The following is a 72,089-nucleotide window of genomic DNA, read 5'->3' on the forward strand; positions in this document are numbered from 1 at the left end:
CATGTTTTAAATAACTTTACAGACGCACAAAGTTTTTATCTGTATGACCATATAACCATAAAAGTAATTTAAGGTCATCATGCATGCATTGCTGTTCAGTGTTCACCGGCATGTAGGATATTATCACGCCATTAGTTGTTCGAAATATAAATGATCCGCTTGAGCCTCACCCAAGTGCAGCGCTGGCTGCTGAAATACTGCGCACTTGAGAATCTGATGCGCCTCATATCGACACTTACAACGTTTCACATTAAATAACATATTTGTCCAAAACCATTGGTAATGTAAATACCGAATTAAACACCAGACCCTACACTGCAAGATAAAATAGAATAGAATAGAAACTTTACTGTCATTATAAAACTGTAATAAAATTTGTTTATAAGCTCTCAAAGACCAGCAGCCTCAGAAGAATAAACAACAAAAATAGAATCCACATAGTATATAGCTACAAAATAATATCACCGCAGAGTAGTATACAGTGGAATTAAATAATGCAAACAACAGTGCAAAAACAAGTTTAACCAAGTATCAGTCATTTAACGCTTAGCCTACAATAATTTATAGGAAGGAACAGGAAAACAGAGCATTAATAGAAATAGCATAGATCACTTATAATAACTCTTAAATGTGCAAAAAATAATGATATATAGGCTAGCCAATTATATTAAAAATATGTTTTTAAATAGATGTATTTAAATTTTAAAAAATCTTGCATAAGGATTAGACTTGAGTTGGTGCTATACAGTATGCATTCAAACACTGCCTGCATAACACATCCTTAAAACATATCATGATCGTTGCCTCATAAACAAGAGCTGAGGAGGAGAAATCGCCTAGGTTTCAAAAAGAAAGCTGCTACTTTGTAAATATTTAAAAAGAAATCATAATAAATGTGTCATAATCTTCATTCCTTTATATACTCTTCTCCTGAGGTGACGTGAAGTGCTTGCTTTGGCAAGATAATCCTAATAATATCATGTAGTGTGTGATGCACTAGGATTTTAAATTCCTGTAGTGTGAGCATGTTTAAGATTTGAGAGAAGAATATCTGACAAGATTCTCTTTATGTGTGTGCTGCAACCAGATTTCAAAATCTGCCAGGATTTAAAAAATCCTGTAGTGTGAGCCAGGCATAACCCAAACCCCAACCATCACAGAAAACTTTCTGCTACTTCAGACTTTCAAAAAACATCATCCTGTTTGATTTATAAGCTTGTGTACTCATGGGGACCTCAAAATTTCCCCACAAGGTAATAAAAAACTGGTATTCGTATCTTTGTGGAGACAATTGGTAACCACAACGTGATAATTAAAAGGTACACATGCACGCACGCACGCACGCACGCACGCAAGCGCACACACACACACACACACACACACACACACACACACACACACACACACACACACACACACACACACACACCTCAAAACATACATACACTGATCAGCCCCAACATTAAACCATCAGTCTGATATCAGCTTGATCCACCTTGTGGTGCCAAAACAGTTGTAATGTGTTGAGGCATGGACTACACAACATCTCTCAATGTGTCCTGTAAAAACTTTGCACCATAACATAAACAGTAAATCCTTTTAGTCCTGCAAGATACAAGATGGGTCCTTCATGGATCAAATGTAGTTTGTCCAGAACATCCCACAAATGCTCAATTGCATTGAAATTTTGAATTTGGAGGCCAAGGCAACATCTTGAGCTCTTTGTCATGTTCCTCAAAGCATTCCTGAACAATTCTTTGAATTATCCTTCTGAAAGATCTGCAACAATCTTTATGTAGATGGTCCTGTCAAAATTAAATCCACATGAATGACACTTTATGACACTTATGGTGGTGAATAGTAGTCATCATAAACACTTTGACCGGCAAGCAAACTGTGATGCGTGTTCTGATACATTTCTATGATGGGAAGGGTTAAATTTTTCCACAATTTGAGCTCCAGACATTATTTTTTATGATTGGAACAGACAGGGCTCCGCTTATCATCAAGGAGCTTTAGGTGCCCATGACCATGATGTCGGTTCACCAGTTGTTCTTCTTTACACTACTTTTTGTAGGCAACCACCGAATACCAGGAACACCCAACAAGACTTGACATTTAATAGAGATGCTCTGACCCACTCATCTAGCCATCACCACAAGATGACATCTGCAGCACTTCCACCACACTCAGTGTCCAAATTCACTCACTGCTTTTCATTCACTACTTTAAGGGTGCACTTACACTAGGGCTAACCCAACCAAACCTTGCTCCAGCGCAATTGTCCACCCTCCCTACTCCCCCAGAAGCATGTACTGTCCCTGTTTTTTGAGCGATTTGTTTTTACGAAGGCAGATGAAGGTGAGTGGTCACACAATTTACGTCTCTTCTTTTAAATCGCACTTTAAGCCCAAGTGAACCATGCTCGAGCCCACCACTGGCGTGAATAACCAAACCGCGCATGGGCACAGTACAGAGCAATCACACTAGTCAAACGAACCAGGCTTTGGGGGTCAAATGCGCCTGGACACGCTTTGGGTCAGTGCGCCCTAAGTTAAATATATATTAGTGAAGTAATGTAGGAAACGATGATTGAGGTTAGCTGTAGTCAAGTCATGTTGCCCAATCCTATTTGTTCTCATCTTCTTGTTTCCACTGGTTGTTTGTGTATAGATCCTGGTGTTTGTTGTCTGGTGTTATGTAAAGATCAAATGTTTTGTAAGTCAGGCCCTGGACAGTAAATCATATATTGTTTCACAGCAGTATAATGATGTTTCACAATGTTATGAAGATGTTTTCAAAGCAGCAAATGAGGTGTTGGGTGAAACCAGCTGTTCAGAAAGTGTGTATAGTTTGTGGTTTTCTAACTTTGTGCTCACTTTGGCTTGCTTTTTTTTGGATGTCACCACTTTTTATAATAGTGTGAAAATGTAAAGAGGAAAAATATACACAGATCACAGTAACTCTTTCTAAAGATTCATGTTGAATATATTCACTGATATTGAATATACTTTTACATACCTAATCTTATGAAAACCATCATCATGAATAAAACTTTACAGCTGTATGCTGGTACAAACTGGATGTACAGTGAAATTTCTATTTTTTTATAAACCATATTAGCTTGATTTATGAATATTAATTAGATGGCCAAGCAGCCGTCAGGTTGTCCTTGCATAAAGGCAGGTAAAATTCCACATTTTCAATTTTAAGCCAAATGAGTGCTTGACATAACAGATACTGTAATTATACTGCAAACATACCAACAAATGTCACAGGAGTGACGATCTTTTAGGCGGAACCAAAAATTGGGAAAGTTTGGTTCCGCCCGGATGTTTCCGCCCGGACCGGTAAGAGAAAACACCGGACATCCGGTAGCGTCGCGAACGCTGAAATCAGCCAAATTACACACAGCTGGCAGTTATTAAGAGGAGCGCCGGGTGATTGGACGAAAGCGACACCAGGAGAGTATTTTAGAACAACGTAAATCACGGGTTGTTGTTGTTGTTACGGTGTGTTGCTGTGTATCGTAGCGCCGAGTTGGGCTCGCCGGATACGCTGTTTGGATCGCTGTACTGCTCTCTCTCTCTCTCGCTTGGATCATAGGTCTATACAAAGGAAGATATCGACGACCTTATAGGTGGAATATTAGACAGATACTGACGTTGGATGAGAGAAACGGAGGAAGAGGAAAACTTACTGTTGTGAGTACACACATGTGGAAAAGTGGTGTTGGTGGCTGGAAAACGCCCCGTTTATGCATCTGGAGTCATTACAGCGTGAAGTCAACCTAGGACGAAGGGAGACCGAAGTTGTGAGTAAATACATCACTTGAAGTAGGTGTTTTATATGCAGTTGATTTATACAATCGTTTGGAGTGTTTTCAAGAGAGAACGAGTGGCCCTACCCCTGTACCAGCGTGGTGGGTGAGCCGAAGGGTTTTTGTGTAAGCAGCTACAGTGACGACAATAAACAAACACTAGGCCGTCTACCATCTCCCTATTCTCGCCCGGAGCAAAGTGGAAGAAGGCGGGTGTCATTGTGTGCACTGAGCGTGGTGGGTGAGTCTTTTGGATGTAGAACTTTTCACTTGAAGTGGTGCTGTGTAATGCTGTGTATTGCAGTGAGAGTGCTGTGTCTTGTCTGACGTAACCCTGCCTTCAGTCACTCGTCCCGGGACGACGAAGAGGAAAAACGGCTCTAGAGAACATCTGTACGATTATGCTGTAGTGTGCTTCAGTCTGACAGTATTACAGAGTGGCGGTGAAGAATTGTGCGATTGGCGGTGTGCGTGAGTACTACATTTACTGTTGTTACTTTACCTGTGTCTTTTTCATCACTACAGAGTAGAGGCGGACGAGATCCGCCGGCCCGAGGTCTCGACGAAAGGGCGCCCCGGTCCGGTTTTCGATCGACCAACGGGTCTCGAGGAAAGGGCAGCGCTCGACCCGGTGTGCCGGCGTGACGTCCTTGCCCCTCTGTCAGCCAACAAGTCTGCCGAGTGGGTCTTGGTCCCCGGCGTCCCATTGTAAACCACTGTCCAATCAACGCATTGCATAGCCAGCCAGCGTTAAGCCCGCCACCCGTAGCCGTCTGCGAGATATTGAGCTGTGGAGAGAGCCATACCTACCTAGAAGCTGTAACCAGCACAGAGGTGAGAGAACGCCTAGAAATCGATTCACTGTGTCCTTGTATCCCAGCAGTCGTCTGTGGAGAGAAAGAGAGCCAGCGTGAGCACTGAGAGATTGAGCTGTGGAGAGAGCCATACCTACCTAGAAGCTGTAACCAGCACAGAGGTGAGAGAAAGCCTAGAAATCGATTCACTGTGTCCTTGTATCCCAGCAGTCGTCTGTGGAGAGAAAGAGAGCCAGCGTGAGTACTGAGAGATTGAGCTGTGGAGAGAGCCATACCTACCTGGAGGCTGTAGCCAGCACAGAGGTGAGGGAAAACCTAGAAATCGATTCACTGTGTCCTTGTATCCCAGCAGTCGTCTGTGGAGAGAAAGAGAGCCAGCGTGAGCACTGAGAGATTGAGCTGTGGAGAGAGCCATACCTACCTAGAGGCTGTAACCAGCACAGAGGTGAGAGAAAACCTAGAAATCGATTCACTGTGTCCTTGTATCCCAGCAGTCGTCTGTGGAGAGAAAGAGAGCCAGCGTGAGCACTGAGAGATTGAGCTGTGGAGAGAGCCATACCTACCTAGAAGCTGTAACCAGCACAGAGGTGAGAGAACGCCTAGAAATCGATTCACTGTGTCCTTGTATCCCAGCAGTCGTCTGTGGAGAGAAAGAGAGCCAGCGTGAGCACTGAGAGATTGAGCTGTGGAGAGAGCCATACCTACCTAGAAGCTGTAACCAGCACAGAGGTGAGAGAACGCCTAGAGATCGATTCACTGTGTCCTTGTATCCCAGCAGTCGTCTGTGGAGAGAAAGAGAGCCAGCGTGAGTACTGAGAGATTGAGCTGTGGAGAGAGCCATACCTACCTGGAGGCTGTAGCCAGCACAGAGGTGAGGGAAAACCTAGAAATCGATTCACTGTGTCCTTGTATCCCAGCAGTCGTCTGTGGAGAGAAAGAGAGCCAGCGTGAGCACTGAGAGATTGAGCTGTGGAGAGAGCCATACCTACCTAGAGGCTGTAACCAGCACAGAGGTGAGAGAAAACCTCGAAATCGATTCACTGTGTCCTTGTATCCCAGCAGTCGTCTGTGGAGAGAAAGAGAGCCAGCGTGAGTACTGAGAGATTGAGCTGTGGAGAGAGAGCCATACCTACCTAGAAGCTGTAACCAGCACAGAGGTGAGAGAAAGCCTAGAAATCGATTCACTGTGTCTCTGTGTCCCAGCGGAGTCTGTGAAGAGAGAGAGAATAAAGAAGAAGAGTGAGTCAACGAGCAAGGAACTGTGGGAGATAGGCGGCGAAACGCCGTGCGCTGCAGAAAGGTACACTGAGCAGAAAAGTCCATACCCACACTCATTGTGATTTTATTCTGCCTCCAGGAAGGAAGAGGAGCGCGCCACGGGTAGAGGGAACCAGAGGCGGGAGCCAGTTCCCCGACGCAAAATCCCCTCCCCTTACCCTCCGTCTTCCATTCAGCCGTGGCCCCCCCCCCGGAGGACAGATTCTGATTTTAGTTTTAATTTCCCTTTCCCCAAGTCCCCGTATATTTTAACTATTTAAATAAATAAAGAATATTTTTATACTTACCTGTATTCGTTGTTGTCTGGTCATTGGGTTTGGTTTTGGGGACCTCCTCGAGGTGGAAGTTTAGAAGGGGCGTGGCTTAACCATTAGCGGCCAGCCCCTGGCTTGTGACACAAACATATAGCAAAAACTGTGTTATGACAACAGCTAAATAAATAAAGGGTTGCTACACATTCACAAGATGATAATCAACTAAACTAGAAACAAGTAAACGCATTAAAACAAATGTAAAAAGGAAGTAACACAGGAAGTGAACACAGAAATAAACTTTACTGAGCACAATATCATAGAAAGCATATATTTATGTTGTTTAAGTTCACTTGTAAAGGTTCAAAAGAACTTTAGTTTTGTCTTAAAGACATCATTTAATTGATTTAAGGCAGTAACTTTATCTTCACACAGCAGCAGCTTTTTTTTAAAAGGTCCCCTGTAGTTATTATGGTTAATAAAATATCATTTAAAAGCAATTAACACAAAACCACGTGTGAGTATATGATAAACCGTAAAACTGATTGTGCTATTAGTTTTGTCCTGCACTGGCCACTTGAATGTCACATGAGGGTGAATGTCACACATTTACCACTGAAGTTTCCGGGTTTCAACTTTAGTGCGGATGCTTTACTTAAACAAACCTACAGCATTGACACAGTGTTATATTGTTTGCAGTAAGAGATCAGAGATGTCTGAGATGATTTATGATGATGTGATCAGAACTGAGACTCTGGAAATGTACAGAGGAGCGAGAGAGGAGATGATGGTGGCCATCTATGAAAGTTCAGATGCTGTAAGAAATGATGAAGTGATGATAAACACAGAGAAGATGAGTACAGAGAGACAGCAAGAGCTTCAACATACAGGTACTCACATTCATTTATCAGTTGATTTATTGAAGTGAGAAAGAAAAGACAAATGTAATCTGATGTGTGTGATTTTCAGGAAGAGTCTCAGTGAAGAACAGAAGACACAGATCAGTTCAAGTGTGTTTGTGTTTACTGTATGTTCTTCTGTTCACTGCTGTAATAGTCATCTGTGTCTATTTCACCATGGAGAAAAAACAACTACTAACGCACAACTATAACTTGACTAAAGAAAAAGAGTTACTAACACACAACTATAACCACTTAAAAAACAAAAGCGATGAACTTCAAAATAGCTTAGAAGGTAATTATGAGGTTTTTTTTGTTAAAACTAAATTAAAAGAAATGGTTACATGTACAGCTTTGTGCTATAGTACCCTGCAGTTAGAACTGTTTTTCCTCGTATCATTTTGTATATTGGTGCATATTTTTTTGCAAAATCTCTGAATGAATAAGTGAGACCATTTTAACCAAAAACAATGAGATATTTTTTGATTTTGAAGGGTCACTTATGACTCTCATTAGCAATATAATGATGTTGTCTTAGTAAACATCACTATTTTCCATGCATTTGTGCTTTGTGTGTATTTGTTTCCAGAGAAAAACAAGCTAATACTCCAAATCAATAACTTAAAGAAAGAAAGAGGTGGGTTAAGTACATGTATAAGCAACAGCAAACTACTTGAGGAGAAAAAACAATTTCAAATGAAGACCAGAGATCTGTCTGAAGAAAGAGAAAAACTAAAGAGATGGCTTACTGAACAAGGTAATCTCATGTTGATCTATATTATTATTACTGTATATACATTATGTTATAAATTATTATAGCCTACTTATTTTTTCTACACATATAAAGAAAATGCACGTAATGACAAATCTTCCAGCTTTCCTTCCTCACTTTTTAAATCTCTATATGAAAGCGTCTGCTTAATGCCTAATGTAAACATCATGTAAAAGTAATGAGAAGTCCAAACGTCAATCACTTGATTGCCTATATGTTTAATTTTAGACACAGATGCGCGTCTCTATCATATTAATTAAATGTCATTTTTGTTAACGCATCCAATACTCTTTTCTGTGGACCAGCCCTGGCTGTGCTGTGAAAAGCCTTTATATGAAGATAGATTTGGCGAGTTTTATGCAAATCGACTACCTCACGCTTCCACTCACGTAGAACGGCAGTGGGGTGGCAGTGGCTGAGTGGTTCATGTAGGTTGTTTACAAACCAGAAGGTTGGTGATTCAATCCCAGGCTCCACCTGACCAAGTGTTGAGGTGTCCTTGAGCAAGACATCTAACCTCACCTGCTCCAGATGAGCTGGATGGCGCTTTGCATGGCTGAAGCTGCTGTTGGTGTATGAGTGAGTGAGTGAATGGGTGAATGTAAGGCAACTTGTTAAGTGCTTTGGATGGCCATGGGTCTGTTGAAAGCGCCATATAAATGCAGTTCATTTACCATAAAACACTCCAAATTCACTAACGTAAGAAAGAGTATAAGAAGTTCATATGAGTACACACTTGTTATGAATTTGTCATGGTCCTGTCAGCCCTGTATGTATTTTATGTGTTTCATGTGACAGGCTCATGGCAGCCCACTGTTGTCTTGTTTTGTGTGGAGAGTCATGTGGTCTGTGTATGTTTTGTGTACCGCATGCTCTCCTGTCTTTAGTCTTAACCTTACCCTCCTGTTTACTTGTTAAGTCTTGATTAGTTAATTCCCTCCACCTGTTTGTCATGTTCCCTAGTTTAGTTTTCCCTATTTAAAGCCATTGTGTCTTACGTCTTGTGCCGGTTCATTGTGTATTCAGTGATACCATGTCGTGTGTGCGCTTTGTCTTGTCGTGTTTATTTTGTAGTCATTGTCATTGTTTGCCCCCTCGAGGGTTTTTATGATTTAATAAACGTCTTTAAGTTATTAGCTGTCTGCGTTTGGGTTCTATCCACCACCACACCTTGACAGAATGAACCGGCCATTCTGGAACCCAGCAGACAGCTCTTTTGTTTTGTTTTTTACCTGATGTCGTCGAGTCTGCTGTTGTCCGTCCAGTCCTGCTTTGTCCTGATGTCTGTCCTGCTGTTGTCTGTGGAGTTGTGTTCCTGTGGCCGTGCAGTGAGCCCCGCGGGTGTGTTCCTGATCGGTGGCGTCTTCGGTAGGGCTACTGGTCGACGAGCTTCGCGGGAGTGTTCCTGTTTGGGGAGCTCCGCGGGACAGACCCGGATCAACGAGTCCCACGGGAGTGTGCTGGTCGGTGAGCCCTGCGGATAAGTGCCGGGATGGTGAGATTCGCGGGAAGTTCCTGGTCGGCGGATCCCGTGGGAGTGTTTGAACGTCGGACTGTCGCCGCGATGGATCTCTTTTCAGCGAGCCCCGCGACAGGATCGGCCAGCAAGCTCCGAGATTCTCAGTGGTCAGTGAGCCCCGCGAGCATTTCTGTACGGCGTGTCCTGTGTCCTGTTCGGGGTTGGCGGGCCGAGCGGTGCTGGGTTCCGGGCCCACTTCCTGGGCGGAGACCGTCTGTCCCGTTGTCTTGTTTTCGGGGGTCCGGACATTGGGCACTGTCGGCCTTCTGGCCGTTGGACTTTGTTTATTGTTTTATGTTATGTTTAGATGTTGCCTGGAGACGCCTGGAGGCGTCCCTTAAGAGGGGAGTACTGTCATGGTCCTGTCAGCCCTGTATGTATTTTATGTGTTTCATGTGACAGGATCATGGCAGCCCACTGTTGTCTTGTTTTGTGTGGAGAGTCATGTGGTCTGTGTATGTTTTGTGTACCGCATGCTCTCCTGTCTTTAGTCTTAACCTTACCCTCCTGTTTCCTTGTTAAGTCTTGATTAGTTAATTCCCTCCACCTGTTTGTCATTGTTCCCTAGTTTAGTTTTCCCTATTTAAAATCCATTGTGTCTTACGTCTTGTGCCGGTTCATTGTGTATTCAGTGATACCATGTCGTGTGTGCGCTTTGTCTTGTCGTGTTTATTTTGTAGTCATTGTCATTGTTTGCCCCCTCGAGGGTTTTTATGATTTAATAAACGTCTTTAAGTTATTAGCTGTCTGCGTTTGGGTTCTATCCACCACCACACCTTGACAGAATTAAGCGTAAAAGTTTTCATGAGAAGTTTAAGGGTGCGTGTAAATACAAAAAATGTGCACAATTGTTAGTGAATGAGACCCATTGTATTTGTGTGGTTTATGGTTAACACATTATTTTCCACATACCGTAAATTTTTGTAGCTCCAGATATACTTCCTTCCTCAAACACATTGATTTTGTACAAAAATCATTGATTTGATAAGCTCTGTGTCCCTGATTCGCCAGCTAGTCTGTACGTTGTTGTAGAAATGAGTGTAGAGTCCATGATCAATCCAAATCAGCCGTATTTATTACGTAAACATCTGTAGTGTATATTCAATTTACAGCTTTCATAGCTACTGGCAACAAACCGAAACTAAACACTTCAACCCGGCAGGCGAATATAAAACAGCGCCAACTCATGCGCATGCGCACTTCTACTAGTACGGTGTCTCTCAGTGTCCATACAGTACGCAAACGCAATCATTCACAAGAATGATCTACAGTTGTGATTGGCCTGAATACCTCTGACATCAGCTGGAAATGTGACGCTCTTTATCATGTTTGAAAGATTCGGTCACAATGCAATGCTGACAGGAGTTAACTTACAGTTTGTGAGTCCAAGATGGAGGAATTATGATAATGTTGGTCTTGTCTACATTACTAATCCCAGAAAGTAAACTGTTGCCTACAATCCGCGTGTTTGTGTATAGTCCAAGAAAAGAAATTTACCTTGAAAACGATAACTTGTGTCATTGTTTGGGGTTTGTACCTTTTGCATATCGTTAACATGTACTAATACACACTCACACACCATAGGACATTTAAAATTGTGAATTGAACAATAGTTGCTCTTTAAATAAATATATTATTTTTTCAACTTTAGTAACACTATGGTATTGGGTTTAATTCCCAGGAAATCAAATAGAAAGAAAAAAGTATATAAAATGGAATAAAGTGGAATAAAATATCTCCATATAATAACATTGCTGTATAAGGGGAAGTCTACATTTCGCGTCTAAAACCTCAAAAGGTGTTCTGCATGCAGACGGGGTGTGCAGGAAACTATGGAGCCTCTTCATGCATGCGTATGTAGATGGCCCGAGTATACGATTGTGGCTAGAAGGGGTACAGCTCCAGACAAATCTTGTGAAATTGCACAAAATGAGAACTGTTTTTATCCTAATCTTACCCCCAAATCAGTGGCATGCAGTGAGATCTCTTCCCGGGAGGCACGAATGTGAAACTCATCAAAACATGTATGTAGCCTGTCATGCTTATGGCTCCTCATGTCCAAATATGTGCCTGCTGCAGACACATCAATAGGGCTTACAATGTTTGTGTAAATGGTTCTTCTTCTGTGGTGCATTTTGAGTTTCTGCATGAGAGCGCCCTCTGGCTTTTAGATGTAGTGACATAACACCATAATTCATTGAGAAGCATAGCAAGCATAATCGCATAATTTATTGTCCCAGCATGGTAATTACTGCAGAATGTGTTGTTGTCATTAATTGTCGTATTAATTTACAATATAACTTGCCAACCATGAAAGCATTTTGTTACTATTTAACAGAATGTCGTATACACTGTCTTAAATTTTTTATATTTCTTATTTTGTTAGTCCATGTTTTTCCCTTTTGCCTTGACCCCCGTTGGGGTTGAGTGCAGGGTTAGCGTGGGGTTTTGTTATTGTTTTTTAATGATAATCATATGTCTTTGCCCAATTAACTTCGTCCGGATTCATACGAGTTAGCCATCTCCTAAAATATGTCAAATACTTTTTGTGAGATCAGGCTGGATGTATTTAATTAAGTGAAATTACAATTAAATTCAGTGTCTATTTAAGCAAAATGCATATAACTCTTCTGTATTGTTCTTTCATATGCACAAAACAATTTTATTATTTTCTGAAAGCCCTGTGGTACAACAGTGCACATCATGTTGCATTGTGTTTTGCTGTAGTTTAAGGACCTGTATTTTTTGCTATGGTAAGTAAATGTAATAATTCCAGCCTCCAATAGCAATACAAACAAGCTTTTCCATTTTATCTGAACTGCAATTGACATCACTGCCAGGAAGTGCATGTGTCTAAGATAAGAGTGCAAATCTGAGAAAGTACAGTAAGTGCAACTGCTGAAGCTGGACTCTTCTCAAAACATCATGTCCTCATATTCAACTAACAGCAAAGAGTTTCACCATCAGCTTTATATTTACAGTTTGCATTTGGCAAACACTTTAATCTAAAGTAATTTATAGTGCATTCAGGCTATACATTTATATCAGTATGTGTGTTCCCTGAGAATCAAACCCATGATATTTTATGCTGCAAACACAATGAGCTACCAAGTGAGCTACAAGAACATAAATGTTGTCGTATCCACAGTCAAAAGTGGATAGTTTCAGTGTTGTGTATATTTATACACTTACAAAGTTAGTATCTGTTGTTTCAACAGATCAGCGCTCTGATAACTTTAAATGGATTTACTACAACTTCAGCTTTTATTACATTTCATCTGAGTGGAGAAGCTGGAGTAACAGCAGACGAGACTGTGAAGAGCGAGGAGCAAATCTGCTGATTATAAACAACCAAGAGGAACAAGTGAGTGATGAAGAATGAGATTTAGTCTGTTTGTGTATGTAAACATTCATTTATATGAGTATTTATGTGTAAACACTGTTTGATTATGACAGGAGTTTGTGCTGAAAGCTACAGCTGGTCAATATTATTGGATTGGTCTGAGTAAAGAGGAATGGGTGTGGAAATGGGTTGATGACACCACATTGACATATAGGTGAGAGATCATTACATTTACCTGAAGATCAGAAGGTGTCAGTAAGTTTTTTAACTCTTGTGCTTCATTGGTGTTTCAGTTTCTGGATAAATGGATACCCCAGATCTGACAGTCAGAACTGTGCTTTAATATCTTCATCAGGGTGGACTTATTATTCATGTGATTTTACTGCTAGATGGATCTGTGAAAAGAAAATCTTGCAGTGAAATAAACTCCTGAAGTAATACACCAGCACCAGTTTGTTTAGAAATTGTGTTTACTAATTTTGTTTGTTGTTATACAATAAATTATTGTAAAGAACTAAAGAACTAAAATTTTTATATTTATATAATACATAATATTTCTTTTTAATTTTTATCTATATATTATTGTCTATACATTGTAGGTTTAAAATATAAAACAATAATTTGGATATATAAATGATTATATAGCATTTTCTGTGTGTTATCAAATATTTTTCTTATGAAAGCAGACACATTTAGTATATAAAAGTATAACCATCAGATAGAACAAAAATCTGTATTTGTGACCTGACCTTAGATTAAACAACAGTAATAAAATGTAGAATGGAAAATAAGTAAAAGAGAAAGTTTTTTACGATTGCTATGACAGATTTTTTAATATGTTTAACAATTTTTCTAAACTCTTAATGCACCAACACACCTACAACACACAACTGGCAAAATCGTTAATTTCATGCTAAAATCACAAATTGTAAACTAAACTCTCACACTGTTTACCAAACACTGTAAACATTTCTCAGAATCAACTAGTTATTCCAAATCACCAACACATGTTATCTTCCAACAGAAACATTTAGTCAATCATAACACAATGTCATAAAAAACAGCCTGATCTCACAAAATATGTGAAAAAGTCATGCATTATTTTTCTCAGTTTTGCATGGCATTGTCACATATTACCATCATTTTACGTGCCCGTGCCATGACTTTCTTTTCCATGTCACTTTCACGGTTACTTTTTCCTATTTTCTTACAATTGACGCTTCGAGTTAGAACAACTTTCTGTTACATAAAATGACATCCTTACCCAAACCCAACTCTAACCCTAACGTCAGGCAACAATGGTTTACAAATGCATACAAAAAAATAATATAAACCAAACCAATACTTAAAGTGACATGCTGAATTTTTTTTCGTTTCGAATTTTGGATTTTTTTCAATCACAAAACAGAAATAAAAATAAATACAATTAATGAATGAAATTAATTAAAATAAATATGTTTTAAAATAAACATACATTGTCATCTTGAAAACTGATCCTGGTGCATCGAGCTCCTTGTTGTATGAACAAACATTTTGACTATGCATGTATTGCTAATATATGATTTACAATGGTCACACTATATAAATACTATTTTAGTTTGTATGGGTAAAAAAAGTGTGCAATGCAACAATGATACACACAGAAAATGAACAAGAATGGACTGTGGAGTGTGGATGACCTATAGGAGAAGGCCTACTACTCTAAAATAATTTAACATGGTTTTAGATATTAAAAAATATATATGTTGGCCTATTTTGATATTTTAGGCCTATTCTGATGCATAAAGGTGTACAAGCTAAGCTAGGTTCAGGAAACGATTTGTCATCTTTTCAAAAAATATTTAAAAATATAGCCAAATTGTTTCGCGGTGTTATAAGAAACATGTGACATTTAAGAGTGGTGGATTTCAAAAAATGTAAATAAATTATTCCCATGCATCAATTTTAATGGTAAACATCTATAAATCCAAATTAATCCATACGGAATATATTCCAACAATTTAGGATATGATGTTGAATTTTAAAGTAAAAAAATAACTTATTTTTACATCGCCGTGCAGGAGGCGTGGCAAACTGAAAGAAAACTTAAGACACAAATATTACATTTACGTGTAAAAAATAGAATTAAATGAAACCTGTGAATTAAAAGGTCCATAATCGCCTTTGACTTGAGTGATAACAATAAAGTTTCCATGTTAGAATTTAGGATTATTAAAAACTTAAGCAAAAGACAACAAAGAAGGCGTAGGCTACCGGCACGAGTGATAATGCATACGTATACATAAACTGGTTCCATACCTCCGACTTTCCTCCAAACTTGCTCAAAGTTAATTCTCCTGTTTTTCTTTTTTCTTTACATCTTTAAACTCCATGTTGCACTTAAGCTACACCATACAGCACAGCAGGCCCGGTGCGTGATGGGTACCAGATGAGACTCTGCACATGACTCACGTTGCATTTTGTAACTTTTACAAATCATTTTGTAATTTGTGTAACTTTTTGAACACATTTGTTACTTTGCCTAAATATAGTATATATATAATATTTCTGATTATATGGCATAGCTTTCTCCCTACCCAATTAGGCTAACAAAGTAATGATTAAAAAATATGCTTAATCAACGGCCAGGTCCGGCCTGAGGATGGTAGCGAAAAATAAGAAAATAACGGCCCGGCCCGGGCAGAGAATCTAAACTCTACTATGTTGCAATAGGCTATAGTATGTATGCACCGTCAGATTAGCTGTACTTTATGGATGGGAGGGGCGAGTTCGTTTTTTAAAGAAGACTAAGGGCCCTATCTTGCACCCAGCACAATTGACTTTGTCAGTGACGCATGTATCATTTCGTATTTTGCACTGGCGCACAGCGGGTTTTTCCCTCGACAGACGCACGTCGGCAAACTAGGAAATGAACATGCGCTCCCTGGGCGGTTCAGCGCAAAAAAGGAGGCGTGTTCCGACGCAAATCATCCCTGATGCTATTTTGCAGTTTCAAAAAACAATTGCGCCACTGACCAAAAAAAATAGTCTAAAGTCAGTGGCGCGTTGCGCGTGGTTTATTATGCTATTTTAAGGGTGCATGCTTGACCATAATGTATAGCGTGCACAACGCGCACACACTTTGCTTATCTAATCTACACAGAACAGTTATTTTTGCAAATCATAAATTGTTACAATAAAAAATATTAACACATGAGATAAGGGAAACCATTGTGGTGAGCATTGTGGTGATAGTTTTTATTTATTGTGTGGCTGCGTTAAAATTATTATGCAAATAACGATTAAAATATTTTCATAAGTTTGCTGTGTGGCTGTATTACGTTTATTTTATGTAAATAATAATTTAAATGTTTTCATAAGAAACCTTAATGTATGTGAACTTGATTTGTAAGTGTACTTTGGGGTTGGACGTTGCGTTTCTTGGCTTTCAGCGGTGAGGGTGGACGTAGCGATGTCCTCTGCTGGCGTCAGGTCCTGTAGAGGCAGATCCACCTCCCGTTACACGGCGTGCCCGATTTATGTTGGCAAGCTTGGGATTCCCCCGTCTCCAGACATCAATGTAGCGCTTGCACATTGAATGTACAGAGAAATTTCCATTATTTATAAACCACATTAACTTGATTCATGAATATTAATTAGATGGCCTAGCAGCCACCATGTAGTCCTAGCATTAAGGCAGGTAAATAGCCACATTTTTACGTTCAAGCCAAATGAGTACTTGATATAATAGATAGGGGTGAACTGGGGGGAAAGTAACACAGGGCGAAACAAATTGATGACATTTGACATTTGCATTCAGAACTATGACAGCATCTTTAGCACGCAACCCTTGACAGAGCTGATAAATATCATGTTATTTAGTTACCGTTTGCGTGTGTAGGTCCAGAAAGCTGTTTTCAACCATGATAGGTAAATTCCTAAAGCGGTCATATATTTTCTTATAATGCATTGTGTTTCTCATTTCATGTGTTACATTACTGATCAATCTACAGGTTATTTAGTGCTCTAGCACATCTTGAAGTTTGACTTTTCAGAGTTTTTCCAAAACAAAAGTAAATCGGGTTTAAATGTCAGGAGTTCCTGTTGGGACGAAAGTAACACTTGTTACTTTTGTCCCACTGCTAATAATGTGGCATTATGTTGTAAATTAATATTATTTTAATTTTGAGGTATTTTTTGGACCCAACATCCAATAGGAAAATTCAACTGCCTGTGGAGGGCGGCAGTGGCTCAGTGGTTCATGTAGGTTGTCTACAAACCGGACCAAGTGTCGAGGTGTCCTTGAGCAAGACACCTAACCCCAGCTGCTCCCGACGAGCTGGCTGGCGCCTTGCATGGCTGACACCGCCGTCGGTGTATGAATGTGGGAGTGAATGGGTGAATGTGAGGCAATATTGTAAAGCGCTTTGGATGGCCATAGGTCTGTTAAAAGCGCTATATAAAATGCAGTCCAACTGCAGTAGCCACCGTTCAAGCTGAAGAGGGCAGCACGCAGACATTTTTACACCATATATTTTAGTATTGAAACACTTTATATCCGAAAGTCAAAAAACTTACTAAAATCAATGAACAGCACTAATAAAGCCCCATTCTTACAGATCATTAAGAAATAAAAGTTGGTTTAAGGTTTAGTTACTCTTTAACAATATTAGGAAGCTTAAAAATTGGACCTGATTGACACTTTTAAAAGAAACTTTATATAGAAGAATAAATAAATAGAGATAAGAAATGAAATACAAAACAAATGTATGTCTTTAATCTTGAGTCAGAATTTCATGCACATACAGTATGCACCCACACACTGAGACCATACTGAGACAAGCCCTGGACAGTAAAGCTTATATTGTTTCACAGCAGTATAATGAATGTTATAAAGATGTTTTCAAAGCAACAAATAAGGGTGTTGGGTGAAACCGGCTGTTCAGAAAATGTGTGCGTGGTGGAGCATGACGGATGTTACAAGGCCATTTAAAAACTTTAATTTTCTCATTTTTAAACAATTCAGTGTGCTTTAATATCGTCTTGCTGTATGACCCATCTGTCCTTTAGCTTTAGTTAAATTTAGTTAAAGTGTACTGAGTATTATATAAGATTCATTCTAAAAACTATTAAAAGATTTATCATGTTGTTGCATGTTTTGAAGGGTCACTTATGTAGTCTACACTAAAGTCTGTAGTGTAGTTTGATCTTCTGCTGTCTGTTGTATTTGTGCTCTGTGTGTATTTGTATACAGAGGAAAACCAGCGTATACTCCAGATCAATAACTTAACCAAAGAAAGAGAAGAGTTAATGAATGAAAAAGAACTGAAGAGATGGCTTTCTGAACAAGGTAATCTCATGTTTACTCTTTCTTAAATATTAAAACATGATATTTTTAGTTATTCAGCTTTATTTGCTAATGAAAGGTAATGGGTTTGGGAATACAAATAAAAACAAATAAATTAACTGAAAGCCATTTTGGGAAAAAATGTCTCCCGAATGCCAAAATGTAATAAACAGTCTTCCTTATACACTAGGGGTGTAACGGTTCGTGTATTCGAACCGGACCGTTTCGATACAGGGCTTTCGGCACGGTGCACACGTGCACCGAATGACTGAATGCAATGTTTTGTGTGCGGAACATAGGTCACTTTTCGTGTTTCCACACGAAAATATTAAGTGGCGGAAGTCACCGTATTCAGCGCAAATCCCGCCCTGCAGCTGATTCTAAAGTTTTCATCGGTCATGTCAGTATGTCAATCACTGTACAGATGATGCCTAAACCAAACACTGATCTCTAAACCTACCCACCGTCACTGTTACCTAAACCAATGAAATCGACTGCAGGGCGGGATTTCCGCTGAAGTGGTTTTGGGGAAAAAACATATCACACACCGCGCGCTGTACAACAACACACGGCACGGTGGGCACGCTCGCTTGCTAGCGTCATGGCTAATGCAGACAAGCCGGAGCTTGAAGAGCCACCCATGTCATTAAGGTCTCCTGTTTGGGAACACTTCGGTTTCCCGGTGAAATACGTCAACGGAGAAAGACTAGTCGATAAGACGAAAGCAGTGTGCCGACATTGCTCAGTAATGATTGGGTATGTTTCTGGCAACACTTCAAACTTGTTAATGCACTTGAAAAGGCATCACGCGAGTGTGAACATCACTAGTACAAGGAAAAAAACAACTGTAATTCAAACACAGCTCCCGTTGGCATTTAAACAGACCTTTGCTGGTAATTCCGATCGGGCCAAAGCAATAACGACCATACTCGGTTGTTGAGAACACTGGTTTTAAGCACATGATGAAGGTGATTGAGCCCAGGTATGAAATTCCTTCCCGTCCACATTTCAGCCAAAAGGTTATACCCTATATGAACAAACTAAAACTGCTGTTGTCCATGAGCTGTCTAAGGCATCTGCTGTAGCACTCACAACTGATGGATGGACATCTAGAGCTACCGAGAGCTACCTAACAGTGACTGCCCATCACATTACTCCCGAGTGGAACATGGTAAGCCATGTTTTGCAAACCCGCCCAATTTATGAACAACACACAAGCACAAATCTGGCAGAGGGACTTAAGGAAACAGTGTTGGAGTGGAAGTTGGAGAGGGCAGGAATTAAAATTCCTGTCACAACAGACAATGCTAGGAATATTGTCAATGCAGTCAGTGAAGCTGGACTAGGCCCTCAAATTGGATGTTTTGCACATACAATTAATTTAGCATCACAGAAAGCAACAGGTCTCAACCAGGTGTCCAGAGTGCTAGGTAGAGTCAGAAGGGTTGTGTCTTTTTTTCACCGTAGCCCAACAGCTGCACATATTTTGGAGAGCAAACAGGAAATGCTTAATATACCAAAACACACACTTATTCATGATGTCACCACCCGCTGGAAATCCAGTTATGATATGCTTGAGAGGTACCTAGAACAGCAAGCAGCTGTGTACTCTGCACTGACAGAAAAGGCCCTCAAAAAGAATAAAGAAATAAGCACGTTGTCTGACCAGGATCTGAAAATAGCAGAGGACGTACTTGAGGTTCTTAAACCACTAAAAACCATCACAACACTGATGAGCACTGAATCCACACCTTCAGTATCAATGATCCTCCCCCTTCAAACCACAGTCCTTAACTCTATGGTACCCAGTGAGGAAGACAGTCCAACTGTGAGAGAAATCAAGGCTGCCATCACAGAAAATCTGAAGAACAGATACTCTGCTTGTCATGATTTCCTCCACAAATGCACAGTTCTTGATCCGAGGTTCAAAGCCCTTCCTCATGTGGATGATGCCTGTCGTGACAGAATCTACAACAACCTCATCACAGAGATTGAAACCATGAAAGAACAGGTATTGTGTTAATTTGCTTGTGTTTAAACTTAAAAGTAAAATTATACTTCATTGTATAATTTGAAATACTTGCTGCTCTGAAACAATCTGCTGTTTATTAAAGTTTTGCCATACATTTTATTTTGCAGAGTGAGGAGGCCACAGCAGTTAGTTCATCCCCAGAGACAGGACACCCAGAGGCATCATCTCCTCCTGTCAAGAAGTCAGCCATGGCTGAACTGTTTGGTGAACTCTTCAAGACTCAGATGGGAAACAAGCCTAGTTTGCAGCTGGTGAAGGAAGAGGTTACCTTATACAAGGCTGTGGACTGCATTTCACTGGATTCCAACCCACTTGAATGGTGGAGGACAAATGAGTCCATATATCCTCATATTGCCAAGTTAGCAAAGCACTACCTTGCTGTACCTGCTACCTCAGTCCCTAGCGAGAGGGTATTTTCTACAGCAGGAGACATTGTAACTGCTAGCAGATCTGCCCTTTCCGTAGACAATGTGGACAAGTTAATTTTTTTGACAAAAAACATGAAAGTTTAATGAATCTGATCAGGCCTTCAGCCTGGAGCTGTTAATGCTGTACTTTATACTGTGAAAAAGTTCTTAAAAATCTGAGCAGGTCTAAAAATTGAAACTGTTGATATTGCACTTTACACTTTAAAAAAGTATATATTTTTTAATATGAGCAGGCCTAATGCTGTAATGCTGCATTGTAATCCATAGTTATTTATTTATATTTTTCATTATATTTTATCATGTGATGTTGGTTTGAGACTGAGAGTATTTTATTTAGTGGAGAATTTTGCAGCAGTATTTTATTTCTTATTTTTTTTTATTTTATATGTATTTTATTTATTATATAAAAGTGTTTAAAGTGTAAACAAATTGTTAAAAAAAGTTTACAATAAACAACCTGCAGTTTAATGTTTCTCTCCCTTACTGTACCGGAAATGAACCGAACCGTGACTTTAAAACCGAGGTACACACCGAACCGTGATTTTTGCGAACCGTTACACCCCTATTATACACTGAATGATCATTTAACATTTAAGCAAACATTACAGTAATTAAAATATTTGGGTGGGTAAAATGCACGCGGAAAACATCAGATCTAAAGTAATAGTACATTCAAGCTAAACATTTATATCAGTATGTGTGTTCCCTGAGAATCAAACCCATGATCTTTGTGCTGTAAACACAATGAGCTACCAATTGAGCTACAAGAATATAAATGTTGTCTTATCCACAGTCAAAGGTGGATAGTTTCAGCATTGTGTATATTTCAACACCGACAAAGTTAATATCTGAGCTGTTGTTTCAACAGATCAGCGATCTGATAACTTTCAATGGATTTACTACAATTTAAGTTTTTATTACATTTCATCTGAGATTGGAAAACGACAGCAGATGAGACTGTGAAGAGAGAGGAGCAAATCTGCTGATTATAAACAACAAAGAGGAACAAGTAAATGATATCTGTATGTAAACATTCATTTATATGAGTATTTATGTATAATTTCTCACTGTTTATTATGACAGGAGTTTGTGCTGAAGGCTACATCTGGTTATAATTGGATTGGTCTGAGTAAAGAGGGAGGGTTGTGGAAATGGGTTGATGGCACCACATTTACATTAAGGTGAGAGATCATTAAATTTAATTGAAGATCAGAAGGTGTCAGTTATTTTTTTTTACTCTTGTTCTTCATTGGTGTTTCAGTTTCTGGATGAATGGATACCCCAGATCTGACAGTCAGTACTGTGCTGTAACATCTTCATCAGGATGGACTGATCATTCATGTGATTCTAATAACAGATGGATCTGCGAGAAGAGAATTTACCGTGAATTAAACGTATGCAGTAATACACCAGCACCAGTTTGTGTAGTAATTGTGTTTTCCCCTGCTTCTATTAATGTAAAGCTGCTTTGAAACAATTACCAAATGTGAAAAGCGCTATATAAATAATATTGAATTGTTTACTAATTTAGTTTGTTATTATACAACAGCAAACATGCCCATGCTGGCCCACTGTGAAATTACTGAGGGACAGTGTGGGGAGGACAAACCCGCACAAAACCCAAAATGACAGTTTGCACTTTGGGGCCCCTATGTGGGTTTTCATGGTCCAACCCACTGTGGGCTTGCCCACAGAAAACCCACACACACTGTAAAAAATTGACTGTAGAATTTACAGGATTTAGCTGGCAAAAAAGTTGCCAATAAAGTTCTGTAAAAAAATTATTAATTGCTGTAAAATGGACTGCAGCATTATACTGTAAAGCAATTTACAGCTAATTGTTGTTTGTAAAATACAGTACTTTGTTGTTTATTTTACAGTTATAATGAATTACACTTGTATTATGAGTTACAGTATTTTTTTGTAATTCCAATAAATTACAGTATATAGTTGGCAACTAGAGTTGCCAATAAAATCCTGTAAATTCCCCAAAACCCAAGATGATATTGTAATAGGTTTACATTCAAATGCTGTAAAGAATTTTTACTACATCATTACACTAATATATTTACCAAATCTATTCCTGTAAATACAGGAGAATGAAAACTGAAATAAATGTAATTTACAGAATAATGCAACCAAAGTCAGAGGTGCTTCAAGAACAACATTTATTAAAATGACAGCAAAGTACTTTCAAAAAAATGATGTTGTTTCAGCAACTATTCCACTCAATCCTGAATATTCTAAAACAATGGCATCTATAAAACATCTAAACACGGTTTGTGTTACATTTAAGATCTTGTTGAATCTGTGTTAGAACATAACATAACTTGTATGTCTAGAAACACAAGTGTTCAATCACAGAACTGGCCTATTTACAACATGTTTTGGTCTTAATACATGAACTTACATGCGTAACCATTCAAAGTCCAATAATTTTCTGAAAAGAGTACACACATGAGGGTTGATGGTGTTGTTTCTCTTCTCAGAGGCGTTTCCACTTTTTTGCCTCTTGATGCTGTCTTGATGCCAGTGGTAGCTTTGATTCCAACAAAACATCTGCACAAAGAACAAACAAAAATAAATTTTAGAATATACATGTATATATGTACATTTACATACAAATGTACATATAAACACTTAAATATCATATGGTAGCATGGGTACTTTCCTGGTGTGTGTGTATATATAATTTTATTTTTCAAATGAAAATAGTATAATGCAGGAAAAAAAACACATCTACAGAGTGCCCACATAACGTTACGTTACATGATGAAATCCAGTAAGAAAAAATTAAACAAAAATTGTGAAGAAGTTAGTATTAAAAGGCTTACATTGTAGACAGCATAATTCCTGTTTTTTCACCAACAAAAATAATTACAAACGCAGCCACAGCACTGTTTTGATTATCTGAGAACAAGAATGGTCTCTTTTAATTAACCTGTTCATACTCTAAACTAAGAACCTTATGTTACCATATTTATCTATAAATACAACATATACACCAGGAAAGTACACATTTTAAAAAAGTGGTTGTCAACCTTTTTTCTTTTCAACCTATTGTCCAAAACAATGTCAAAAGCCTTATTTCTACCAAATAAAATATACTAGAGCAGGGGTGCCCAACCCTGTTCCTGGAGGGCTACCATTCTGCAGATTTTAGCTCCAACCCCAATCAAACACAGCTGAAGCAGCTAATCAAGGTGTTCAGGGTTGCTTAATAATTACAGACAGGTATTGGTGTTGGAGCTGGGTTGGAACTGAAGTCTGCAGGATGGTGGCCCTCCAGGAGCAGGGTTGGGCACCCCTGTACTAGAGCTTGGCATGTCTACACAATGTAAATTTGTTAAAAAAACACATCCAAACAATAAGAAATCTCTTGATCATGCTTGTTTTGTTGTATTTTGAATAACTGTCATTTAAAAGTCTTAAGGCCTACTTGGGGGGGCCCATCCCCCTGGTTGAGAAACACTGCTATAAAACAAATAGCTCCCTATGTGAATATAATTACCTTTGAACAAATTCAAGTGTGGAGGATGCCTCCCTCTGGTAAACCAGGTTGAAGTTGTAGTATGATGCGAACAAAGCTGCAAATCCAGCCACAAGGTTGGGGTGTGGATTCACAACCACCTGACCGTCCATACTCAGCATCCACTGAGTTGCATTGAGGATTTCACCTAAAAATAATCTTAAAAACAAGAAATATAAAATGTAAGAGAAAATATAACAGTCAACATTTATTGAACAAATACAACAGATTTCAAAACATTGTTGTTTTTATGCTTTCTTGAGACATGAGAAGCAAATGTGAAGTTAACACTAAATGTCCTCTCACAGCTCTTAAAAGGGCATTTTATCTTCCTGCCTTCATCTATATGGTCTTTTAAAGGAACACGCCCAGATTTTGGGAATTTAGCTTATTCACCGTATCCCCCAGAGTTAGATAAGTCCATACATACCTTTCTCATCTTCATGCGTGCTGTAACTCTGTTTGACGCAGCCCCCGTTAGCTAAGCTTAGCACAAAGACTGGAAGTGAATGGCTCCAGCTAGTATACTGCTCCTAATAAGTGACAAAATAACGCAAACATTTTCCTATTTATGTGTTGTGATTTGTATAGTCACACCGTGTACAAATAACAAGGTGATATGAGACACAACTATCTTTTAACAGTATACAATATACTCGTCAGACAGAGTTACAGCACGCACAGAGATGAGAAAGGTATGTATGGACTTATCTAACTCTGGGGGATACGGTGAATAAACTAAATTCCCAAAATCTGGGCGTGTTCCTTTAAATGTCCAATAAAGTCCTTTAGGCTTGTACATGTGAAATTACAAACTTAAATTTGTCAAGTCATTGTGGTGCCTGTTTGGTCAAATCTGACACTTCTACGATACCCTCTTAGGTCTCTGTTTAAATGAGACTTGAATGCTGAAATTTTTTGAATGCACGGGAGCATTCAGGTACTCCACATGTAAAGGAACAAGTTACGAACATTACTGTGTACTTTCATATGCTGAGTAAAGCCTATAATAGTATTGCTCTCATGCTGACACAACTTGCAGTGATACATGTCTAAAAATACTTTATAAAATAGCAAAGTCAACAGTGAAGTATAGCATCCATCCATGAAAAAGGGCAGTGTACACAGTGGGTTTTTCACCTTTTCTCATTTGTCTCACACCACCAGTCCTATCAGGTTAGAGTTGCAATCTCTGCTGTCTCATGCCTGAAAAACAATGTTAAACTTAATTACACTCCAACCTAACCAAATTTCACGTTTAAAACAACACTGCAAGCACCTATACTAACATGTAAAAAGTGAACAACAAACTGGAAAATTAATTACATCTGACTATGTTGGCTAATGTTATAAAATATTTCTGGTCGAAATAACAGGCATCAAATTGCTTCACATTAACTTAAGTATGACACAATTAATATGTTAAACACTACCTTAAGTAAGGAAAATAAACTGACGAAATAAACTAGAATAGAAAATCGCAGCATCCAACCATGTTAACATATTTTAAGAGCAAATACGCATTTTTCGTGTAACCTTACGTTCGTTTTCTTTCACAAGCAATTCCATTTAAATGTCACGTTCATTTAACAGCAATCCAAAATACTTTAACAAAATGGCAACAAACTACAGCCGTATGCAAAAATAAAACGTCCTGTATGATGTTTTTGGTGCTTCTCAGTCTCACCACCGCCCGTATGACGTGACATCTTTGCTGCCTTGCGCCTGAATTCAAAACTACTGCACATTCAACTCAGATATAACGCGGGTATTATGTTAAACATGTTGACGTGCCCTTAGTAAGGAGTATAAGCTGGCGAAATAAACTAGAAATTTGCACGATATCCAACCATATCTAATTTTTTAAACTGGCAGCAAATAACGTACGCGTTTATAACGTAGTTTTCTTTAACAAGCAATTCAGTGTCGCGTTTAATTAACAGCAATGGTCTAAAAACACTTTAGCACGCATCACTGATCAAATGCACAGCATGTACAATGTTTTTTACCTTTAAGTTCGAAGATTCGTCTCACCACCTTGCAGTCCAGCCGTTACGAGACCCCTCGCGCTTTTTGCTGCCTCGCTCATGCCTGAAACAAACATCTGAAACGTTATAAAGTGAATGACACATAACTACCAAATGTAACATTTAAAATAATGTAAAGAATTTAATTTTATATTTTGCTACATGTCTTAATGACACGCTGTTGTGAAATACAAATTATTAACATCTGTTATGTTAATAATATCTGGTATAGCGGTCGCATACCAAATATCACTATTTAAATGACCATAATAGTACTTAGTTTAATACTGTACTATATTTGAATGATTTACGTGAACTTACCAACAATTTTGAATGATGACTCTTCAGTGTTCATGTCCATTTCAAATGTAAATACACCCACGCAATCCCATGATGCCATTTCACAATTAATTTTTGTAAAAACATATGATATACAGTGGCAACACCTTCTGCCTGTAAATTCAATTACAGTTTAAATGAAAATATACTGTTAACAGCTGTAATACCTTCTTTGACCCATAATGCATTGTGAACAACACTAAAATCTTGTAAAATGTTAAAACAGGAATTTCCTGTAAAATTTTGCTGTAGAAACTACAGCAATTTGTTACAGTGTGCAGGCTATGTGGGCTTGCCCATGTGGGCCCCCTATGACTTTGCCCTTTTGGCCCCCCATGAGTTTTTTTTATTTACATAGGTTCATAAGCAGATGACTGTTCCATAAAAGATTAAAGTCAAAAACCTAACTTGAAGGAACCGAACTTATCAGAGGTTTAAATAGTCAAGATAATAGCATGTGCATGCTCTGCTTAAGCAGCCCTAGAGGTTGAGCATGGATCAAATTGATCAAAGTTAGAGAGAGAGCACGAGATTAGTGATAGAAACATATGAAGAATTTACTATTGACAAAAAATGTATATACTGCTGCAATAAACAAAACCAAACAATACACTTAATAACAAACCAAACTATACTAATTTTAAACATTTATAACCTTTTTTATTATTTTACTGTGTATCTTATTAATGTTTAGCTGATTAATGATTTTGATGGATTTAACATGTTTTATTTATTTGTGGCCCTTGAGTGGAGAAAAAGTGTGACAGGTAAAAATAAAATATAAAATGAATCAAAACCAGTCCAATGGCCATTCAAAATTAATCCAAAAGCCACCCAATGACTTTGAATGAATTGTTTGACTGTTCACATTACGTGACTAAAATCAGACACCTGTGTAAACTGGTCATGGTCCTGAACTGCATCACATGAGCAAAAGAACAAAAATATGTCATGCCAGGCATGCTGTAATGGCCAAGCTGGTGTCTATGGTTGCCTACACTTGGAATTAACATGCGATCACCGTGATCTAATCAAGCAGATCGGATCATTGGTCAATCAGAACATAGCACGTTTACACTGGGCAACATCAACTGACTTTTCTATCTAGGTAACCGATCGGTCTTTCCCACACAATATTTAAATAAGTCTGCAGAGAATGGCCCGGTGCAATGTCAACCTGAAATGGTGGGTTTCTTTTATAAGGCATTTTCATTCGAGGGACAATTTACAAATCAAAGTTAAGGGTATGAGTATTAATGGTCTCCATATGGGGGTTCTCCGTCTTTTTTTCTGACTGTTTCTGACTTTTTTTCGGACAGTGTGGTTTAGTGATACTTTGATTGATAAAAAGACACTGTAAAATGTGAAGATTGCTGTCCTTAAGACTTTATAAGGCTGAAAAGGGATAGAAAACAATCCCAAAATGTTTAGACGTCCATCAGTCGACAGTTAAACAAATTGTCTAAAAATGGAGACAGTTTAATACTGTAGCTACCCTTCCCAAGCCAAGATGACTCCTAAGGCACAATTCAGAATACTCAGTGAAGTAAAGAAGATCTCAAGAGTAACAGCTAAAGGCTTGAAGACATCACTGGAACTGGCACACATCTCTGTTCATGATAGGGTGGCCATTCGTGTCAGTTCCGCCGGACACGTCCCGAACATGTTTTCGTTCATTCGTTCTCCGGAAGTCGCGTTGGTCGACCGCATACGTCATCAAGGTTTAATATTTCGGGTTTAATTTCAGAAAAGCAACCGTTACATTTCAAGGTAAGAATGAAACTACAATGATTGTATGTCTTAAAAGAAATAAATCTTAATTTTCGAATGTATTTTACTGAAATGTGATGACGTATGCGGTCGAGCAACGCGACTTCCGGAGAACGAACCCGAAAACATGTTCGGGACGTGTCCGGCGGAACTGGCACGAATGGCCACCTTAGTTCATGAGTCTACCATACGTAAGTCTTTGAGCAGGCACAGTTTCTATGGCAGAACACCACGGAGGAAGCTGCCGTGAGCCCGAAGTTTGCAAAAAAGCACCTTGGCAAACCTCAGTGCTACTGGGAAAATATTTTATGGAATAATGAAATAAAAGTTGAATTGTGCTGGAAAAATACTAAAAGCATTTTTATTTTGAAATCTTTATTTGAATATGGGATTATGATACTTCGCCCTACAATATATCAGTGAATAAATCACTTACAGAGTCCCATCAGCCAATCACTGTGGCCATAGTTTGTAATCTTGATGACATCATTCATAGCAACAAGGCCACATGCCTTTCCTCTTAGCATAAGATTTTTACTCATTGCTTAGTAAAAGTTAATTTTAGCAGCTTTGTGATCTTAGCTAAGAACTTCTACGAGAACTTTTAGTTGTACTATCACATTTTTTGTGAATACAGTCCCTAAACAGTAAAGATTATATTATTTCACAGCAGTATAATGATGTTTGTAATGATCTTGTTGTCAAAGCAAACAAATGAGCTTGGGTAAAATTAGCTTTTCAGGAAATTTGTGCATATAGTTTGTGGTCTAGCTGCCAACTTTGTGCTCGCTTTGTCTTGCTTTTGTTTGGACGTCACCACTTTTTATAATAGTGTGAAAATGTAAAGAGGAAAATACACACAGCAACTCTTTCTAAAGAATAATTCTGACTATGTTTACTGTTACTCCTTCATATCTTGTGTTGACAGATTACTTTTACGTACCTTAACTTATAAAAAACCATCATCATGAATATAACTTTACAGCTTAAAGGAACAGTATTGTGGCCAAAACTGGTATTGCAATCACAGAACTGGTGGGCAATACACAAAATGACAACATAAACATCAGTTGAGGGCTGCAACTCCACTTTTTAAATGACAATATCCTGACCAGACCACTGTTGACAGTGATATAAGTATTTGAAATGAAAATGATTTCTTAATGTCTGGTGACATATCAGATCCATTTTATGATTAATTGATATACATTTCTTACATACTGTTCTTTTAATACCTGTATGCTGGTACAATCTGCATGTGCAGAATAATTTCCATTATTTATAAACCACATAAACTTGATTCATGAATATTAATTAGATGACCTACAGCCGCCAAGTTGTCCTTGCTTAAATGCAGGTAAATAGACACATTTTCACTTTTGAGACAAACGAGTGCTTGATATAACAGATACTGCAAGTAAACTGCAAAAATACTGTAACATTTAGAGAAGAATAATATAAATTAATTGAGCTGAGGTCTTTAAATGATTAAGAAAAAGCACTCAGCACTAAACAAGAAATCTAGGAGAAAAATTAATGTAACAACCCAACTATTAACAGAAAACCATGTGTGAGTATATGATAAACTGTAAAACTGATTGTGCTATTAGTAGTTTTTTTGCACTGACTACTTGAATATCGCATGAAGGTGAATGTCACACATTTACCACTGAAGTTTCCGGTGTTCAAACTTTAGTGCGGATGCTTTACTTTACAAACCTACAGCATTGACACAGTGTTATAATGTTTCAGAGATGTCTGATTGATGATAAAGTTAGAACTGAGACTCTGGAAATGAACAGAGGAGAGAGAATAGAGATGATGGTGGACATCTATGAAAATGTAAACACACAGAGACAGCAAGCGCTTCAACATACAGGTACTCACATTCATTTCTCAGTTGATTTATTGAAGTGAGAAAGAAAAGACAAATGTAATCTGATGTGTGTGATTTTCAGGAAGAGTCTCAGTGAAGAACAGAAGACACAGATCAGTTCAAGTGTGTTTGTGTTTACTGTCTGTTCTTCTGTTCACTGCTGTAATAGTCATCTGTGTCTATTTCACCACTGAGACAAACCAACTACTAACACACAACTACCACTTAAATAACAAAAGTGATGAACTTCAAGATACCTTCAAAGGTAATTGTGCGTTTTCTTTTTACATGTACATGTACAGCTTTATAGTACCATGCGGTGAAAAAATGTTGTCCTCTTTCTGCATATTGCATAATTTTACACAAAATTCAATTCGATCTTAGAGCAAAACCAAAAATAAACGATGAGATATTTTGATGATACATTTGTTCACCTATTTATTAAAAAAATATGACATCCATTGTCTCTGTGTTAAAGCGGAAGTAAAGCAGTATTAATAATCCCAAATGTGACCGTGTCTTTTTTCTTATTTCTAAAAGCTCTAAAATTGTTGATGTATGCTCTGGGCAAGAAATTAAACTTTTGTTGTGACTAGGGTGAAAGGTCACATGACCAGATCAGTTACTTCCTGCTTGCATGTCTACCTCAGACTACTACAAAAAGAAGTAAAACATCTTAATTAACAAATAGAACTATCAATTTTGTAAGTGGGGTCTCCTACAGATATATTTTTTTAATGGTCACAATTGTGACAGGTAGTATAACACACTGTTTCTAATGTAAATATGTCTAATTGAATTTCAATGAAGTCTGACTATGATGTTTCCCACCGGTCACTTTTTTTGGGATTAAACGGGTTAAAAGTAAACGTTTTTGGTAACACTTTACAATAAGGGTGCACTATAATAATCATGAATTCATGCTTAACTAATGCACAGATAATACTGAATTAATGTATTACTAATGATTTTCTAAGCTATTCATTAGCTATTCATTAATGATTGCCTCATTAGCAACCAATGAAGAGTCTGTCTGATTAATAAATTAGTTCATATATGAATTGTTTTTAATTAAATATGTAATTGTGGATTAATTCCATCATCACTTCTTTTATGAACTAAGAGTGTTAATTAATTGGTTAATTACCACAATGAGCCAAAGCCTTATATTTAAACTTCCCGATAATACAGGTAAACTAATATGCATTAATATATTATTAATTACAGCATTAGTAGTGTTGTAATTAATATTATTACTAAATAATGAGTTAATAATGATGTGCCTCAACAAGTAAAGTCACAACATAATGATATATTTGCAAACCATTAGCTAATGATTTATAAATAATTAATGACTATCACTAGAGTTTATAAAAGCTATTTATTAAACACCGTTTTCAAAAACATTGCCAAAAACACATTTCCATAACACACTACATTTAAACACAACATTAAAACATAAAAAATAATATAAAATGAAATAATACAAAAAGAAGACTGATCAAAATTAGACAACACGTTCAGAGACCTCACAGTTATCCGTATTAATCTGGCACCCGTGCTAATACATAACAAAAATGTAAATTTTTAAGTCCAACCGTTATAGTCTGTCAGTCGTAAAAATTGGATGGTAACAAACTCTGATAGACAAAAAAACATGCACAGACAAATCCAAATTAAACCCTGCAGCTCGTGACGACACATCGATGTCCTAAGACACTAAACGGTCGGTTTGTGTGAAAAACCGAACAGTATTTATATAATTTTTTACTGTGTTATGGAAATGTGTTTTTGGCAATGTTTTTGGAAACAGTGCTTAATAAGTAGCTTTTATAAACTCTAGTGATGGTCATTAATTATTAATTAATCATTAGCTAATGGTTTGCAAATATATCATTATGTTGTGACTCATTATTTAGTAATTGTATTAATTAACACACTACTAATGCTGTAATTAATAATGTATTCATGCATATTAGTTTACCTGTATTATAAGGCTTTGGATCATTGTGGTAATTAACAAATTAACTAACACTATTAGTTCATAAAAGAAGTGATGATGTAATTAATCCACAATTACATATTTAATTAATAACAATTCATATATTAACTAATATAGTAATCAGACAGACTCTTCATTAGTTGCTAATGAGGCAATCATTAATGAATAGCTAATGAATAGCTTAGATAATCATTAGTAATACATTAATTCAGTATTATCTGTGCATTAGTTAAGCATGAATTCATGATTATTAGTGCACCCTTATTGTAAAGTGTTACCAAGTTTTTTAGTAAATTGACTTCTATTCTATTTTTAAAAAATATGTAACAAATGCTATAAATTAATTTTATAGTTTTCATTATAAGGGTGCTCCATCGTGCTGTTAGAACAAACTAGCACGCGCTTGTCCAGAATCAAAGAACGAAACCTCCATAGGGAAAGCAAAACTGCCAACAGCTCGAGGCAATTGATATGCCAATGCAGGTGGGGTCCTGTCCAGGAACCGGCAGCCACATGCCTGTTACACACATCCCCCCAGCCTGCTCTCGAGGCATCGGTTGTAATGACGATGTGCTGGAGACCCGTCCTAGGAGCACGCCAGCCTGCAGGAAACTAAGGTCAAACCACGGGCTGAAAAGATGGTGACATGCAAAAGAGATGGAAATCTGATGTGTGCCACGGCGACATATCCACAAAAGGACTCAGTTGGCAAGCCAGTGTTGAAGTGATGTCATATGCATCAACCAGAGTGGTGTTACCGCCGATCCCTGATGCCATATACCTCAGGAGCCTCTAAAAGTGCTACCAGTCTGCCTCTAAATGTGAGGAAGTTGAGGACAGACTGAGCACATTGCTCTGTGAGACGTGCCGTATGGCGACCAAGTCCAGTTCCATGCCTAGGAAAGAGAGGTTCTGTACAGGGGAGAGCTTGCTCTTTTCCCAGTTGACCCGAAGCCTCAAACGGTGAATGTGCTCAAGCACTAGGTCCCTGTGGACACACAACTGCTCCTCTGAATGAGCTAAAATTAGCCTCTGTGAACTAGTTGGGACACAAGGAGACAGGGACAAACCGAAGGGAAGGCCCCTGTACTGAAAGGCCCACCCCTCGAAAGTAAACCGCAGGAAAGGTCTGTGTTGAGGGAGGATTGAGATGGGAAAGTACACGTCCTTCAGGTCTGTAGACACAAACCAATCATAGGGCAGAATATAGAATGTACTGCTGTGTGAGCATTCTGAATGTGAGCCTGTGAAGCGCTCGTTTGTGCACACGTAAATCCAGGATTTGTCGTAAGCCCCTGCTCTTTTAGGCACAATGAAGTACAGGCTGTAAAACCCGTACTTCACATTGTCCATAGGCACAGGCTCTGTTGTGCCCTTCGAAACAAGGACATTGAACTCTGCCCGAAGAACTGTGGCCTTCTCTTCACTCACAGAGGATGCCGCTGAAACTGGGAGGGTGCCGAATGGTCCTGACAAGCCCTGCAATGGGTTGGGCAGCCCAACCAATGCCCCCAATAACCGCGGCAGGGGCTCAAGAGGAATAATAATACAGAGGGTGGGCGCAGGATGGTGAAGACATACCTCGAGGGGTTATGAGACCACCCTCTGTTCTTAATGTCACAGAAGGAAGGAAGACCTCTGTCGTATGAATGTGCATAATTTATAACAGTGATGTGCAGGGCAGAAGATATTGTGTCTGTGCACTGAAACATTTACACAGAAGACCCAGAAGACCACCTGTCATTGTGTACCTCACTGAGCCACCATAATCCGCAGAGGTAAGTTAGTGAGAGATAGCCAGCCGGCAGCACCCCAATATCTTCTGTGAACTCGATGGGAATAAGTGTTTTGGGCAGCGAGTGCTCTGTGAGAATTTTCCGAAAAGACGCATCTATTGAAACTATGTATTGCACTCGATACTTGCTACAACGTCCTTGTGTGCCAATGCAGCGGGGGAGCCATTGATGGAGCGCTCAAGGAAGTCTTGTCCTTCTAAGAGAAGAAGAAGATCTGCGACCGCAATGCTGCAATCTGTGCACTGGAACCAGAGAAGAGACAGCTGTATGGAAAGAAATCAGACTCAATATTATTAACAAATACATGCACAGTTATCTGTGAACTGGATACATGTTACAAATGTATTTACTATCCACGAACAAATGTCTTTAGATTTGAATATGTGAAATTCAGAATTTGAATGAACGTGTATCGATTTGTACAAATGTACAAATACACATGTTTTATTGTGTATTCAAATATCATAATTCGCGCGTGCAAAAAGGGAGATGTGCATTTGTGGATCAGGTGACACGCGTGCATTAATCCCGTTCTGTTCATTTGTATATTGAGACTTTCATTTCGCTGTTTAAAGCATTTTATGAGCCAAATGCAAGCAACTATCAATGAATGAACTAGAATATGTCTTTGATTTTGTGTCTGCGAATTTTGGTGTTTGCGTGAGTGTGCATCGATTTGTGCAGGCGGAGACATGTTTGTGGATTCGGTTGGCATGTTTCGTATCATTGTTTCACAAGTTTGTGCACGCAAAAAAGAGGACGCGCACCCGTGGATCAGGCGACGCGCGTGCGTTGGTCCTGTTCTGTTCGTGCGAGTTTTGGGACTTGGGTTGCGTGGTTTGCGTTGGGGGATCCACGAGCACAGATGTGCTGTGAGGGGAGTCAACACTGGGTGTCGGTCTGGCGGTGTTTCGCACGTGGTGGTGGGTTCTGTTTTCTGTGTTTCCCTTTGGTCTGGTGTTTTTGTGGCATTGCGTTTATTGTCTATATATATGTTGAATGTTTTGGTGGCTTGGCTGCTGAGATGTGTTTGTGTGCATGTATGTGGTGTATCTTTGTTGTCCTTTGGTGGTGAGTCAATTATTTTTACAATTTAAAACATTTTAAAAAGTGATACTTTCATGTGTTGAACTGTACCATTTATTGAGATGTTTCATGGTTTGCCTATTTTCTGTTATTTCTTTTTACCTTATATGTGTATGGCCTGCGAGTTTGTTCTGCAATTGTTTTGTTGCATGCGTACAGGTTGGTGTGCCCCAGCCTGTTTATATGTGGGTGGCGCTTCACATCATGGGTTTGTGCTATATTTATGTATTTATTAAGAATGTCCACATAATGATTATTGGAACAATTTTATTAAAACAGGTTATAAAAATACCACAATAGAAAACTGGGGAAAGTATGAAATATTTAATAAACTGTATTATAGAATACATTAAATTATTGGGTTTTTTTTAGTATAAACCATTCAAATCTTTAGTCTTTATAAATATATAAAAACATACCGTGATAAAAACGCTACACTAATGGGAAGGGAACAGACTTTGACAGAACACCTGAAATCAGTTGCTTTGGACCTACTAATTAACGCAATCCTGTATTACCGCACTGACAAGCCAACCGCATGAATGCAACCACGGCGCTTTTTACATTGAATTAATGAAACTAGCTATGACCTTCTTGTTTTTCACATCATACATGTATAATGAAGGCCAAATAAATTGGTAAGAGGTCATTTCGTTAAATCACAGGCTACAGCCAGGGCTGGATTGTCAATATTGGGCGAGTGCCCCAGGCAATAGGGGGTCACCAAGGTCTCCAGACTGCGGCCAAAACGTTTTTACAAGTACTCGAGCATGTGCGGGCACTACGGAATGCACGATCGGGTTTTAACCGCTCAATTGCATGACGCGTAATCACGTATATCGTTTTATGTCACCATGCGCTCGGTTGATTTTACCGATGGATCTACGCAGACCTGGTAAAGTTAACACATCGCACTCAGAACCGCGCCGGTTAAACATTACAGCGATGAGAGATAAAGAGAGCCGGACAACTTTTAGCCTACATTAACACTAAAAACATTATAGACGAGAATAAAGGTCTACATCAGTGCCCAAGGAAAACTAAATAAAAGATGAGAAACGTGTAAAGGATACAAGCATGTAAACTGCTGCCCTGCCACTCATCTCATTAAAGTATGCTATCTAGATATAACTTATTGTAGCCTATATGTAGCCTATCTTATGCCTAGTTAAGGGGGTTGTATGAATCTTTGATTCATAACTTCCTATTCTGAAAGTTTCATTAATTGTGCATAATGATGACATGTGCAGCAACTGCATAGTTAAGTCTATTTAGTATTTTTCAGTAATGCAGTTATTTTGGGAAAATGTCAAAATATTGCATTGTAGGCTTATTTAAGGTGTCCCCTAAATTTTCTGCTAGCGCTCCTAAAATTTTCAGTCAGGGGCTACATTGCTCCTAATAACAAAAACGTTAGTCTGGAGCCCTGAATGACTAGTTTAAAATAATAAATAAATAAATAAAATATATTGGGGGGGGGCACTTCACTGTGTTAATCCGGGCCTGGCTACAGTGAATGCGTGAGAAAGTGAAACTGAGATAATAGAATGATAGCGTCGTCTGCAGATTGTCTGCAGATGCAGTATTAAAGATTAAAATAACTTTAACTGATCAACACAAATATAAAATGCCATAATATAATTGACGTTTTTTACCAGCATTTAAACCTTTATAGTTTTTTCTTTGTGTATCTGCAACATCCGCCCGTGGATGAGGAAGCTGCAGCCAATGTCGTTGGCTTTTTTCTTATAGTGATCTGACTGAACACTTGACTCTTACCTGGGCATTTAGATATTCAAGTTTTCATTATTAATTTCTGGGTGAAACATTTTAAGCATGATGATCATCTGTCGACTCGACAGTTTCAGCACGTCCTTGCGGAGAGACTTTAACGTCTTTTTGTTCACTCCCCATGAGCTGAACGATTTTATTTTGTACTTTTTTATATATATTTTCAACATATATTCAAGAAACACACATGATATAATGTAAGTTGTTATAGATAGAATAAGCTTGTTCTGAAATGATGACAAAATCTAAATGACTGAAAATGATCTTGAAATGATCCATCTTAATTTAGCCAAAATACTGATTCATTCGTTTTCATACTTTATAGATAAACATTAATTTATCTAATCAACCTATTATCATCAAATGCGTATGAATAGCAATCAGTGTGATTATCGTGCAATACATAGCCTACGCCAAATTCCATTTTGCGTGCATATGCTAGTCCTTCCCGTTCACTTAAATGGCGCATCGTTTGGTGTCGTTGTTTTTTTGTCTGTTTTTTAAACCATTGCCGATTGGGTTTGGATATCATTTTATTTTACAAAAACTTACTCTAACCCCAAACCCAAGAGACAATGGTAAAAAACAAATGAGAAACCAATTATTAAAAAACACGAATAGATGAGCCATAAGGGAACAGGAAGGACTTGCGTAACATATTCACTCAAAATTGTAATTTTATGTAGCCTATGTATTGCACGATAATCAAACTGCGTGTTATTTGTACGCATTTCATGAGAATACTAATATATTATTGAAAATGGCCTAATTTAATATACAGTGCTTGTGTATTGCATTCGTTTTGTACATTTACAGCGCAGTGTTCTGTATACCGATGCTCTGAAAATTTGCACTTAACAAGCCTAAACCATGTTCTTTAATTTATTTATGTATTTTTGTTTAAATGTAGCTGTAGTAGCTTGTGTTGATGATGTTTCTTCTCATAAGGGTTAAGGCATAGCACCCAACTTCTAGTGTACCTCGTTGTTCTGGATTTAAATTATATTTTTAGTAAATAAAGGCCGTAAAATTGCATACAGCGCCACGCAAAATCACCGCAAGGGAAAGTCCGGCACCGCTACAAAACTAGTTCAGTGACATTATTTGTAATTTAATCAGTAATTTGATTTAGGAGCTTAATAAAAAAAAACGTTACCGTGTGTGTAATGTACTGTCACTCAGATCAGGATCCTTACTGCCTTTCCTGATCTGGGTGACAGTACATTACATTTTTATTAGATTATACTAATCCAATAAACAGTCGGGATATATAAATCCAAGTAAAGTTAGGCAAAGAAACGCTCAGCAACGTATGGCAAAGCAAGCCTTCGCACCGAACAGGTTTGGTGAGATCTAAATGAAGATCTAAATGAAATAAATAAAGTCCACCAAATGAAGAACAGGTGATGCGCCCAATCAGTCTCAGCCCGATGGGAAATGTTAATATTCGGGCAAGTAATCCCTCTGACGACCCAAAGACGAAGCCTGAGGAGCGCTTTTTCAGCAACAGGCAACAGACTTTTAACAATTTATATCATACTAAATATGTACGTTTATAAATCATGTTTTCGTTCATAATTTATGAACCGATCAGCAGTTCAGCACTTCAAAGTGTGTATAAGTACTTTGTTAATACAATATTCTATAAGTGCTTAAATATAGGCTATTATTCACATAACCTTAAACAACGCATAATCTGATCTAGGATCTTAATTAAATTTAGACTCCGATATCAGATTATACATTGTTTGGCGTTGGGGATAACAGCATCGGTCCTACGCAAAGCAACTGATTTCTGGCGTTCTGTCAAAGTCTGTTCCCTTCCCTTTAGTGTAGCGTTTTTATCACGGTATGTTTTTATATATTTATAAAGACTAAAGATTTGAATGGTTTATACAAAAAAAATAATAATAATTTAACGTATTATATAATACAGTTTATTAAATATTTCATACTTTCCCCAGTTTTCTATTTTGGTATTATTTATAACCTGTTTTAATAAAATTGTTTTAATAATTATTATGTGGACATTCTTAATAAATATAGCACAAACCCATGATGTGAAGTGTTATTTATATATAAACAGGCTGGGGCATATTAATTTTTATGCATGTAACACAATAATTGTAGAACAAACACGTATATATATATATATATATATATATATATATATATATATATATATATATATAAGGTAAAAAGAAATAATAGAAAATAGGAAAATTATGAAATATTTAATAAATGGTATAGTTTAATACATGAAAGTATTACTTTTTAAAATGAAGTGAATTATACTGTAAAAATAATTGACTTACCATTAAAGGACAATAAAGATACATTACATACATGCACACACATACACATCTCAGTAGCCAAGCCATTAAAACATTTAATATATATAGATAATAAACGTAATGCTATAAAAACACCAGACTAAAGGGAAACACAGAAAACAGAATTCACCGCCATGTGTGAAACCCTGTTAGACTGGCGCCTAGTGGTGACTGTTTTCGTGGCGCATCTGTGCTCGTGGATCTTTCAATGCAAACCACGCAACTTAAGTCTCAAAACTCGTATGAACAGAACAGGACCAACGCACGCGCGCCGCCCGACCCACAAACGCGCATCCTCTTTTTTGCGTGCACAAATTGTGAAATAATGATACGAAATATGCCAACTGAATTCACAAATATGTCTCTGTTTGTACAAATCGATGCACATTCACGTGGATGTTGAAGTTCGCAGACACAGAATCAAAGACATCTTTTTGGTTCGTTCATTGATGGTTGTTTGTGTTTGGCTCATGGGATGCTTTGAACGGCGAAGTGGGGGTCTCGGTGTGCAGATGAGCAGAGCGGGATTGGTGCGCGCGTGTCATCTGGTCCGCGGATGCACATCTCCCTTTTTGCACGCGCGAATTGTGATGTTTGAATGCACGGTGAGGCATGTGTGTTTGTGCATTTGTGCGGATCGATGCACGTTCATTCAAATTCTGAATTCACATATTCGAGTCTGGGGACATTTGTTCGTGGATGGTGGAGTGCATTTGTGGCATGCATCCGGTTCGCGGATGGCTGTGCATGTATTTGTTGATCATTTTGAGTCTAATTTCTTTCCATACAGCTGAATGTGTCATCCATACCAACAGACACAGAGCAAGGTGCGAGATAAAACCCTCATAAGGTTCCGAAGAACAAATCTGAATGAATGAACATACTGGCCTCTTTTTATGGTGGAGTCAGGATATGCAAATTTCATTCCCCATATGATTCATTTATCATTCATTGGCCATTTTCAGAAAGTATCAGAGAGATTGGTCTCCCAAGGTCAAACCTCTAGTGTACAATCTATAATTAAAATTATAAAATAAGTAAATCATAAATCTAAACAAAAATGTAATTCATTTGAAATAAAATTTAATTCATTTGAAATAATTTTGGTAAATATGGAACTAACTGATCATAACAACATACAGCTTTCTTTCATCCTAGCTACTATCTACAGACACTGAGCCACCACACGTTTTTTTCTTAAAGAAATTGCTGATTTCCTGTCTGAGCTATTAGTCACAGTAGATAAAGCTCTTAACGTTGATGACTTTAACATCCACATTGATTATTCAAAAGATACGTTAGGACTAGCTTTTATGGGTGTTCTAAACTTTCTTTGTATTAGACAAAATGTTACAGGGCCCACACATATTCGTAAACACACTTTAGACTTAGTTCTGTCACTTGGGGTCAATATTAGTGAGGTAAAAATATCATCTCAGAGCGATGCTATTTTAGACCACGTGTTTTCCTTGTCTCGTCTCTTTTACCCCGCTGCCTTGTCATTCTCATTGGTTTTGATTGTTTGATCCCTATCACCTGTTCCCCTCTTAATTTTATCCCTTATTTAATGCCCTTGTGTTTCTTGTCTTGTGCTCGTTCGTTTTGTATTGCCTGCATGTAGTCAGTTACAAGGTACGCCCTGATCGAGAGGTATCTTGTTGAGCTGTGCAGATTAGACCTGGAGCAGCCAGTGCAGCCGACCCAGCTCTAGTTGGAGCCGCACAGCTGACCCAGCCCCAGTTGGAGCCCGCGCAGCTGACCCAGCCCCAGTTGGAGCCCGTGCAGCTGACCCAGCCCCAGATGGAGCCCGCCCAGCCGACCCAGCCCCAGTTGGAGCCCCCCCAACCGACCCAGCCCCAGTTTGTCTCCCCTTGAGGGATGCCAGGTGGTGTCCCTTAGGGGAGGGGTACTGTCAGGATCCTGTCAGAATGCGCTCTTGTTTTAATGTCTAGTTTAAATTGACAGGGTTCTGACAGTATCATTTTCTGTGTGGGAACAAGTGGCCATGGTTTGTTGATATCAGGCCACGTGTTTTTCTTTTCTCGTCTCTTTTACCCAGCTCCCTTGTCATTCTCATTGGTTTTGATTGTTTGATCCCTATCACCTGTTCCCCTCTTGATATGCTCCCTTTTTAATGCCTGCATTTGGGTTCATCCGTCCCTGTTTCTGACAAGAATCTAATATATCCTCTATAGAATCAGAATATGTCTCTCTTTCATGGGTTTGTTTTGTCCAAAGGTCTTTTTTCTACCCTAGTGAGTCCCTCTCTCCTAGAACTCTCTTCTATACATTATTATTGTGTATTACTTCGCTTGCTAGTACAGTTTAATCTTAGCCTCTGTACTCTGCTACTTTTGTTGTCCCCTTTTTTGTGTGTTTTCTCTTGCTTTGATTACTGTAAAGCTGCTTTGAAAAAATTAAACAATTGTGAAAAGCGCCATATAAAGAAAATTGCATCAACACAACATCGACAATGCGTCTTGTTGTATTTTTTTGTTTTGAAGGTCACTTACGAGTCTTATTATGAGCAATAGCAGTAATGATGATGTCTTCGTAAACATCACTATTGTTTATGTAGTGTAGTTTGTTCTTCTGCTGAGTGCTGTATTTGTGCTTTGTGTGTATTTGTATACAGAGAAAAAACAGCTAATACTCAAGATCAACAACTTAACCAAAGAAAGAGATGAGTTAATGAATGAAACGGAAGAACTGAACAGATGGCTTACTGAACAAGGTAATCTACTTTTTCCTTAAAGGAACAGTATGTACGAAATTTTATATCAATTAATCATAATGGCCCTGATATGTCACTAGACATTAAGAAATAATTTTCATTTCAAATCTTTATATCACTCACAACAGTGGTCCGGCCAGGATATTGCCATTTAAAAAGTGGAGTTGCAGCCCTCAACTGATGTTTATGTTGTCATGTTGTGTATTGGCCACCAATTGTGTGATTGCAGTACCAGTTTTAGCCACAAGTTTTGTGATTACAATACCAGTTTTGGCCACAATCCTACATACTGTTCCTTTAAATATAAAAAAATCAGCTTTTTGCTTACTAATGTGTTTAAGTTGTGGGTTTAATTCCCAGGAAAAAACAAATAGAAACAAATAAATGTATTGTATTGTAAATGTATTGTACCAACCAAGGTGGTACAAAAAAGTATTGGGTACTACGTACTGCACCCAGTGCATGACTTAAAGGAACACGCCCAGATTTTGGGAATTTTGCTTATTCACCGTATCCCCCAGAGTTAGATAAGTCCATACATACCTTTCTCATCGGTAACACTTTTTTTCGATAGTCCACTTTAGACATTTTACTAACTATAAGTAACTTTGCAACTACTTATCAACTACCAATCTTTAGAGAATTAGTAGACTGTCTGCTTAAAATCTACTAACACTTTATTGTGATGATATCTCAACAGACATTTAACTGTCTATAAGTATCTTTGCAGGTGCATGTCAACTTATTCCACTAACCCAAACCTCTTCCCTAACCCCAACCCTTACAGTCTACTAATACACTAATGACATTCAGTTGACGTGTAGTTGCAAATTATTGAAAGTTAGTTGGCATTTAGTTGAAAAGTTATTTAATTAGTAGAATGTCTTAAGTGGACTATTAAAATAAAGTGTAACCTTCTCATCTCCCTGCATGCTGTAACTCCGTCTGACGCAGCCCCCGCTAGCTTAGCTTAGCACAAAGACTGGAAGTTAATAGCTTCAGCTAGCATACTGCTCCCAATAAGTGACAAAATAACGCGAACATTTTCCTATTTATATGTTGTAATTTGTATAGTCACACTGTGTACAAATAACAAAGTCATATGAGACACAGCCATCTTTTAACAGTATACATACTGGGAACTATATTCTCAGAAGGCGAAGCACTGCTACATGGGCGGAGTGATTTGCACAACTCTGACCGAACTCTCTGCTCCTCACCAGGGGCTTCTCGGGTGCTGTGAGCAAATCACTCCGCCCAAGTAGCAGTGCTGCGCCTTCTGAGAATATAGTTCCCAGTATGTATACTGTTAAAAGATGGCTGTGTCTCATTTGTACACGGTGTGACTATACAATTCACAACACATTATTTTTGTTTAAAAGCAGAGGGTCTGTTCTTTCATTTGATATTGTATGTTTATATATTTTAAGAAGAACATTTTCTGGAGGGCATTCAACTTTTGTAAAAAATCATGAAAAATGCTGGTGCTGGCAACTTTAAAAAAAACCGCTGGCGGGGAAAAAGTAAAATGTGGCTCAGCAGAGGTAGTGTTAAACACAATGTGCAAACATCTATTTGTGGTGATCAATTTTAATTTTCTGGCGAACTGAGAAATAAATGAATGGACAACAACACTCTCATTAAATGTCACAGCAGTAAGCCACGCAAATATAACAACATGTCTATAATCCCTTACACTCCGAAGTGTTACTAAACTCAGTGGAAAAGCTAACCAAGCCAACATGAGGTGAGCTGACCTGAACCGACCTAAACCGTGGGGTGCTAGGCAATGGAAAAGCGACATAACATCTTTACCCTCCACAGCCATACCTTTAGAGAAGTGCTCGAGGCTGGGTGTCCTGTGCAGGATCCAAACTCTGGTCTCTCTATCCAGCTGAGCCCACACACACCTGCATGCTTTATGTACATGTGGAGTTGAGGCATAAGTTTACATGCACCTTGCAGAATCTGGAAAATGCTTCAAATTTTGTAAAAGGTAGAGGAATATTTAATTCACAGGATAAACGTTTACTGAAATTTTGCAACACAGAATAGTTGTTTTACCTGATAAGGAACACTGTGCCGTACACGGTACACCCCCTCCCTTGCAAGTGAGGCTGCATTACGTCATTGTAACTTTGAAGCATTACATCTTCAAAATATACGGTCATGCGGCACATCGTTTGAAAGCTTAGACTTTCGGGATTCCATTAAGCGCACACACAAAGCATAATATGATTTTAAGCAGTTATAAACTGTAATCTAGTTGTCAGTTTCCTGAACCGGGCGGCGCCGATTTAGGATATTTACTTACCTTCAAAATCTTCCCTTTATCCCCTTTGGTGAAATTGTCCAAAACAAATTGTTCATAAATCCCCAAAGTCCAAGGAAATGGAATATCCAAGCCTTTTAATCCAAAACTATTTGTTCGCCTTACAATCTTGACGTTTCTGACCGAACTACGATATAAATAGTGTATACAATTAGTTCACTAATGGACATTTGTTGGAATCTCACTTTTCATTCACGATTTATTATGAATATATTCGGATGTCACGTTTATTGTGCTACGTCTGAGGAACAAATACGCCCCCTTGTGGAATTTCAGCCGTTCCATAAGAGGCTACAGGCTTTTTGTTATTAAATTGTTAATGGCAAATGCCATTAAATCTTAAGAAACAAAATTACAGGTCATGCAGAAAATTTGCTTTTTAACATTTGCATATTTAAAGCCTCTATATCTGATAATGTATGATGTTCATAATCATCTTCTCACATTAAGGACAATCAATAGACTCATATGTAATTATTACAATAGATTACAACATTCAATGATGCCCAATAAGTAAATACCATACATTTTAATGTTTCCAACGACTCCTTAAGACATTGATAACAATTGCCGAAAACTGCATGATTAAAGACTTGCTCTACACAGGCCTCTCGTTTGAACCTGTTGCAGATCAGGCACTGTGGCAGGCCAAATAGGAATGCTGTGATTTAACATCCGATTCAAAAATCACAGTCATGCTTCCGAGTGTTTCCCATAGCATCATACCTAATGCTGAATCAAGTTACTTCAACTTGTGTGAACTCTCTCCAAACATTTAAAACTTGTGAACTATTAATTAGCAAACCAAACAGCTATATCAGTTTATACACAAATTAAAAGGTCACTTTTTGTGTATATTTCAGCATTGAAAAAGTTAATAATTAAACTTCTGTCTTAACAGTTCAGCAGCATAACTTCACATGGATTTACTACAACTTCAGTTTTTATTACCTTTCATCTGAGCTTGTAAGCTGGAGTGACAGCAGAAGAGACTGTGAACAGAGAGGAGCAGATCTGCTGATTATAAACAATAAAGAGGAACAAGTGAGCAATGACATTGGGTTATATTTATGTGTTTGTGCCTGATCTGTGTAATATTTTATTTTTTCATCATAACAGGAGTTTTTGCAGAAGGTTACAGCTGGTAATAAATATTGGATTGGTCTGAGTAAAGAGGCAGATGTGTGGAAATGGGTTGATGGCACCACATTGACATTAAGGTGAGAGATAATTAAATTTAACTGAAGATCAGAAAGTGTCAAAGTTGTTTAACTCTTGTGTTTCATTGGTGTTTCAGTTTCTGGATGAATGGATCCCTTGGAAATTACAGTCAGTTCTGTGCTGTAATAACTTCATCAGGGTGGACTGATTATTCATGTAATATGTTTTGGAGGTATAGATGGATCTGTGAGAAGAGAATTTTAAAGTCACTCATCATATGACAAATTTGTACATACAATCAAATACACAAATCTGTTTTGTAATTTTGTTTAAATTAGTTTACCTTTATGCAATAAATAGCCAGTTTCATTTATATAATATTACAGTAATGTAATATTGCTTTATCAATGCTTTATTTGTATGCTTTTAAAACTGTTGATATCAAAATCCACAAAAATTTCAATTTAATCCACACAACCAAACCTCTATTATGAGCTCTGTATGTTTATGTAATTAAGCAGATAGATTTTGTTGACTTTTGTGTTGAAAATAAAAAAAAACACTTTCTCTTAACATTATGTGTAAATATTTGTATCAGACATAAGGTAAATGTTTTTAATTGATACACATTTAAGATGACCATGAATTAACTTTCATTTACATAGTCATTGATATGAAAGCTTATTCATATAGTACAAGCAGTGTCTAAGAATGGAAATAGGCTTTTATTTATTTATTATTACAAAAAATATCAACATTGTTTTAACATTAAATTATCTGCAAAAAACACGTCACGACACACCAACATGAAAACAGTGCAACTGAAGGAAAACAGACATGACTTTTCCTCTTGAACAGCCGCAAATGGCCACCATCAGAGCGCATGGTTTGCCAAGTCTTCTAATAATGCAAGATAAGCCATTGCACTTCCATACAGATAAGCAATACTATATATGATGTGGTGAATCCCCCTGTTTATAATTACCTTTTTGAAACAACCTTGACAGAGCGGATAAATAAAGGGTTATTTAGTTACCGTTTTGCACATAGGGTAGGTCCTCGTTTTTATAAGTTACATTAGTTCATTATTACATTATTGATGAATCTGCAGGCTATTTAGTGCTCTAACACATCCTGAAGTTTGACTTCTCAGAGTTTTTCAAAATAAAAGTTATTCGGTTTAAATGTCAGGAGTGTCACGATGTCTGGTTGGTGTCCCCCGGGTGGCCACTAGAGGCCTCTTCCCCACACTGTCTTGTTCACCTAGAACTGCATTTCCCATTTCCCTTTTGTTATGTTTGTGTATTTAAACCCTGTCTGTTCAGTTAATGTTATGGAGTCCTTGTCATTTTCACACTGATTTTCTGTGTTCTTGTTTGTTTTATGTTCTGGACTGTTTATATGGATTTTGACCTTTTGCCTTGCTGGATACGATTTTGGATTACCCTTAATAAACTGTACTTAGATCTACCTTTTTTGTGTGTGTATGTCATGACAAGGAGGTCCTGTTGGGACGAAAGTATAAACAAGGTCATAGTCAAATCTATCTTGTTTTGTTGTGTTACTTTTGACCCACCCGTGTGTTACTTTCAACCCAGCTACAGGGTCAAAAGTAACAATGCGCTACTTGTGTTCAAAGTGAAATTATACCTAAGCCGTTTTACATTTGTTCAAAATTTTACCTGGTATTGAAAGATAACACTCGTGAATTATTGACCACATCAAAAATATATCTCTGTCTTAAACATGAGCTTTTAAATTCAGTCTTTCAGAAAAATAGTACTTTCGCCCCTGCCCTCCCCTATCACATGATGGTAAATGTCACACATTTACCACTAAAGTTTCCGGGCTTAAACTTTAGTGCAGATGCTTTATTTAAACAAACCTAAAGCACTGATACGGTGTTATAATGTTTGACAGTAAGAGATCAGAGACAAACAGATTTGTAAAAATACCACTGAACTTTTCCTGTAATGTCACGTGATGATGAGCTTTACACAGTGCTTTAAGTGGGCCGGAACGCCCCGGTACTCAGTACCGCCACTTCTAAAAATAGCTCTTGAGCGTACCACCACCTCTATGTGCGCCCAGAACGTGCTTTTAGCGTACCGGAACGCTCACCTGTTTAAAAATCAGAGGTTTAATTTAATCATTTGGCTGCGCTGCCGCTTTTCAGAGCGCCCTTAATGTACGCTTCCTAATTCGTTCCACCGAGAGCAGAGACTACATTAACCATACACCCTTGCGTTTACAAGTTAAAAGCGCATGCGTCCTTCAGTCAGTGTCAACGTGCTCTGGAGAGGTGTGTGTTTGTGTGTGAAACGCGCAACCATAGCTGCTCGGTTAAAATGAAAATACAATGAACACGTAATATGCCCTCCTTGTTTTAGACTCTGAGTAGTAAAAGAACGCCGTCAGAATCAGAGGACTCGCTGACATCCCACCAAGCCAGAATGATAGCTGCAGGTCAGACGCAAGCCTTGTAGGTACGTGATAATCTCCGCTGTCGCGGCTTTCAGTTTGGTTCCCCTCGACGCAACTTCGGATTTACTCAGGCGATGTGCAGAAAACATTCTTGAAATTGTAATATACATTTAGTTTAATTGCTAAACTAAAAGTAAACGAAATTTCAATGAATTTGAACGACGTGCACAGTAGTTTTACCACCCGCAAAATGGAAAACAATGGGACAAAATAAATGACTTTAGAGTTTCAAATGGCCAGTATTTTGTTATTCTTGACCCCATAGACATGGTCTTGGTGTCATTTTAAAGTTTTTTTCTGAACCACTAGTTTTAGCATTTAACCATGCTGAAAATTTTACTCACATATCTACCTTTTGCCCATTTTATTTATGTTCAAAAACTCTTTCTACAGTAGCGCTTTCTAATGGTATTTTTTCAAAATCCTTTTGTACATTTTATTTATGTTCAGTAGCTATTTCTAGCTCAAGCAAATCCACAAATTTATAAAAGGATTAATTATTTTTTACAAGGTCGTCTGTTGACTGCTAAATATAAAACCCCTTCAATATAGGAGTCGAGTCAGCAAAAAAAAAAAAAAAATAGAGTACCGGCACCTCTTTTGGGCCACTTAAAGCACTGGCTTTACACATTTAACCCAGACATTTCAGAGCTTTTTTAGAGCAGATGCTTACTTAAATAAACCTACACTGGAACAATGATAGCACAGTACTATCATTGACAGTAAAAGATCAGAGATGTCTGAGATGATTTATGATGATGTGATCAGAACCGAGACTCTGGAAATGGACATAGGAGAGAGAGTGCAGATGTTGATGGTGGACATCTATGAAAGTTTAGATGATGTAAGAAATGATGAAGTTATGATGAACACAGAGATGATGAGTACAGAGAGACAGCAAGAGCTTCAACATACAGGTACTTACATTCATTTATCAGTTGATTTATTGAAGTGAGAAAGAAAAGACAAATGTAATCTGATGTGTGTGATTTTCAGGAAGAGTCTCAGTGAAGAACAGAAGACACAGATCAGTTCAAGTGTGTTTGTGTTTCCTGTCTGTTCTTCTGTTCACTGCTGTACTAGTCATCTGTGTCTATTTCACCAATGAAAGAAACCAACTACTAACACACAACTATAACTTGACTGAAGAAAGAAAAGAGTTACTAATACACAACTATAACTTGACTAGAGAAAGAGAAGAACTGTACAGATTGCTTGCTGAACAAGGTAAACTTGTGTTTATAGTACTTACCAATATAAACTTTATCAAAAAAAGGCTGACAATTGTATGACATCATCATGTATGATAGCATTGTGTATATTTCAGCAGAGACAAAGCTTATATCTAAACTGCTGTTTTAACAGATCATGACTACGATAATATTTTCTACTACAACTTCAGTTTTTATTTACTTTCATCCAATCAAAAGAGCTGGAGTGACAGCAGACGAGACTGTGAAGAGAGAGGAGCAAATCTGCTGATTATAAATGTGATACACCTTTATGTAATAACACAATTTTGTGTTTAAAATATATGTGTTTATGTGAAAACATGCAGCGTCCATTAAAATTGCAACTCTCATTGTGTAGTACAATATTAATGTAGAGGGGAACCAAGTGCTGCCTAAGTGACGGACGCCTCCCTCTTCTCTCATATTGAGATTTAGAGACGAAGATGGCGGTTCGCTCTTTCACTCATTGACTTTACATTCTGTTTTCCAGGTTCGTACTCTATAAAAACAATAACAAGAACTGTTTCATCCTGAAGTGTATGTAGTGTATTGAAACTGTGATGAGTTGGTTATGGAGTTTTTGATAAGTTAAAGCAGAGTTAAAGACCCGCGTTTATAATCGCGGGAGAAAGCATGCGTAAACGATGACGTCATCGGCTGTATAACGTGTGTACTTTGTGATTAAATGTGTGAATAGGTGTATAGGTGTCCTCACTCCCTGGTAATGCTTTATTTTTATGGTGTCCTGACAGTTTTTAAGTTATTGTAAATGTTAAGGAAGAGGAGTATGTTGTTAAAATCTCTAAGTGAAAATACTACTAAAGTTGTAAAGAAGCAGTTAGCTGTCTTACAGCCGTTAAAGTATTGTTTTACAATGTTTTTATAAGTTGAACAGCCTTCCCTATGTACATGATTCATGTTGTGGCTCTAAAGTCATTTAAATATTCATTTACTGCCAAAGAGTGGTTATCATTCACATTACTACATTAGTAGATGTCTGAAGTTTAAAGGAAGAAAAACAATTAATTATATATAAATAACTATATAGCTTAAAACATGATTTATTTGTGATGTTATTGCACTTTAAATTAAGAGTGATGTTGGTTTTTGCAAAGACATGATTATTTGTAAATGTGAGCGTGTTGGTTTTTGCAAGTACATGATTATTTTGTAAATGTGAGCGTGAAAAATGTAACCCACTGATATGTTGAGAATAAGAAAAAAAACTATTGAAATGTTGAACTTGAAATTAACAGACTTTGAAATTGAAACATGTTTACAATAAGGGAATGTTATTGTTTTATACCATGATTTTGATACATTTATAATAAACATATTGAGATTTAGAGACGAAGATGGTGGTTCGCTCTTTCACTCATTGACTTTACATTCTGTTTTCCAGGCTGTCATCCAGGAGAGTTGAGAGTAGTGAACCCCAATTAATTGAAATCATTTGTTACTCCAGTTCCATACATTTGAAACTCGTAACAAACTGTGGGGGCTCGTCCGGGATCTCTCCTCATCAACCATAGGGGGAGCAGGTCCAGAGATACTAGAACCACGCGACCAAGGTGACAAGACGCTGCTGCAAGCCAGGAGTCAATCCGTGGGTGTCCGAGGAGGGGGACCAAAGAGGAAAGGGATCTCAACCTCACTTAGGAGCCGCACTGCTGATCCTGAGGCCAGCGCATGCTACTTTCCAGAGGTCTACGTGCTGATTCTGTGGTCATCGCACACCAGCATTTGGGGATCTTACCTGTGATCGAGAGGTCGACACGCACACACACAAGCCATTTTCTAAGTCACAACACCACTGATTTACTGAACCACACACCATGTCGGCAACTCGTAAAGACCTAGTATGGGGCATCAAGAAACAACTATTCAGACTCTCGAGCAACGACATCTATCAGGTTGCAAAAGACATTGCAACTAACAGTCGACATGAACAAGAGCCGAATGTGAATGATGAAGAAGGCTGCATGGAGTATGTAGTCTCTTACATGCAATCTGACACCTTACTAGAACTTGAGGATGAGGGTATGGGTCAGCTGTTGGTTTTAAATGATTTGATAGGTAAAATGATTAATGCTGAGGCTTCTGTTAATTTTCCAGTGGGTACATTGAGTGAAGCTAGCACACACATTACACCTAGTCAAAGTCCAGTTACTACACACCCAAACCCTACATCACAACCTCATTCTCACCCTAACAGTACAGTTATGCAAACACAACACCACTCTAACACTCCTACCACTACAACAACACAGTCATTAGAACAACTAAGACAAGTGTATGAAGAGCTGGGGGAGAAACTGCGACAACGTGAATTCACAGAGATCCCAGCACCCACAACCTACCTCCATCGGGGTGAGTCAGAGTTACACGGTACGCCACAGATGATCACAGAGCGACCAGTATTACTGAAGGACATCTCCTACCTGCCGCGTAGAGACTTCAAAGTACATGGCGGTCAGGTTGGGGATCAGAACTCTGATTTAAATTACAACAATATCAGCAAACAGATCAACGAGGAAGTGAAAGAGGGCTTTGCAGAAGCAGAAGTGGTGAGAGGGGTGTTGAGGATCATCAAACCAGGGGCTTTTAAAGATATGCTTGTAAACAAAGACTCAATTACAGTATCTGAGCTAAAAGGTTTCCTCAGGTCTCACCTCGGAGAGAAAGCAACGACTGAGATGTTCCAGGAATTAATGTGCGCCAGGCAATCAGACAAAGAATCGCCTCAGCAGTTTCTCTATCGCATGATTGGGCTGAAGCAGAAAATCCTTTTCCAGTCCCGACAGGCAAGCGCAGACATTTCATATGATCCCAAAACCATCCAGGAGGTGTTCCTTCATACTATCTATCAGGGTTTGGGGACAAAACATGCTGATCTCCGGCAGAGATTGAGGCCTCTAATCTCAAACAGCCAAGTCACAGATGAGGAAATCCTTCGCCAGGTCATGAAAATAATAAGTGATGAGAATGAGCACCAACGCAGACTGGGCCAACCACCCCGGCAAAAGGTAACACAAGCACACAGCGCCAAGGTTGAGACAGGAGATTGTAACAATAACAAGTCACGGGATATGCTATCAAACAGTAAAAATCTCCACACAATACAACAGCTCACTTCTCAGGTAGAGACCCTTACACACATGGTGGCTTCTTTGATTGAGCGGCAAGCAGAAAATACACGTATGGCTTACCCTCCTCCTCAGCCAACCTCTGGCAGACCTGTCCAACCACAGCTGGGGCAACCTACAGTCCAGGTGAGAGGAAGAACAGGCCGTTGTCCGAAATGCACCGAACAGGGTGTACAGGAGTGTAACCATTGCTTCGTGTGTGGAGAGGCAGGGCACAGAGCAGTGGGATGTCTGCAACGTGTCAGAGTGCAGGGAAACGGGGCTCGGTCTTCGGGGAGGGACGCCCAGAGACCGGTGAGCAGTTTCAGTCCCAGACGGTAACAAGTAACAAAACAATAACAAAACACCCCAAGCAAATCAAACAGCAAAATTCACAGGTACTTACCAACCAGAGTAACATCGCCTCCAAGGCACCCCTAATTGGGAAGAAAAGTCTGCTGAAATGTTTGATTGGCGGGTACCCAGCTACCGTCCTATTTGATTCAGGCTCACAGCTGAGCATAATTGACCAACAATGGACCGATACTCACATTCCCAATCATATCTTGAGACCCCTTTCTGAACTGTTAGAGGAAGAACTTGGCGTCTATGCAGTTACTGGCCATGCTGTCCCCTACAGTGGATGGGTTGAGCTCACTGTCAATCTTGCAGGGAATGAAGACCCAAATCTTACCATACAGGCCCCTTTCCTAGTCAGCCCACTATCACTGCCCCAGCCCATTCTAGGAGCAAATGTACTCCAGGAAATCATCAGGAGGAAGGAGCCCTCAGACAATGCAGTTGCAACGGTTGTCAACCTTCTCCGCAGCGCCTTTGGAATAGAGGAGGAACAGGTGGAAGCCATTGTGAATCTCATCCAGGTGCCTCCTCGGACATACAGTGATCCAGTAACTATAAGAGTGGGCCAAGACCATACCATCATTCCCCCTGGCATAACAGCTCATGTATGGTGTAGGATACCTCCTAACTTTGATGTCTCTAATCCCCTTGTTCTATACGAACCAACGGAGGAAAATATTGTCTTAGGGCAGCTGAGTGTAGGAGAAGGCCTCTTGGAAATCAATAACACCCGTCGGCCCTATGTTAAAGTCCCCGTCTCCAATCACTCAAAACATGAAGTCACCCTGCCAAGGAGAAACTCCCTGGGAACCATCCAACATGTTATCAAGGTCATTGAGACCGATGCACCCCAGTCACATCATGCGGATCCCACACCAAGAAAGTCGACATCAGTCGAGGTTAAGGTTGTCGCTTCTCCCATCACCGCTCCACCCGAGTCCTGGCTTCCTCCTGTTGATATCAGTCACCTCAGCCCTGAACAACAACAGGCAGTGAAGGAAGTGCTCTACGAGGAATGTGGCGCATTCGCCCGTGACAGCAACGACATAGGATGCATCCCCTCCCTACAGATGGAGATCAGGACTAAAGATTACATACCTGTTCAGAGGGCCTACGCATCCATCCCAAAACCACTCTACAGGGAAGTTAAGGAGTACATCCAGGAGCTGTTGGTTAAAGGGTGGATCGTGAAGTCCCAGTCGCCTTATTCAGCTCCTGTCATCTGTGTAAGGAAGAAGGATGGGTCCTTGCGCCTATGTGTCGATTACCGGCTCCTCAACAACAAAACTGTGCCAGACCGTCACCCACTTCCCAGAATTCAGGACCTCACTGACTCCTTGGGAGGATATGCCTGGTTTTCGATCCTCGACCAGGGCAAAGCCTATCATCAAGGCTTTATTGCCGAAGGGTCAAGGTACCTGACTGCATTCATAACCCCATGGGGGCTCTACGAGTGGGTCCGCATACCGTTTGGGCTATCAAATGCTCCAGCGGCTTTTCAGAGGAGCATGGAAAGGATGCTTGACACGCTGAGAGATGAATGCTGCATCCCTTACCTCTACGATGTGCTGTGCTTTTCCAGATCCTTTGAGGAGCATGTGCAGGTGCTACGCAGAGTCCTCCAAGCCTTGCAACAGCACGGGGTTAAGCTGAAGCCGGAGAAATGCGAGCTCTTCCGCAAAGAGGTACGATATGTCGGCCGGTTGGTGTCAGCGGAAGGGGTAAAAATGGACCCTAAAAGAAAAGACGCCACAGACAGTTGGGGAAGTTAGGCAGTTACTTGGGTTCCTGAGCTACAACTGAACATACGTGCAGGACTTCTCACGTATAGCTAAGCCCCTGTATGACCTGCTCCAGTCAAAACCCAGCACCCCTCCGGCCAAACCGCCACGAGGAAAAACAAAATGTAGTCAGCAGTCCTCCCGTACTCCGGTAGAGTGGAACAGGCAACACCAACAGGTCCTCGAACAGCTTGTGGACCAGCTGACCAAAGCCCCAGTGCTGGCGTACCCCGATTTTAACCGTCCCTTCACACTCCACACCGATGCATCCCAAAAAGGTCTTGGTGCAGTTCTTTATCAGAACCATGATGGGAAGATGAGGGTGATCGGGTACGGGTCACGTACCCTAACATCAGCTGAACAAAAGTATCACTTACACAGCGGAAAGCTTGAATTCCTCGCGTTGAAGTGGGCGATATGTGAGAAGTTCCGTGACTACTTATTCTACGCCCCACATTTCACAGTCTTCACGGACAATAATCCCCTCACATACATTCTGAGTACTGCCAAACTCAACGCAGTTGGTCACCGGTGGGTCGGGCAACTGGCTGATTTCAACTTTGACATCAAATACCGGCCAGGCAAAACCAATATCGATGCTGACACCCTATCACGCTGCCCCCTGGACATTGACACCTTCATGGCTGGGTGCTCGGAAGAGATGTCGGAGGATGCAGTATGTGCTGCATGGGAAAGAAGCCAGAGGGCACAACAAGGAGATGTGGCCTGGGTGGCGGCCCTCAACTTAAAATCTCACAGCCAAACTCAAGTTGAGCCTCTGCCGGAAGTCAGTCATGACGAGCTTGTGAGGGAACAAAGAAAAGACCCTGCTATTGGGAAAATCATGGCATTAAAGGAGAATGACACACCACCAACAGAGGATGAAAAAGGGAAAATGGACACACACGCAAGGAGGTTGTTAAGGGAGTGGAGCAGATTATACATGGAGAATGACCTTCTCTATAGGAAGAGTGCAGGTCGACAACAACTGGTCCTACCCGCCACCTACAAATGTACAGTACTTACCCAGCTGCATAACAACATGTGCCATGTTGGTGTAGAAAAAGTTCTGAGCCTTGCGAGGGAGCGTTTCTACTGGCCTTTCATGAAAAGGGAAATAGAGGAGTATGTGACAAGAAAGTGCCCTTGCATTAAGCAGAAAAAGCCAGCTATACATGAAAGAGCACCAATGGGAAGTATAACATCAAATTCACCTCTTGAGTTGGTGTGCATCGATTTCCTTCACCTGGAAGCCTGTAGAGGTGGATATGAGTATATCCTGGTAGTGGTGGACCACTTTACCAGATTCGCGCAAGCTTACCCCACCAGGAACAAGGCTGGCAAGACAGCCGCTGACAGGCTTTTCAATGATTTCATTCCCAGATTTGGATACCCGGCCAAACTACACCATGACCAGGGTCGGGAGTTTGAGAATGAACTCTTCAGAACTCTCAGACAATTAGCTGGTGTCGCTCACTCCAGAACCTCCCCGTATCACCCCCAGGGCAATCCTGCAGAAAGATTCAACCGCACGCTATTGCAGATGCTCCGCACCCTGGGGGAAAAAGAGAAGGAGAGTTGGAAGGACCATTTGCCCCATGTACTCCAGGCATATAACTGTACAAGGCACGAGGCCACAGGGTTCTCCCCATACTATTTGCTGTATGGCAGGCATCCCCGCCTACCAGTGGACATCCTCTTCGGACTCGTAACAGATGAGGGAGCTGAAACGAATGGACCAAAAGGATATGCTGAGAAATGGGCAGGAAAAATGGTGGAGGCATACAGAATAGCAGACGCGAATAGCCGACAGTCCAGCTCTAAAGGGAAGACATACTATGATAAACGGAGCAGAGGTGTGGTTCTTCAGCCTGGGGACAGAGTCCTGGTACGCAATCTCAGTGAACGAGGGGGCCCCGGGAAGCTTAGACCTTACTGGGAACAGCTTATCTACATTGTGAGAGAACAGGTTGGAGATAACCCTGTATACAAAGTAAGCCCAGAGGCAGGAGGTCGACCCATTCGCACTCTACACAGAAACCTCCTGTTGCAAGTCAACGACCTACCTGTAGAGCCTCTTCAGAACCCGACTAACAATGCAGCTGAGTTACAAAAGAGAAAGAAGAGGGCTCCAGACCCAGAACCCACACATGAGACCCAGAACACAGATGTAAGTGACTCAGAGGAAGAGGAAAGTTTGCCTCGTTACTGGTTGCGAATGCCTAAGGAGAAACCAAGAGCTGGAAATTACTTACCTACATCGCATGTTACTCCTGACTTCCAAAACAGACCTGAACAGGAAGAGATCCACCTAGGAGAAATGATTCATGCAGAACCTGAACATGACAGGGAGAGTGTTAGAGACGAGGGACAGGAGACATCCAGTGAGAATGAACATGGCATGGAGCAGCTGCAACCTGCAATTGTCCAAGAGGAACTTTATACTGTCCATCAAGAAAACAATGTCCCCAACCCACAACCTGAACATCAGGTCCCACTGAGACAGTCCACGAGAGAGAAACGGCCAAAAAATGTGTTTACTTACCCATCCCTGGGTCAACCATCTTATTACCCATGGCCCACAGTGAGTGCAGTTGAAATCCAGCCAGTACAGTGTACTTACCAGTGTTTCAGTTCACCATACTTCCACCACTTCCAACCCCCGTCCATTCCCCCATACCCTTACCTACCTGTAGTGTACCCAGCCCACTGTGGATGAGATGCAATGAAAGACAATTACAGACCTAACAACAGTTACATTCTATACTCACCAGTTACGTACACACACTTTATAGGACATATAGGATACACTGATTGAGAGTTGGGATATTTTGAAAAAAATGTGGGAATGTTCAGAGTGAAATTGTTTAGAGCATTTTGTGTCAGGAGCCACTTTTATCTGTTGGGGAGTGTGTGATACACCTTTATGTAATAACACAATTTGGTGTTTAAAAGGTATATGTTTATTTGATAACACAAGTAAGTGTTTAAAAGATACGTGTTTATGTGTTAACACAATTTTGTGTTTAAAATATGTGTTTATGTGAAAACATGCAGCGTCCATTAAAATTGCAACTCTCATTGTGTAGTACAATATTAATGTAGAGGGGAACCAAATGAAGCAGAACCAAAGTGCGGGTATTGTTGCACTGTGCTGCCTAAGTGACGGACGCCTCCCTCTTCTCTCATATTGAGATTTAGAGACGAAGATGGGGGTTCGCTCTTTCACTCATTGACTTTACATTCTGTTTTCCAGGTTCGTACTCTATAAAAACAATAACAAGAACTGTTTCATCCTGAAGTGTATGTAGTGTATTGAAACTGTGATGAGTTGGTTATGGAGTTTTTGATAAGTTAAAGCAGAGTTAAAGACCCGCGTTTATAATCGCGGGAGAAAGCATGCGTAAACGATGACGTCATCGGCTGTATAACGTGTGTACTTTGTGATTGAATGTGTGAATAGGTGTATAGGTGTCCTCACTCCCTGGTAATGCTTTATTTTTATGGTGTCCTGACAGTTTTTAAGTTATTGTAAATGTTAAGGAAGAGGAGTATGTTGTTAAAATCTCTAAGTGAAAATACTACTAAAGTTGTAAAGAAGCAGTTAGCTGTCTTACAGCCGTTAAAGTATTGTTTTACAATGTTTTTATAAGTTGAACAGCCTTCCCTATGTACATGATTCATGTTGTGGCTCTAAAGTCATTTAAATATTCATTTACTGCCAAAGAGTGGTTATCATTCACATTACTACATTAGTAGATGTCTGAAGTTTAAAGGAAGAAAAACAATTAATTATATATAAATAACTATATAGCTTAAAACATGATTTATTTGTGATGTTATTGCACTTTAAATTAAGAGTGATGTTGGTTTTTGCAAAGACATGATTATTTGTAAATGTGAGCGTGTTGGTTTTTGCAAATACATGATTATTTTGTAAATGTGAGCGTGAAAAATGTAACCCACTGATATGTTGAGAATAAGAAAAAAAACTATTGAAATGTTGAACTTGAAATAAACAGACTTTGAAATTGAAACATGTTTACAATAAAGGAATGTTATTGTTTTATACCATGATTTTGATACATTTATAATAAACATATTGAGATTTAGAGACGAAGATGGCGGTTCGCTCTTTCACTCATTGACTTTACATTCTGTTTTCCAGGCTGTCATCCAGGAGAGTTGAGAGTAGTGAACCCCAATTAATTGAAATCATTTGTTACTCCAGTTCCATACATTTGAAACTCGTAACATAAACAACAAAGAGGAACAAATGAGTGATGAAGAATGAGATTTAATGTGTTTGTGTATGTAAACATTCATTTACATGAGTATTTATGTATAACGTATCCCTGTCTGATTATAAAAGGAGTTTGTGTTGAAGGCTACAATTGGTCAGTATTATTGGATTGGTCTGAGTAAAGTTGGAGAGGTGTGGAAATGGGTTGATGGCACCACATTGACATTAAGGTGAGAGATCGTTAAATTTAACTAAAGATCAGATGGTGCCGTAAGTTTTTTAATTCTTGTGCTTTATTGGTGTTTCAGTTTCTGGATGAATGGATACCCTGGATCTTACAGTCAGTACTGTGCTGTAATAATGGCATCAGGGTGGGTTGATAGTTCATGTGATTATACTAAGTATAGATGGATCTGTGAGAAAATAATTTTACAGTGAAATAAATGCATGAAATAACACACCAGCACCAGTTTGTTTACTAATTTTTTGTTGTTCTAGTAAAATATAAAATGATCATCTGTATAGGTAAATTATTATAGCCTTTTCTGTTTGATTACACAGGTTTTATAAGCAGGTCAAATATTTTTATTCATATATTTCATAAGAATAAAAAAGCAGTGCTTGGAGTGGGTAAAACAATCCGGTACTCATTTTTGCACCATTGACATAGATATTACAATGCTAACACATTCACAATGCGCTGTACAAAGATGAAGTGCACGCATTGTAAGCACATAGTAAAATATTGAAATGGTGTAGTAATTCCTTTTTGGCATTTTTCTATCAATTTCTGAATATGTATTCTACAATGTAATTTAGAATCCATACACAAAAACCTTATGACATTTACTTGATCCAGCTTATAACCATGCATTTCAATACTTAAGCTAGGATTCATTTTCTTTTTCGAAAAACATATTACTTGTGTTTTTGCCACAGAAAAAATGAAACCCCCATTTATTTGCCCAATTTTCCACCTCGTTTACTGCTTTTTGCATTTTATTTTTAACAAATAGAACATTTCACCCCCTTTTTCATAGTGCTCCATAAAACGCATACATTGACCTTCCTTACTCCTGTTATGATAGATGTCATTAATCATTAAATGAAAAGAATAGGACTGCTCACACTTCACTGGTGGAGTTCCATTCTCAATTTGAAGAATCTGACAAAAAGCAGCCCCTCAATTCTTGAGCTTTTCAATTTCATTAAGAGCGCCCCTTTCCACAACATATCATAGGCTTTTTCTAGTCAATTTATTCATAACCACCCATTCCATAACTTTGCATAAATTTAATGTCAGCGCAATAGGTCAATAATTAATTAGCTGAGAGTGGTCTTATCCTGTTTATAAAAGAGGCGTAAACATTTTAATTTAACTAGGGCCTAGTCCTGGCTTTAGCTAAGCATTGTCTGAGACGCCAGACTTCAGTGTCTAAATTCACTAATTTTCATTTACTTTAAGTGAACTATATTACAGTTTTTCTCTGTTGCTTAAACACATTTCTTGAAACTATGCCTTATATTCTCAAAACAGTAAACACAAATCCATAACGTCTCACCCAATTCTCCAAACATCCTATTATCAGGTCACATGATGATGATCCTCTCACATTGAGATATGTAGTGTTGGTTCCGGTTTGATGTGCAGGGAATAGTTTAAAACAGAAGAGCAAAACTATTAAACAAACCTAGAATAACATATACAGCATTAATACAATTATAATGTTTGAATTAAAGAGATAACTGAGGTTCTTTACATTTATAATAAGCTTATAGATTTACACAACAGTATAATGGTTGTTGACAAGGCTTCAAATGGGGTTGGGTGAAAATAGCTGTTCAAGAAATATGTGCAGTCACTAGTGCAGGGGTCACCAACAGCAGATCTCCAGGAACAGGGCTGGTGACCACTTTAATTTTGACTATATTCAGTGTTATTCTTTTTTGTTTTGTTTTGTTTTGCTTGTGTGTTGGTTCAGTTCACTACCAATGCAACCGGTAAAAAGAGGTTTCTGTTTTGTCTTAAAGTCGCCCTTTTAGTCAATCATTTTACCTTTAGACAACAGCTGAAACTCTTGTATATTTATATTATTATGAGGAACTGTACAAATAGATTCGTAAAAATACCACTGAACCTTTCCTGTAATGTCACGTGATGATGAGCTTTACACATTTACCCCAGACATTTCAGAGCTTTTTTAGAGCAGATGCTTACTTAAATAAAACACACTAGAACAATGATAGCACAGTGTTATCATTGACCGTAAGAGATCAGAGATGTCTGAGATGATTGATGAGGATGTGATCAGAACGGAGACTCTGGAAATGGACAGAGGAGAGAGAGAGGAGATGATGGTGGACATCTATGAAAGTTCAGATGCTGTAATAAATGATGAAGTGATGATAAACACAGAGATGATGAGTACAGAGAGACAGCAAGAGCTTCAACATACAGGTACTCACATTCATTTATCAGTTGTTTTATTAAAGTGAGAAAGAAAAGACAAATGTAATCTGATGTGTGTGATTTTCAGGAAGAGTCTCAGTGAAGAACAGAAGACACAGATCAGTTCAAGTGTGTTTGTGTTTACTGTCGGTTCTTTTGTTCACTGCTGTATTAGTCATCTGCGTCTATTTCAACAATAAGACCAACCAACTACTAACACACAACTATAATTTGACAAAAAAAAGAGAAGAGTTACTAACACACAACTATAACTTGACTAAAGAAAAAGAGAAATGCACCAGCTTATTACTAAACCAGAGCAGAATCTTGACTGAGGAAAGAGAGAAATTCAGAAACAACAGTGATGAACTTCAAGCTGCCAGTCAAGGTAATTATGAGTTTCTTTACAAAAAGATAAGAACGAAATTCTGAAATATCCAGTTTTATGCTATAGCACTGTGCTGTTAAAAAGTGTTTGTCCTCATTTTTTTAGTTTTTGTATAATTGCATATTTTTCACAAAATACCTTTAAAAATTCAATTAAATCTTTAAATGTATAAATCTGACAAAAATGTTGATTATTTATTATATAGCTGTGCTTTATTTATGATAATAATCGTTGCACTCAACGATTCTGTGTATTATACTTAATTTTATTTCCATTACCTACTTTCTCCATATTACTGTACATACTCCTTAGCAGAGCCAGATTAACGCAAAGGCAAACTAGGCACGTGCCTAGGGCCTGATTGGCGGGATGGGGCCTAGACAGAGGGGGCAAAAATGTACAAATGTCCCATCTACAACGTCGAGGTTGGGCGGAAACCTCGTATGTCCAAAATTTGTCAATTTCATATTTTTTCACAAATCGATGCTATTGGTCAGTCCCCACGTGGGTCTGTTACTTTTACAATTTATTAAACAATCTAAAGTCCTGAAAAAGCTTGAGCGCAAACCACTAGCGTAGCCAGGATTCACAATGTGGGTGGGCCCGCCCCAGAGAAAATCAGGTGGGCCTTAACCGAAAATGCATCTGTTATCAAAATATACAAACACACAACTACACCAGCTTCAATATATCACCGTTTATTAAGAACAAAAGCCTGTATGGGCCATATTTTAACAATCTGAGCGCAATGTGCAATAAACCAATAATTGGTCTCATCTCTCATCCCCTTTAAAAGCCAGTTGGTGGCGCGATCCCGATTCCATATTTTGGCAGAATTTGTAAACTAAAAAAACTAAGGGGAGGAAGAAGACCACCAGTTTAAGATGGATATTAAAAAATTGCGTTGTTTTTATTTGTAACCTAAGTCGTTTTCTTTCAGTCATGGAAGTAAAAATAGCAGGCTTTTAATTGCTGTAAATGTATTGATAGCCCAGATGATCAGTCTTATCTCAAAGAATATTTTACAAATATGCTTTGTACTTTAAAAATACTTTAAATAGTAGCCTAATTTGTTGGTATTTGAAGAGTTTCGTTGCAAAAAAGAGATAATTCCAAATCTTGTTTTTTGGTTGTGCATTTCAATTAATATCAATTCAACTGCAGTTGGTTTGTTTTGATTTAAACATTTATAACTTAAAAAAATACAGCTAAGTAGCACTATAAAACAAAATAATAACCTGACAAAAATGTTAAAAACGTAGCTATATTGTTTTGCAACGAAATTCTTCATTTAAACTTTTTAAAGTCGTTCAGTCTTTCAGTCATGGAAGTAAAAATAGCAGGCTTTTAATTGTTGTAAATGTATGGATAGCATGATCGGTGTAATCTCAAAAGAATAATTTACAAATATGAACAGGAGATAAATAATTTACAAAAGTGCCGTTTCAGCACGAGAACAGCTCCGGGTGTTTTGAAATTTAAGCATAACATAAAAACAGTTCTCATCTCATCATATCCACAGGTACAAAGTCATCATATTCCATTTTTAACACATGCATATACCACTGTATATATTATCTTTTCTATATATTCATATATTCTGTCTATTCTTGTACGTTCTGTATATTCATATGCTGTCTGTTTAATCAAACCAACCTGTCCTCTATAGTTTATTCTAAGACAAGCTGGTAGTCTTGGACTGGATTTTTGGCAGACTCGTGTAAATTTCCTTTGAATGGTCTGAATCCTTTTTATAAAGAGGTTTTTAAAGTATGGAGTTTAATTGAAAAGTAGCTGTGGGTGGTTCTGATACTTAAAAGACGTAGCTTTGTCTTTAAGAATAAAATCAGTGAGAGTAGTAGAGAAACATACAGCAGAAGAAACTCTGAATCTTAAAGGCGCAAATAAAGGAAATTTAGAAGCTCTAAGTACTTATGAGGCTGACAGGAAAAAAATGTATAGAGGCTGTGTTAAAGTTTTAAATGTAACATTTTTAAAAGAGAGACTAGATACTGTTGGGTACACACCACAAGTTATTGGGGCTGAATTTGGGCCAATTTTGACAATCCTAGTGTCACGATGTATCCACTGAGAAGAGACGAAGTGTTGACTCAAGTGCAGTTTTATTAACAAAAACAGGAACAAACAAAGCATGGCATGGCATGGCATGGCATAACCTCTAGCAAACACACGTATATAAAGCTTGACAAAGACAATGCAACACAAGAGGGCTTATATACAGACAGGGAACCAATCAGAACATGACACATCAGGGAAAGGGAGACAATTTCAAAATAAAAGACATGAACAAAGAATACAAAACTCAACTGTTACACCTAAGGTAGAGTCCCAATCGTCTTCGTGGTTGCACCAATTATCTTAACAGATTTCCATGTGGTGCGTGGTTCATTAAGAGCATCTGAATCTGCTCGAAAGCACGTCGGGCCACCCAATCGCAAAACGTAAATATTCGACATGTTGAATATTTACGAGCAGAAATCCTGGTGGAAACCCCAAGAACAAATGCACACACACACACGGTAGATTGTCACGTGAAACAAAACGATACCCAATCAGAAAGCGAGCAGATGAAAGATAAAAACCATAACAACTACATGGTGCAGCATGCTCAGCCCAAAGTGAGATTGACATCAGAGATGTAAAAAAGCAGCCCATTGTATTAATGCCATTTCTTTACGCCGGTTGTTTGCCATGTTTGTTTACCTTGAAGTCACGTTGGGATGGGAGAAACATTGCAAGATCTTCGCAAGATTTCCTGTGTTCTCAGCTGAGACTCGTGTTGATTGTGAAGTTTAATCTGATGGTGCGCGGTGTGCTGTCATGAAGGCCGGCAGTCTACACACTATAGGAACAAACATGTTAAACATGTTGTATCTTGAATAAGTCACAGCTGAAGGGGTTGCAGGGACTTTGTGTGACTTATTCCACAGTACAGCACAGCCTCAGTTCCTCTGTTTAGAAATTGTTTACTGTGATAAGGGTCATATTAGCCTCATGAAATGGTTCATGTAGTAATTTTGGCTCACTGCAGAACAGCAGGCCCTGCTCTGGCACATCAATGTACTTTAAATTTTGACTTTCTTTTTAAAACTTTAATTTGATTGTTTTTTTATTTTAAATTATATGTGAGCTGGCCCATCTGTTCTTCAGCTTTAGATAAATCACAAGGAAACACAATGAGTATTATATAAGAGATTGATTTATCATGTTGTTGTATTTTTTTGTTTTGAAGGGTCACTTATGGAGCCTTTTGTGAGCAATAGTAATATTGATGCTGTCTTAGTAAACATCACTAATGTCCATGTTGTTTAGTTTTTTTCTTCTGCTGACTGCTGTATTTGTGTGTATTTGTATACAGAGAAAAAACAGCTAATACTCCAGATCAACAACTTAACCAAAGAAAGAGACGAGTTACGTACAAACAACAGTAAACTGCTAAATAAGAAAAAACCATGTCAAATAAAGACCAGAAATCTGTTCGAAGAAAGAGATCAGTTACTTACAAACAATACAAACCTGCCAAAGGAGACAAACCATAATTTAATGCAGATTACAAGTTTGTCAGAAGAAACAAATACAAAAACAGAAGCAGAAGATCTGAAGAGATGGCTTACTGAACAAGGTAATCTTGTGTTTACTCTTCCTTACTTACAGTAAATAATAAAAACTGATTTACAGCTATCCCACTTTACTTAATAATAATGGGTTTGATTCTCATGGAACACACATACAGTACTGATAGATTTAAAGCAAATACCTTGAATGCTTGCTAAGTAATTTTGGATAAAAGTGTTTAAATCCTTACTTTGCACTGCTAATACAGTGTTCTACCAATTAAGCTACAAGAATATAATATAAACCTTTTTCCATAACCAACAATGTAAATTTCAGCATTGACAAAGTTATTATCTAAACTGTTGTTTTAACAGATCGGCGCTCTGATAACTTTAAATGGATTTACTACAACTTCAGTTTTTATTACATTTCATCTGAATATAAGAGCTGGAGTGACAGCAGACGAGACTGTGAACAGAAAGGAGCAAATCTGGTGATTATAAACAACAAAGAGGAACAAGTGAGTGATGAAGAATGAGATCTTTTTGTGTAAACATTCATTTATATTTGTATCAGTCTGTCATTTATCACTATTGAATCATAACAGGAGTTTGTGCAGAAGGCTACTACATCTGGTCAATATTATTATTGGATTGGTCTGAGTAAAGATGGAGGGGTGTGGAAATGGGTTGATGGCACCACATTGACATTAAGGTGAGAGATCATTAAATTTAACTGAAGAGCAGAAGGATTTGAATTCTTAAACTGTTTTGTTTCATTGGTGTTTCAGCTTCTGGAAAAATGGATCATCTTACAATCATTACTGTGCTGCAGCAGATGCATCAGGATGGACTGATTATCCATGTAATTCAATATACAGACGGATCTGTGAGAAGAGTGTCTTTAAAACACCAGGACAAAAATCTGCTTAGTAACTTTTTTACACTATGAAAAACTAAATTATCATTTTGTTATTGTTAAATTAAAAACAAAATATATAATTGTAGATTTCTGAACTGTATCTTGAGAAGACCCCAGAAAACTGGACCTGCTTCATTTGTTGTTCCCTTTGAGTCGGTCACTACGACGTCACGTCGTGACCGACGAATTGGGAACCGCTTCGCGAGTGACCTATCTACTTCGAGAAACTTTTAAAACGGCAATGAACTTGGCATGCAGATAATTGCATCTGCTGGCGCCACCCCGCCGCACAGGTATTTAATGAGCGGCAGGTGCAGTTATCAAATCAGCTTTTTAGCTATGAAAGCTGGCAGATCTACTACTCACGAGAAGCTGCTTTTTCTCTAAGGAATAGATCTCTGCGTGTCAGTTGGTTGGGCGAAGGCACCACAGCGGGGCTCGCGAGTGTTTCCACCTTTAATCTGAGTGATCTCTTTTACACCTTTAGTTGAGTGTGTGCATTCTCCTCCCTGTGTTCTTCATCAACTTACACATCTGAAAGAGTAATTTCCCTAAAAGAGCTACAGTTGAACTTGCGTCTTTTTAAAGAAAGCCGTTCTCTGCTCACGGGCGTCAAGCGTCTTTTTAAAGATGTCTTTTTGTCCGTGCTCCACTTCTGGATGCGGCAAATTATGGGTCCTCGTGATGGACACGATCACTGTTTTTTTTTTTTCAATTCAATTTTATTTATATAGCGCTTTTCACAATTTGGTAATTGTATCAAAGCAGCTTTACATAATAGATGCAGTGAAAAGCACAGAAAATCGACAGATAGCACAACATAATAAACGATAGCACAAGCAGTTAAATTTGCTACGGCTATAAATCAACATTATAAACAAACGTATTACTAATGTAACGTATAGAAGTTAAGCCCAAAAAGGCTGCCTCCCCGGGTTGAAAAACCCCCTAGGAGAAAAAAAACCCCGGAATTTTAGCCGGGGAAGTAAAAAAAGTCATAGGAGGAAAAAACCCTTGGGAGGTATATATATATATATACACATTGAAACGGAAGGAGATTGAGCGGAGATTAAGCGGAGATTAAGCGGGTTCTGCCGGTGGTCTTTGGTCAGGCATCAGCTGGACATCACGTTGAAGAACAGCTAGTAGATCAGTTGTGTGTCTCTCGTGTCTGGGTCTCCAGCACGCTGAGGCGGCTTTCGTGGGAGGGACATGCTCCGCTTGCGAGAGCTTGACTCTTGCGGATCTGCGGGGTCGTGTGTCGTTTCTCCGGGAACGCCCCGCTCCGTTGCTGATCGCCCCTAAGAAGGCGGCTGTGAAGCTACGGAGAGACGACCTCCGCCTCACGGTGCTGAATCGGTCAGCTGGTTCGTCCAGCGGCTCTCAGCAACCGGATCCGCAACCAGCGGAGGTTCTGATGGAGACGGAGAGTGCGCGTTCTGCGTTGCTTTCTACCTCTGTCGGACCTCCCGAGGATTCAGTCTCTGCCGTAACATCGGAGGGGGGGCCGTCACTCTCGGACGTTGATCCAGATCTTCTCCCTCCTTCGGGAATGGTTGCAGTTCCCGATCTCGATCCCGAGATGACGGCCATGCTCGTTCGGGCTGCGGAGGCGGTCGGGTTGGAGTGGAGAGCTCCTCCCCCTCCCGTACTGTCCCGCCTAGATGATTGGTACTTTGCGGCTTTTACGCACGATCCGTCTCGGCTATGCGATACAATTCGCCCGGCGACCTCCCAAATTTACGAGCACTCGTTTCACTATAGTGAAACCTGCCGATGCGCATGTACTCCATGCAGAGATTGCCGTCCTGCTGGCGAAGGACGCGATCGAGCCGGTTCCTCCAGCCGAGATGAGGTCAGGGTTTTACAGCCCTTACTTTATCGTACTTCACAAGATGGCATTCAAAATGCTTACGCAGAAGAGCATATTTCAATGCATTTGCCCACAGGATTGGTTTGCAGCCATCGACCTGAAGGACGCGTACTTTCACGTCTCGATACTTCCCCGACACAGGCCGTTTCTCTGCTTTTCGTTCGAGGGACGGGCTCATCAGTACAAAGTCTTACCGTTCGGGCTCTCTCTCTCCCCGCGTCTTCACGAAAGTCGCGGAGGGGGCTTTAAATCCCCTCAGAGACAGCGGTGAATTGTGAATCCAGTGTTACACTTAGACCCCGGGCGGGCTATGTGCCTAAAGTTCCCACCACTCCTTTCAGAGATCAGGTGGTGAACTTGCAAGCACTGCCTTTGGAGGAGGCAGACCCAGCCATGGCTTTGTTATGTCCTGTACGTGCATTACGTGTGTATGTGGATCGCACTCAAAGCTTTCGCACCTCAGAACAGCTCTTTGTCTGTTACAGTGGTCAGCAGAAAGGGAAAGCTGTCACTAAGCAGAGGATGTCTCATGGGATCGTAGACACAATCGCCCTGGCTTATGAGAAACAGGGCATTGCTTGCCCTTTTGGTTTGAGAGCCCATTCAACCAGAAGCGTGGCATCATCTTGGGCTTTGGCTCGTGGTTCCTCTCTTTCATATATTTGTAGAGCTGCTGGCTGGGCGACACCTAATACATTCACTAGATTTTACAGTGTTTGTATTGAGCCCGTATCCTCTCGAGTTCTCTCTTCAAATCAGTGAGAACATCTAGGAACGGCTCCTGGGTCGGCTTGGAGCCTTTCTTTTCGGTGCTGCACAACCGCACCATTATGGAAAGCCGTTAAGGCAAAAAAGTTACAAAAAACTTTAGTTTTTGTCTCCTCCACCGCTTGGTGGCCGATGTTGCGGAGCATCTGCTGCCAGCCTCTCACTAGATGTATCCTTAAGAACCTGAGTGAGGCTAGCGCCCACATTGCGCCCCCTAGTGGTTCCTTTGTGAGTATTTCCGTGGAAAGTTTCTTGTTTACCACGTTTCCCTTAGCAGAGCTCGCTCCGCGCCTCTCTAGCGTTACTAAGAGAGTTTATATGATAGACCTCGTCGATAGACCATCACCTTAGTGGTAGACCCCTAGAGGGTTTTTCTTTCCGCAGCGATCTTAGTCCCGCCTGACGAGTTCGCTTCCCAGTTCGCCTAGTTCACTATCGTGGGTTAAGGAACAAGTAGTGACCGGCCTCTGCTTCAACCCCATTTCTGTCTCCCTAAAGAGGAGAGTCAGAGGGTTTACGCAGGCACTAGAAGGGTCAGCTTCAGTGGCGCTTTGGTATTCCCAAATTGTCGGTCACGAAGTGACGTCGTAGTGACCGACTGAAAGGGAACGGAGACGTCACGTCCCGTCGCCACAGTTTGCTGTTCCACTGCGGATACCGGCCGGACCCTTTCCTTCTGTCCAGCTTTCTCAGCAAAAAATAGCTGATTTGATAATGAAGTGGTTTGTTTTAATCCGAATATGGGTATCAAATACTTTACCATTATGTTTATATTTACCATTTTGTTTTTATTGGTTTTATGTTTTTCTATATGGATATAACCAGTTACTTTACCATTATGTTTTTATATCTTTCTATATGAATATAACCAGTTCAGTTATATACATTGCAGTTTGATTGCAGTTTGTTCAAAAAGTACATGGGGAAGGGTCGCTACATGGCGTGGGTAGGAACAAAGGACCTACAGTCCCGGGAATGAGATCAACATGTTTTTCTATATGATATGAACCATATGTTGCTTCATGTTACAAACCCATGGGAATAGGATTGCGTGCGAAGGCAGACTTAAATACTCTAGTACAGGGGATAGGTTTTCAGTGAGTCTTGGAGATTTTGCAGGACTGCTCGGCTTTTATTCTGTCTGGTTAATAAAAGTCTATCTTTTGAAAATGAAACCTACGGTTTGAGTATTTTATCCTTAAAGAACCCAAAAGGAAACCACAACAATAACTGCACCTGCCGCTCATTAAATACCTGTGCGGCGCCAGCAGATGCAATTATCTGCATGCCAAGTTCATTTGCGTTTTAAAGGTTTCTCGAAGTAGATAGGTCACCCGCGAAGTGGTTCCCAATTCGTCTGTCACGGCATGACGTCTCCATTCCCTTCCTTCAGGGAACGAGGGTTACATATGTAACCGAGACGTTCTTCTGTGTTTGTGTTTATTTGTGATTTTATGTTATGAAACTCTGCATTTTAGAAAAAGTGTACAACCACTATTGCTAGGGTGGTAAACTTTTAAAAAGTACATCTTTGTACTTAAAGGGTGCAGATTAGTTCCTTAAAGGTACATATTGGTTCCTCAAAGATATTGTACCTAAATGGTACATACAATCTTTTTAAAGGGTACCATTCCAGTGACAGCTTTTGTACCTATTTTCTAAAAGTATACATAAGACATGTTTTTGTTAGACAATCAGCTGTCTGTCTAGATCTGCTTCAGATGCAACCAAATAATCTGTTTGTTATCATATTGAGGGCTCAATCTGATTAAAAAGCTTTCATGTAGCTGTGGTGTAGTCCAATCTTTGATCCGATTATCAGGAGAAAAGTATGCATGTAAATGCGTGAATCATAGTATTTTCTCAATCGGATGCAAAAATAGCTTGTGCACATGTGCAGAAGATTTGTGCTCAAGTTCATGTCTTACAATGACCTCTTATTTACACACGATTCTTGTCACAGAAACATGCAGCAAGGCCATGGCAACATGCGCTTTACATTCTGCAGCAATCATGTGTACGTTTTTTTGTAACATTACATAAAGCAATAAAATAGCTTGTGCCTTTCAAAAATTGTGTTTTCTTTGCCAATATCTGAAAACGTCTTTAAACAAACTTCTGAAACAACTTTCTCCAACTCAACTTTGACTTTGTACATTAATCCACAATCTAAAAATGGCAGGGTTGCTTTTAAGCCATGCTGGGTAAATATTGGACAGAACACATCACTGCGTTAAAATTGACCCAATGCTGGGTTGTTTTAAACTAGCTGCTGGGTTATTAAAACCACAAAAAAGCACATGTTCTGTTCAATATTTACCCATTATAGACAGTTTCATCGGACGCACATGCGCTGACGTGATTCACGCCTGGATCCGAACTTTACTTCCGGTTTCGTTTTTTTTTTATGGTCTGACTAGTTGTAAACTGATCTCTTGAACAAATGCCTCATCGAAAATAACAAATGTTTTGGTTTCCTAGGTAATCTATGTGTTGTTTTTTTGCTTGTTATATAAATAAATTACGTTTAAAGAACTTTATTTATTCTTACCGGAATTGCGTGCGAACCACGACAGCCCGTTGTTTATGTTGTTACTGCTGAGACCCTCTATAGGTAAAAAATTACCCTGCCATTTTTGTAGAGATAGAGAAAGCGTGAACTTGATGGGAGATGCTGTGCTTGGGTTGCCAAGTCCTCTGCTTTTTGGTGGAGTTCAGATTTGGTTTACTTTTAAACTGTTTTCATGAGTCAATTTAATTTTTGCAGGTTAAAGATCGAAGGATTTCATTGATTAGTTATTGGTATTTGGGCTCTGAATAGTCTTTGGGATGCTTTTCAGCTAGTTTTGAATGTCCACTAGCCTGGTTTTGATTTACGAATCTGGCAACCCTGGCTGCACTCTTGCGCAGATGTTTGATGAATGAATGAATGAATGAATGAATGAATGAATGAATGAATGAATGAAAGAATGAATGAATAACTTTATTGTCATTGTAATCGTACAACGAAATTGAGTGCAATCCTTTGGATGCATAAAAAGTTAGAACATATATAAATTACACATAGTACACAGATAACTATATCTGTGGCACAATATTATTACACACACAAGAAAAGAGACGTCTCACATTCATGATCACAATCAACACATAGTGTTGTTTAGTTACTGACACTACCATAGTATAAATAGTTTATATTTTTACAGTGTTCAAAACAGAAATAGCTGTGGCATAGAAACTGTTCCTTAATCTGTTTGTTCGACATTTTAAAACCCTATACCGTCTGCCAGAAGGTAGTAGTTGGAAAAGTGAATGTGCAGGGTGAAATGGATCCTTTATAATTTTTTGAGCTTTCACGAGGCAACGAGAACTGTGTAACTCTTCCATGGAGGGAAAGGGACAGCCGACTACCTTCTGGGCTGTGGTAATGATCCTCTGGAGAGCCTTTTTTCCTGTAGCAGTGCAGCTAGAAAACCACACGCAAATACAATAAGTCAGAATGCTCTCAAGAGAGCAACGATAAAAGGATACCAACAGATTTTGTGTGAGCTGGTTGTTCCTCAGTATTCTCAAGAAATGTAGTCTCTGCTGTGCCTTTTTGATGACGGTGATGGTGTTGACACTCCAAGT

The 72,089-nt window shown here is 39.0% G+C and overlaps 1 protein-coding gene and 2 long non-coding RNA genes across 5 annotated transcripts; 1 reads left to right on the forward strand and 2 right to left on the reverse strand.

Moving 5' to 3' along the window:
* Positions 1 to 21,604: 21,604 nt before the first annotated feature.
* On the reverse strand, positions 21,605 to 45,533 carry LOC141369191 (uncharacterized). The gene is made up of 3 exons (XR_012372768.1): positions 45,050 to 45,533; positions 43,597 to 44,225; positions 21,605 to 21,846 (listed from the first exon to the last, which is right to left on the reverse strand). It is a non-coding gene; the product is annotated as an uncharacterized lncRNA (long non-coding RNA).
* LOC141369190 (uncharacterized) lies at positions 22,667 to 26,544 on the reverse strand. 3 transcript variants are annotated; one of them, XR_012372765.1, is made up of 5 exons: positions 26,361 to 26,544; positions 26,022 to 26,103; positions 25,153 to 25,218; positions 23,995 to 24,171; positions 22,667 to 23,042 (listed from the first exon to the last, which is right to left on the reverse strand). It is a non-coding gene; the product is annotated as an uncharacterized lncRNA (long non-coding RNA). The 3 variants fall into 3 exon arrangements; XR_012372767.1 differs by lacking the exons at positions 26,022 to 26,103; positions 26,361 to 26,544 and adding an exon at positions 25,554 to 25,688; XR_012372766.1 differs by lacking the exons at positions 26,022 to 26,103; positions 26,361 to 26,544 and adding an exon at positions 25,554 to 25,688 and having other exon boundaries at positions 25,075 to 25,218.
* On the forward strand, positions 41,218 to 45,881 carry LOC129447222 (C-type lectin domain family 2 member B-like). The gene is made up of 4 exons (XM_055208881.2): positions 41,218 to 41,766; positions 45,000 to 45,142; positions 45,218 to 45,318; positions 45,396 to 45,881. The coding sequence occupies exons 1-4, from the start codon at positions 41,724 to 41,726 to the stop codon at positions 45,538 to 45,540; spliced, it is 432 nt and encodes a 143-aa protein (XP_055064856.2). The 5' UTR covers positions 41,218 to 41,723; the 3' UTR covers positions 45,541 to 45,881.
* The last annotated feature ends 26,208 nt before the right edge of the window (positions 45,882 to 72,089 follow it).

Source organism: Misgurnus anguillicaudatus, chromosome 12 (genome assembly GCF_027580225.2).
Source record: "Misgurnus anguillicaudatus chromosome 12, ASM2758022v2, whole genome shotgun sequence".
Classification (NCBI taxonomy): domain Eukaryota; kingdom Metazoa; phylum Chordata; class Actinopteri; order Cypriniformes; family Cobitidae; genus Misgurnus; species Misgurnus anguillicaudatus.

What these genes read in the sequence shown, in the direction of transcription:
- LOC129447222 (XM_055208881.2), top strand. Translation starts at nt 41,724, where the DNA reads ATGAATGAAACGGAAGAACTGAACAGATGGCTTACTGAACAAG. An exon ending in CAGATGGCTTACTGAACAAG is followed by an intron (nt 41,767 to 44,999) that starts GTAATCTACTTT and finishes CTGTCTTAACAG; the next exon opens with TTCAGCAGCATAACTTCACA. An exon ending in GGCACCACATTGACATTAAG is followed by an intron (nt 45,319 to 45,395) that starts GTGAGAGATAAT and finishes TTGGTGTTTCAG; the next exon opens with TTTCTGGATGAATGGATCCC.